This window comes from Arachis ipaensis, chromosome B2, assembly GCF_059453495.1.
Source record: "Arachis ipaensis isolate K30076 ecotype BB chromosome B2, ASM5945349v1, whole genome shotgun sequence".
NCBI lineage: Eukaryota > Viridiplantae > Streptophyta > Magnoliopsida > Fabales > Fabaceae > Arachis > Arachis ipaensis.
Genome location: NC_142437.1, coordinates 106,109,930 through 106,182,018, shown reverse-complemented (window position 1 = coordinate 106,182,018; position 72,089 = coordinate 106,109,930). Strand labels below are relative to the sequence as shown.

Sequence of the window (72,089 nt, the reverse complement as noted above, 5' to 3'; positions counted from 1 at the left end):
GTTAATCCAGAAGAGGAAGCAACTCCGAAGCCTTAACTGACGTCTCATCACTGTCTCTACCATATCCATTTATCGTTCTTGTTATTGTTCATTTATGCATTTACAACAATCAAATTTTCTTTCTATTCGCCTGACTAAGATCTGCAGGATAACCACAACTTGCCCAATCTGGCAATCCTCGTGGGATTCAATCCTCACTCACCTGAGGTATAACTTGGACGACCCGGTGCACTTGCCGGTTCAGTTGTGCAAGTTTAAATTTCACGCACCACTCTTCAACTGCCTAGAAATGTCTCATGTCGACATGTGAGACGAAATCTTCAAACATCACATTAGCAAAGTTAAAACAAGAATTCATAACTGAGTATGCCTAAACTTGTTCTTAATTTACAGAACCTATCTTCAACCAAAGATTTTGTGAATATATCAACCAGTCGTTTCTCCAATTTAACAAATTGAATATCAATATTCTCTTTATGAACATGTTCTCTTATTGAGTAAAATCTCACTTCAATATATTTTGTTCTTGAGTACAAAACAGGATTTTTTGAAATATTAATAGCACTCATGCTAGTACAAAATAAAGGAATATTTTTAGCTTTCAATTTGTAATCGACTAATTGAATATTTAACCACAACAATTAAGAACAACATGACGAGGCAGCAATGTATTCGGTTTCGGCAGTGAAAAAGGCTACAGTGGATTGCTTCTTGCTTGACCAACAGTTTAAAGATCGGCCCAAAAAATAGCAAATTCCTAAAGTGTTTATCTTATCCACTCTGTCTCCAGCAAAATCTGCATCGTAATACCCAACTGCAGAAAAATCATTAGACCTAGGATACTGATAAGTGAATATCTCATACCCTTTTTCTAGCTATTTTTATATTGTTTTTAGTTATATTTTATTAAGTTTTTGTATGTGTTAGTGAAAAATTAATCTTTGGATGATACTTTGAGTTTTCATGATATTTTTATAATTTTAGGTGAATTTTGGGTGAATTTGGCAGAGTCTTGTGCAAAGACGAAGAAAAGATAGCAGATGCTATCAACCCTGACCTCCGTGCATTCCAACGAGCATAACTTGAGCTACAGAGGTCCAATTGATACGGTCTCAACGGTGTTAGAAAGCTAACTTCCAGAGATTTTCATTAATATATAATAGTTTATACTTTTTTCTAGAATAACTGTCAAATCAGGCGCTAAACGCCAAGCCTAGCGTTTAACGCTCAATAAGGAGTAACTCCTGGTGCTGAATGCCCATTTTGGGCGCTGAATGCCCATAAGAACGTCAGAACTACCCCTTTTCGGTGCTGAACGCCCATTTTGACGCTGAACGCCAGTAGTACAGGTCCCACCTCACTCATGGAGCATCTTTAGTTGGATTTAACTCTTAATTGTTATCTTATCTTTTATTTTTGTAATTTTTATTTACAAACAATATCTTTTAGGATTAGAATTCAATATCTTATCTTAGTTTCAAATCAAAAGATTTTATTTGATCTAGATTTGATTTTTGTTTTGATTTAGTTTTGAATTTAAATTTTAGGTTTAGTCTTAGAGGTTTTTACTATAAATAGGGGACTTCCTTCCTCCTGAGGATCACGCCTCCCAGGAGGGGAGACAGATCTTCTTTACTTTTATTCTGTTTTCTCTTTAAGTCATGAGCAACTAAACCTCCTGATTAAGGTTAGGAGCTCCATTTATTTCTATGAATTAATATTATTACTTTTCTTTTTTAATAAATGTTTGATTCAATTCTAAGATGTATTTTCATTTTTCAATCTAAATGAAACTGGGTGGAACGGAAGTATGACCCTTTTTCTACATGAGTTCTTGCGAGTCCTTGACGAGATAGCATTGAACTACAGCTTGAAAATACATCTCCTAGACGGCTAATTCACAACTCGTTGGGGACATGGAAACATCTGTTCATCCAGGATCTGGGGTGATTAGGGCCTTTGTGGTATAAACTAGAATGATGAGCTTCACCCTCGTTCAAATTGAATGACCACTGACCCTGGCGTTTGATGAGAATAAGAGGAGATTAAATTGCTAAGGAATTAGGGTTTAATCACTTACAGTTTTCCATAGAATGAATCATTTGTTGTTAAAATAGTTAGTAAGAAGTGTTAATCCGGAAAGATAAATATCTCCGAGACCTTAACTTCTTCCATATATTATCTCTTCACCAACCTTTAATTACTTTTCTTTATTATTGTGTTTTATGCACTTTCAACAACTACTCTCTTTACTTTTCACCTGACTAAGTCTAGCAAGATAACTATTGCTTGCTCAATCCAACAATCCTCGTGGGATCGACCCTCACTCACCTGAGGTATTACTTGGACGACTCAGTGCACTTTTCGGTGAAATTGTGCGAGTTCAAATTTTGCACACCAGATACCACAAATCAAAACTGGATCTGCCATGAACATATCTAATGATTCTTTTAACTACAAAAAGATGTGACTCTTTTGGTTGAGATTGGAATCTTGAACAAATTCCAACACTTTGTACAATGTCCAGTCTAAAAGATGTAAGATACATAAAAGAACCTATCATTCCTCTATACCTAGTTTTATCAACATCTTTTTAAGTTTCATCTTTTTCAACTGTGAGTTTGGGTGTATGGGAGTGACCATGGATTTGGCATTCTCCGTTCTAAATTTCTTAACTAGTTTTTTAGTATACTTCTCTTGATGAATGAAAATTTCAATAGAAGTTTGTTTGATTTGAATCCCAAGAAAAAAGTTAAGTTCACCCATCATGCTCATGTCAAATTCACTAGTCATAAGTTTACCAAAATCAACACAAAGGGACTCATCGGCTGAACCAAAAATTATATCATTAACATAAATTTGCACTTGGATGAACGAATCATTAAAATTTTTTAATGAAGAGAGTAGTGTCAGTGGTACCTCTTTGAAAATCATTTTTCAAAATGAAAGAACTAAGTCTTTCATACCAAGCTCTTGGAGCTTGTCTTAAACCATAACGTACTTTTGAAAACTTGAAAACATGGTTTGTAAATTCTTTATTTTTAAAACTGAGAGACTACATCACATACACTTCTCTATCAATGATGTCATTCAAAAAAGCACATTTCACATCCATTTGAAAATGTTTAAAGCCATAATGGGCAGCATATGTAAGGAGAAGCCTTATAGTTTCTATTCGAGCCACTGGTGCAAAGGATTTATCAAAATCTTTTCCTTCCTCATATCCTTGAGCCACCAATTTTGTTTTGTTCCTTGCTATGCTTCCATCTTCACCTAATTTGTTCATAAAAATTTACTTAGCGCTAATCACTTTCTTCCCACTAGGATCGGGTACAAACGTCCACACTTGATTTTTCCCAAATTGTTGTAACTCTTCTTCTATGGCCTTGACCTAAGAAGGATCACCAAGTGCTTCGTTAATATTTTGAGGATCAATTTCAGAAAGAAATGCCACGTTGTTTTCTTCTGTTGCTCTTTAGAAGAGGATCTTGTGGTGACACCTTGAGATGGATTTCCTATGATGAACTCTTATGGATAGTTTTTTAGAAATCTCCATTCATGTGGTCTTGGAGATTTAGGAACATATTCAGACAAATTTGGTTCATTAAAACTGATATTCTCAGAAATTTCACCAGTTGAGGAGATAAAATGAGGTTGTCTCTTATAGAATTTTTTACATCAGCTGAGTCAGGAGTAGGATGCATAGATTCAGATTTTTCTTGATCTTGGACTTTATTCATGTAACCTTCTACTTAATTACCTGCATCAACATTTTCCAGAATATTTAGAACAACATTAGAATCACAAAATATAACATGTATGGACTTCTCAATAATTCAAGCATCTTGATGATAAATTCTATAGGTTTTGCTAGTTGTGGAATAAACAACAAAAATACTTTTAGAAGTCTTTGGATCAAATTTTTCTAATTTTTTTTTTGTGTTTAAAACAAAACATTTACATCCAAAATATGAAAGTAATTCAGATTTGGTAGATTTTCTTTCCAAATCTCATAAAGGGTTTTCTTAAAAAATTTTCTAATGATTGTTCTATTTCAAATGTAGCAAGTCGTGTTCACGGCTTCAGCCCAAAGAAATTTAGGAACTTCACTTTTACTAACATGGCCCTAGCCATTTTTTAAACACTTCTATTTCTCCTTTTCACAACACCATTGGTTGGGGTGTTCTTGGATAAGAGAAGTTATGTGAAATTCCTAATTTATCACAAAAAGATTCAAAAATTGATTTTCAAACTCTTTACCATGATCACTTCTAATTGAAGCTATTTTCAAATCTTTTTTATTTTAAATTCTTTTGCTAAAAGTTTCAAAGGCTGAAAAACTATTATTTTTATGAGCAAAAAATAGAACCCAACCAAATTTTGTATAATCATCCACAATCACTACATCATATTGTTTAGAGTTAAATACTTTTTTCGTCCCTAAGGTCTCGTGTCAAAATCAAAATCGTTCCTGACCTTTTTTTCGTATTAAAATATCCTCAACATTATAAAACGTTATAAAATTGTCCTTTTGTCCATAAATGATATTTTCCGGACAATTTTGCCCTTAAACAAAAAAAAAATCCTCCTTACCCTCGCCACTAACTTTTGTATCATCATCATCCTCGCTACGTATCTCTCTCCCTCTCCCTCTCCCTCTCCCTCTCTCTTTCCTCATCGCCATCACCACTACTACTATAACCATCACACCTTTCTCTCTATTACATGTTCATCATCCTAAATCACTATCACCCACCCACAAACTAAATTCAGCAACAACAACAACCAAATTCAGCAATTTCAGTAAATTCAGCAACAGCAACACACTTTTAGCAACTACAACAACAAAATAAATCAACAAAAATTTCAGATTTAATAACAACTCAACAATCATCAACCACAACTTCAAATCTAAAATTAGCAATAATAGACATTAAAAAAAATTAAAAAAAGAAATGATGTTTATGTTCTTCAAAAATTAAAAAAAAAGAAGAACAAAAAGAGGAGAAAAGAAGTGATGGTGTGGGAACTTACTGCCATCAACCTCTAGCCGCCGCCGCTCTCAGTGCGCCGGTTCTACCCTCCTTCTTCCTCCCCTTCTTTTCTTCATCTTCCTTCCAATTGCCACCCACCGTTGCCGTCCATCGAAAGCCAACAGCCACTACAAGTGCCACCTCTCCCTTCCTAGAACACGTCATAGCGCCACCATGTTGAGGGATTTGAAGTTGAAGACGACGAACTCGAAGACGCTTCTATCGATCCCACCACTCTCTGCTCTCCACCTTCCTAACCTCTCACAACTGACTCACTCCTCTTACCCCCATCGATCCCCAACCCGATCCCAAACCCACACCCACCGATCTCCCGAAACTGCCACCCACCACCTTTGATTTCTGGACGAGGATGAATTCGAAGGCCTCCCCATCGAACACCCCTCCTCCGATCACAATGCTTCTCACTCCAATTCTACTTTCCTTCTCACCCATCTCGACGTAAGCCTCCTTGGGGTTCTCTTTCTCTCTCAACTTTAAATGCTCTCTGCCTCTTTTATTTTTTATTTTTATTTTTAATTTTTTTTGTTAGAGGTAATTTGGTGAGGGAGAGTAGGAGTTTAGGAGAAAGAAAGAGAGAAAGAGACTCGGTGATGATGATGAAGGGGGTTGGGGATTAGTGGGGAAGAGTGTAACAGCCCAGACCACCCGCTAGCATGATATTGTCCGCTTTGGCACACAAGGCCTCACGGTTTTGCCTTTGACGATAGGGATGATAGCCAAAGCCCCCCCCCACACTCACTTGTCAAAACGCGTCATGCTAGGGAGAGGTATCCACACCTTTATAAGGCATGCTTCGTTCCCCTCTCCAACCGATGTGGGCCTTACAATCCACCCCCTAAGGGAGCCCAGCGCCCTCGCTGGCACATCGATCCGGGTTCTGGCTTTGATACCATTTGTAACAGCGCAGACCACCCGCTAGCATGATATTGTCCGCTTTGGCACACAAGGCCTCACGGTTTTGCCTTTGACAATAGGGATGATAGCCAAAGCCCCCCACACTCACTCGTCAAAACGCGTCATACTAGGGAGAGGTATCCACACCCTTATAAGGCATGCTTCATTCCCCTCTCCAACCGATGTGGGCCTTACAAAGAGGAGGGTTTTTTTTAGGGCAAAATCGTCTGAAAAATGTTTATGGACAAAAGGACAATTTTATAACATTTTTTAATGTTGAAGATGATTTTATTACGAAAAAAAGGTCAGGGACGATTTTGATTTTGACCCAAGACCTTAGGGGCGGGAAAAAGTACTTAACCTTATTGTTTACCTCCTAAACTTTGAGTTCTAGTTGGACCAAAAATATCACTATGTAGCAATTCAAGGGGTCTTTTAGCAAATATGTCTTCCTTAAATTTAAAAGAACTTTTGGTTTGTTTTTTCATTTGACAAGCATCACAAGTGATGTCTTTGTTTAACATGATTTTAGGAAGACCTTTCACTAAATTCTTTTTTACTAGCTTGTTGATTTGATACATACTAACATGACCCAATCTTTTATGCCACAAAGAACACTTATCACATCTTTTTTAAGTTAATCTAAAGTGAGGCCATACACATTATCACATCATTTTGCCACAAAGAACACTTCATTAGATTTTTCATTCACAATAATGCATTCTAATCTTTTGAAAATTACTAAAAAATAAAGATTACAAAATTGGCTAATACTCAAAAGATTGTGTTTCAACCCATCAATCAAGAAAACATTTTTAATGAAGGTAGAGAGATCATTACCAACTTTTTCAATAGCAATGATTTTTCTTTTACGGTCATCCCGAAAGTCCCAAATCCTCCATCATACTTGTTGAGTTTGACAAAGAATGTTAACTTTCCCATCATGTGCCTAGAACGCCTGCTATTCAAGTACCACATGTCTTTCTTCTTTTTAGATGCTAGACAAATCTCATCTAATTGATCATGACTAGCCATTAAACAGATTTGTGCTACATATTAAGAATCTTCATCTTCATCAGAATCGTTCTCTAAGTCCTTCCATGAGACCATACGCATTTTCTTTTTTTTTTTTTCTTTTTTTGCCTTATCCTTTCTCTTGAGTTTAGGACAGTTAAACTTGAAGTGTCCTGCCTCTTTACAGTGATGATGTAAAATCCCTATAACACCCTTATTCTTTTTACCAAACCCTAACCCTAATCCCCAAATTAAACCTACCCACACTCTCATACAAACACCCACGCACACAGAGAACAAAAGAGAGAAAGGAGAATGAGGGGATCAGAGGAGAGAAGAGGAGGAGAGAGGAAGACAGCGTCGGCAGAGGGAGGTCCGCCGTCGCTGTCGCAAACGGAACTCACAGAGAGGCGCGAGGAAGGAGAGTGATGCACATGCGAGAGAAAGAGAGCGACTGCTTAAGACAGAGAAGGAGACCACGACGAAGAAGAGGGAGAAGGTGCTGCCTTTGCTGCCACCAAGTTTTTGCTGCTGCCGAGGAACCCAAAGAGAAAGACTTCGAGAAAGGGGAAGGAAAACGCGATGGAGCTTGTCGCCGGCAAGGGGGTGTTGGTGGTGGGTGTTGCCACCGCTGCTGCTGTTATTGTGGAAGGAGGCTGCCGTCGAGCTGCGTGGCGCTGTTGTCGCCAGAAAAACCACCGCTGGAGCCTCTGCCAGATTGCTCCAGCAATGTCCTCTATTCTTCCTTCACTGGAGTCTTCCGCCATTGTCCTTGCCCTTTTGAAAATGCCGCAGGAATCGCTTCGCACCTTTGTCAGTTCTGTTTTACCGCCATTCTAGCTTGGTTAGTGGTTTCTTATTCTGTTTTGTTTCTGCCACTGTTTTACCACTACCATTGGTGATGCTTTTGTTGCTCTGCCTTTAGCCGTTGTTGCTGCGTGCCACTGGTTTGCTGCTTCCGCTCTGTTACGTCTCGGTTTGCTGTTCTGCCTGCCTGTCGGAGCTGCCACTGTCCCGGTCCAAATTCTGTGCTCTTTTGTTCCATTCTATTCCAACCATCTTCACCCTTTTAATTTGGCACTCTGGTTTCAGTTTTTTCGATCCCTTGGGACCAAGTTGTGAGTAGACTTTACATTTATAATTGTTTGGCTTTACGTCTATAAATATTTTTGATATACGGTGCTTTGAACTTAGTTATACTTACAAAGATTATTATCAAAGGATTTTAAATTGGTTTTACTAATTGAGTTATTAGAACTAAATATTTATCATTGTTAAGCTCATTCTAATATGCACATGAGACTATATTTTTTATGAGACTATATATATGTTTAAAGAAGTTTTATATTATTTTAAAGCATTTGATTTTACTCGAATATGTAATTTTGAAGCATTGAAATTTTGTTGGTATTCACTTATTTTGGAATTATGAAATATGTTTGAAATGCCTTAAGATTGAGAAAATAGGATGGAATATGATTTGGATGAGAAAGTATTATCTGATTTGATTTTATTTGATACCTTATATATTTGAAAGATCAAAGATTTGTTGTATGTGAAATTATATGTTTTGAATTGGTTTGGGAGACTCGTATTAGAAAACCGTAGTTAACGGCGGTTATGACGTTAACCTAGATGCATCTGGCTCAGACCTCAGCTAGCAGGGACGTTGCTAGCCTAACGTGTAGGCCACACGTTGGATCTGTTATTCCGTACGGACACACTAGAGGAAAAGGCTACCCAAAGAGGTGGAGCCGCCCAAGTGTGGACTTTTGATTTGATTTCTTCATGAGAATTCCCTTATTGATTCACTTATTCATATGAACTATTATTTTCTAACTAAAATTATTTTTATAATTTATATGGTCTCATGTGAATTATAGATGTACTGTCTAGTCACTGGGTTGCAAAACTCACTCTATTTTTTCTAAAAATATTTTTCAGGAAGAAATACTTGATTATGTGAGACTTTCTAATCAAGAGTCACGATCTGCAATGAGTATCTATTTTTGTCAAGTTCCTAGATGTATATGCTTCATATGTCACAGGCAGGATCCAACCGTTCTTAATTATTCTAATTTTGTTAAAAATGTATAATTCTTTACTTTAGAACTTGTAAAATATTTGTAACTTTCTTATTCAACTTATATTTGAGTTAGTTAGGCTTGCTATGGAATTATTTTCCTGAGCGCCGGTCATGCTCATTTTAGGCTGTGACAGATGATAGATGACTTTGCTTAGATCCTTCTTTTGCTCCTTTGAACTTGATCCATTGTTCTTATCTTTACTCTTCATTAGTCTTCTCAATCTCCTAGCAAGAAATACAATTTCATCATTTGAAAAACTATCATTGGAATTATCATCCAATGACTCAGTCTTTGATTATAGGGTCACTTATTTTCTCTTTGTGTATTGGTTGGTGTGTGTGGTTTCATATGCAAGAAGTTTCTCTCTCAATTCATCATAGGTTAAAGGACTCAGGTTATTATTCTCGGCCACAACAGTAGCTTTTGTTTTTCACTCTTTGTAAGACTTCTAAAGATTTTTCTCATAAGAGTTTGTTTAGTGTGGGTCATAGTCATAGCATTCAAGTTGTTTATGATTATTGAAAATCTCTCAAACATCTCATTAATGGTTTCTCCATCTTTCATAGAAAATATCTCATATTCTTTTCGCAATATATCTATCCTTATTTCTTTGACTTATTCGGTATCTTCGTGAGTGACTTGGAGTTTATCCCAAATATCTTTTGCCGTCTTGCATCTAGATACCTTCCGATATTCCTCGAAATTGATAGCACAGTGCATTAAGTTGATGGCTTTGATATTTAACTCTACTTTCTTCTTGTCTTCTTCATTCTATTCGGTTTCTTCTTTTGAAGTCACCACTCCTTCCGCACTTGTCATGGTAGGAACTTGAGGACCATTCACAATGATCTTCCATATATTGTAGTCAATATATTGAATAAAGATCCGCATCATTTCCTTCTAGTAGGTATAATTCAATTCTTCCCATTGAAGAAAGGAGGTCTATTATTTGACTGACCCTTAGTAAGAGTGTAGGCTATAGTGTTTGCACCCAAGTTGTCAGCCATTGAATCTTTCCTCCAAGCTGTGAAGCTTGATTCTTAAGGACCAAGCTCTGATACCAATTGAAGGTTCTTGATGGCCTAGAAAACGGGAGTTGAATCTATGACTTTCTTTTAATCTTGAATGATAAGTCCTCAAACAAGAAAATGAAACTTTGCTTCTATTTAGACTGAGAGATTAATTATGTAGGAGACAATTTTATTTTATCACATAAATCATGAAAACAGAATCAGAGCAGAGAAGAAGATGATGACTCAGCCATGTATCCTGGTTCAGCTACTTTGTGCAATGTAACCTACATCCAATTTTCACCACAACAATGGTGAAATTTTCACTATCTTTTCAAGTATTAATACATACACCAATTTCCAAGTATTCAACCTAATCCTATCAGGGACAAACCAAGCTTCAACATAAGCTTGACTTGACTAGGTTACTTGCTATACTCTCAACACACTGAGTGCTTATTCAACTTAGCAAAGGATACCTCACAAGTACATGATACAAAACAGAAATACAATCTAAAGCGATAAGACATAAATCTTGGCTTTTCTCTCCAAGTACCTCTCTTTGCCTTTTTTCGCAATAGCTTTTTCTTAATGCCTCACTTGTATGCCTTCTACCACTAAATAGAAACAAAGAAAGATACAACATACAATGAGAATATTCAACAAATAACCATGAAAGAGATGATGTTGCATAGCTTTGATGCTATAAGATGAACTGGATTCAGCACTCTCAAGTGTAGTTCTTTATCTTGGCAGAATGTTTTTTTGATACAGAAAAACTGTCCAAAACGTTGAACTATTACAGCGAAGCTCTCAATGAAACTCAGATCTTAGTTCACTCTCCTTACTTGCAAACTGAAGTCATTTTTCTTTTTGTATTGAGGTCCATTTTGGGTAAACAACTTAATTAAGTTTCTTTTGAAAAAATAGCTTAAACAATAAATGACTATATTAAAAGTAGTTTATAAATAAGTTATTGTGTTTAGGTTTTCAATTCTAAAAGTGTTTATTTTAAAAAAAATATGATAAAAAACTTTTTATTATGAGAGAAGTCATTTTTTTAACTTCTCTATAAACTCCTAAATAGCTTCTTAGAAGGCTGCAATTTGGTTTTAAAAATTGCACTAGATATTAATACTACTACTTTTCATAAGTCAAAAATTCAAAGAAGTTACTTTTGAAACTTTCTGAATGGCCCCTGAGTCTTGTAACTAGCTCTAAGGTTTTTCAGAACTAAGTCAACTTCTTGAATCTTGAGCTAACTGATGTCTTTTTTTCCTTTTTCTTCAATTAGACCAGAAAATCAGGGGTTTGAAATCAGAGTTAAGCAATGCAACTTCATTGGTAATAGATTCTCAATGGGTTTGATAAATCAAAATCATTAACCTTGTGCTTTGGCCCCAAGTTTTAATATTAGCCATTGAATCATAGCATAGTAAAGTAGCTACCACTTTCTTCATATTACTCAAAATGGTTGTACAAAAAGAAGGAGAAATCAGCAAATAATTGACTTGCATATTAATAAAAATAATTTACCTTTTCTCTTTTGATTATACTTAGTTTGTACATGTTGATTTTGATTTGACCCAACTTTTTTGATTTGCTTTCCTTTCTTTTAATTTAGTGTTTAATGAAAAAGTGAAGCATCTTTTTCTTCTTTGATGCTTAGTAAAAAAGTGAACTTTTCTTTTTTCTTTGTGCATTATCCCAACCACCAATCAGAGCTCCACCCTTAGTTATATGCTTTTCCTTTTATGAGAGCAATAAACTATATTAGCTTGATGATGCATGATGGCTTTGATGATCCACTTACTGATTTGTCCAATTTGTAATTTATTGGACTGCACCATTACTTTGAGTTTGCAAAACTAATCCAAGATCAAATCCAATTAGATTTTTAACCCAACCAAAAGCAATGTTTGTCATCATTAATTTTATTGTTTCCTAAACTCAACAAATTTAAATATAAAAAAATCCCATCATATACGCATGAAGCAAAATTTTTATTATTATTATTTGTCTTTTTTTATTTTGCATAAAAAAGAATTTTTAGTCTACATATTTATATTCTAAAAAATAATTTTAACTTTAAATTAGATAAATAAACCTAAAATCTAATGAATGCAATAAAAAAGAACAATCAAAATATGAAAAAATGATAAAAAAAAAAAAAAGGAGTTTTGTTGGTCACACTAGCTGCTTGGATTGTGTTTGAAAGATCTGGTTATACTCTTTTGTCACTTGTTTTCAATGTCCTTCTCCTCATTGTCATTCTTTTTCTTTGGGATAAATCAGCAGCAATTCTACAATAACTTTGACTTGAATATTCTTTCTTATTATTTTTGTTATATATAGTTTATTACTTACTCAACGACAGAAGAGAGTGGATAATGATATCACTCATAAATATGAAAAAGAACTCATAAAAAACAATCAATAGAACAAACTCTCAATGTCTGTGGGACTTGAACTCTATACTGTGCCACATAGCATCAATGACTCTTTTTAGTATTCAAATTCTTTCTGTGTGTTGTTTCGAACTTGAGTATGTTGGAATGTTGAACTTGAAATATATAATTATATATAGATCATTGGTTCTAATTCAGGTCATTTTTTTTTATCTAGAATTATTAATGTTATCCTTTAAAATTGTTGCTATGCTGTGGATGCTGGATTATATTGATGGGTGCTGCTACATTAACCTATGGCCATTGCAACTGTGAAATTGAAGCCTAGTTATCAGTGTTGATAATAATGTCTGTTAGGAAAATATTTTTTCAACATCTATAAGTATTTTACTCCATGCCAACACCTGGTTTACCATATCAATTTTAATATGGTCTCCACTTCAATTGAAGTCTTGTTTCTACCCTTAGATCTTGTTTGTGTCCCATAAACACCAGATGTTCAAATAACACTATTCATCAGTCTGTTGGAGCAAATGATTCTTCATTTGAATCTATAGTCCTGTTCAATCAATTCAAATGAGTTGGTTTGATGAAATATGCTAAATGGACAGTCGTTTCAAAGTCTAGATGGTGTGTTATTTAACAATTGATGGGAGAGGTAATAACCAAGGTGATCATTTTGCTATGTTTCAGGTCACTTTATTGTGTTTACAGTACCAGCACTATATGAAAAATATGAAGATAACATAGATAGACATGTCTTGAAGTGCTACAGAAGATTGTGCCAATTGTATGTGAAAATCAATGAGGAATATGTCAGCAAAGTCCAACATTATATTTTAGAGAAGCAAAAGCTGAGCTGAGTTTGTTCCTTCGAAATGCATTGTGATAAGAGTTTTATTACCCTTCCAATCTGAGATTTTGATTGTGGGTTATGGGGATTGTGGTGAGTGGTGACTTTTTCCCACTTTTTTTTTATTTCTTTTTATTTTTGCATTTTCCATCTTCATTGTTGGGAAATTTTTGTTTGGTATATAATGTCAAAACATTTTTGTTAGATTGGTGCATGTAACTCCACAGCGTATTTTCTCTTCTTATTAGATTAACCAAGAAAAGTATAGATTGTTAGGATTTGGTTGAATTAGTCCCACATTGCTCAGGATAGCAAATGGAGTGGGTGGCCTAGGCTATAAATATGAGGCTAAGTTCTCCATTTGTTTTTGCACCAGTCAGAAACACTTTAAGCTTGTATCTGATTTTTCTTTTCCTCTGTACTCTTTGATTAGAGAGTGTTGTGAGGTGTAGTTAGATATTTGCTTTGAGAGAGTGTGGGTGTACTGGAGTGCCGGTGAGAGAAAGAAGTCTATGTGTTGTAACAATTTTCACATAGTGATATTCTCTGGTTGTCATTTGACAACGGCCGTGGTTTTTTCTCCGGTAATTGGAGTTTCCACGTTAAATTCTTGTGTTGTGATTGTGTCTATTTTATTTCTCTGTCAAAGGTGTTTTCTCAAGGGGGAATGGTGTCTTATTCCCAACAAGTGGTATCAAGAGCTTCGGTTCGGTGAGATTTATTCTTAGTATGCTCTGTGGTTGCAGCCTAGTCTGACCTTCCACATCAGAAAAGAATTTTGTCCTGTGGCTTGAGGTTGATCTTTGGTTCTTGTTGTTGCTGGAAGGCAGTGTGACACTGTGAGAGTGCTGTTTGGAAAGGTTCTGGCTAAGGAAAGACTTGGTATTTAAGTGTGTCCATTGTGACCCACCTCTCTTTCCTGGGGACCCTTCCTAGTGCACGGTTGAGTTATACTATTCCAGTATACGGTTGCAACAATGTCAGGATATTCAAGTGCTGTGAAGCTTGAAATAGAGAAATTTGATGGAAGAATCAATTTTGGCTTGTGGCAAATACAAGTCAAGGATGTGTTGATACAATCAGGTTTGCACAAGGCGTTGAAGGAGAAGATCTCTGGTTGCTCTCTCTATGAGAGAAGATGATGTTCTCTAGAAGACAAGAAGTATCCTCATGGTATTACCGCACTACCATGGATAAGGATGAGTTGTGGCAATCGGGTCCACAATTGCACACGGGCATTGGTTGGCGTTGAGATGCAAGGTGTGTGGCGGAGTTAGGTCGATGGCTGAAGAACTTCCAGGAAAAGCCAATTTGGAAGTTGCACCATGAATTTTCAGCAAGGTTTCGATCTGTACCAAGGTGAAATGCTTGGAGTGGTCTAATTCCAAGTGAGTATACTTTCATGGTGGAGTATGATAGTTCTCTGAACTATGATTGTCGGTATAGACAATGGCAGCAAAGAATTGTCGGTGTTGACAATGGAAGCTGAAGATGTGTGACTATTTCAATCAAGGTGGAGATTGTTAGGATTTGGTTGAATTAGTCCCACATTGCTCAGGATAGCAAATGGAGTGGGTGGCCTAGGCTATAAATATGAGGCTAAGTTCTCCATTTGTTTTTGCACCAGTCAGAAACACTTTAAGCTTGTATCTGATTTTTCTTTTCCTCTGTACTCTTTGATTAGAGAGTGTTGTGAGGTGTAGTTAGATATTTGCTTTGAGAGAGTGTGGGTGTACTGGAGTGCCGGTGAGAGAAAGAAGTCTATGTGTTGTAACAATTTTCACATAGTGATATTCTCTGGTTGTCATTTGACAACGGCCGTGGTTTTTTCTCCGGTAATTGGAGTTTCCACGTTAAATTCTTGTGTTGTGATTGTGTCTATTTTATTTCTCTGTCAAAGGTGTTTTCTCAAGGGGGAATGGTGTCTTATTCCCAACATAGATGTGGTTGCCAGATCAAAATTTGTCACTTGCCATTATTAACTTGTAACATAGTTGGAGCCAGAATCACATTCCCATGCTTTTTCTGTCTCTCTTTTTGTTTTTTGTATGAGTCAATCACATGTAGAATCATGCAGACGTATATGATTAATAAAATAGATAATAGCAAATGTAGATAAATTTGTAAATTATTTTGGTATATGGAAATTGAAAACTAACTAGTTTTCATGGTATCTCTTGGCTTAATAGATCAAAGACTAATCCGTTACAAATTTAAAGGTTTGCCATTTACCCATTAGTTGTTACATTCACAAAGCGAAATTTAAACTCTTAACCACCAGACCAACCCAAATTAATTAAAGTAACTAATTTTATAACCATGCTCTTTTGTATCGGGTTTGGCCTTCATTCTTTTATTTGTTCACAGACACAAAAAAAAAAAAAAAGGAAAAAAACACCATGATTTGACATGTTTAATTAAATTTTTATTTAACAATTCTCAATTATCAACTTTATATACAAACAATTTCATATAGAATTTGTATTACGTTGAGGTTTTTGGTTTCTCTTCTAATAACTATTATCTCTCTACATATATCTTCTTGTTTAACCGCATCATAGGTAGCAAAATATGGAGAGATGACCCTCTATTTTCAATAACCTCCATTGCATTTGGCAGTCACAAACAGTTCCCTTGGAAAATCCTCCATGTAAATTGGTTGTGTTCAGGTTGACTCTAAACGTCCAACGATCTTCTTAGTCTATGGCGAGAAGGAATAAAAATTCACAAATGACAAAGACATCCATATTATAACATCCACAGAAGTTTGACTCCATTACTCACTACATTAAATTCAAATATCACAATCTGAAGAATGTGACGGTATAAAACTTCTAGATTGGTAGTGCACAAAAATTAATAATCCCAATGCATAACACTGGCATATATGAGATTTTCCAATTTCTTAGTACCAAAAAGAGAAACCCTTGGGTCAGTAATTTCTAGTATCATTATTTGATGAGTACAAACACTAAATTGTCTTTAACAAATAATTTTTAGTAATTCATGTGTACAAACTTTAAAAAATGTAACTGTAAACTGTATTGATTCATGTATACAAAATTCTGGTACAAATTATATGTTTATTGTGTACAAATATGAGTGCAAATTATTGCTAGATAATATTTGTTGGCCATGTAATATTGCTCTACCAAAAAACAGGAAGGCTATAGTAATAAACTACTCATTAAGACTCAGGAGTTAGGAGCCATGAAACATAAATAAATGAAGTGTTAACTTACTTGGTGTGTTTGGGATTCACGTTGGGAAATAGAAAAAAAGTTCGTTTAAGCGTTTTAAACGTCTCATTGTCATGTTTGGCAACTTTTTAGAATTCCTAACCCATAAGTGCTTTCACCTCTGAACATACGTTCACGTGAAGCTAAAAATTTCAAGCTTCTGCGTTCACGTTGGGAAGATTAATTACCCGTTGGAGGAATTAGGTAAGAAATTTATTCCATATCTACCAACTGTACCCTTCATTTCTTCTATAAAAAGGATGCATATAACTACATAATTTCACAGTAGTTCTCTCTATATTCTTTTCTGTATGTTCTTAGTTACAAATTTTTTTTTCAGATTTGTTTTCATCACTACCAAGATAAAGATGTTTTTTTTTATTATTATTTTTAGTTCTTTCTTTCATATTTTGATTTTTATGTTTTTTTACTATATTTTTTATTTATATGATAAATATTTTCATATCATTTTTTAGTATTCTGATGTTATTTTTTTAATTTTCTATTGTTATATTTTTATTGTATTTTTTTATTTATATAACAACTATTGTTGATATAAATTTTTATTTTTATTAATTTTTTTGAAATTTTTATTATTTTTTGTTTATATAAATAATTTTTTTCTATCCTTTATTGTACTATATTTATATTGTGATAAAATTTTTTATTTTTTTATTTGATTTTATTTATATAAATTTTATTTACTTTTTATTATAATTTTTTTGTTCATATAATATATATTGTTGGTTGTGATTATTATATATTATGTTTGTATTAATTTTTTTCTGTTTTTGTTTTTTATTTTTATTGTACTTCTTATTGTACTTTATTTTTGTTTTTATAATATACTAATTATAAATAACAAAAGAGTCATAAATAATAAAAATTTATAGTCCAAAATGATACTAAATTAAAGAGTACTAAGAACACTAAAATAAATTATAAAATATTTTTTTGTTTAATATTATAAAATGTATAGTACTCCCTTTTATATTTTTATTTCTTATTGTTTTTTAGTTTATATGAATTTTTTTTATTTTTTTACTATTTTTTATGTTTAATATGTAAAGTGTCTTTTTTATTTTTATTCGACTTTGTTCTTTTTATTTTTTATTTATTTTTATCATTGACTTTTTTTATATTTTTTTCAGTGTTCTAATCTCTCAGATATGTTATTAATTTTTCTATGGTATTCTTATTATTTCTTGTTCATATGAATTCTATTTTTTTCTCTTTTATGCACTGTATTTATATCTTATACGAAGTTTATTTTATTTTTTTATTTGATATAGTTCATATAATTTTTTTTATCTTTTATTATATTTCTATTTTTCATATGACATATATTGTTGGTTTTATAAAATTTTTATCATTTTTTATTTACTTGAGTTCTTGTTTTATATTTTATTATACTTTATCTTCTGCAGAAATAGACCGTGTTCGAAATTCAATTAAGGATCAAATTATTAATCACATGTAGTAGAAATAATAGTGTTCTTATATACTAATTTTGTATAAAATATTATTTTTTATGTATTTCATTAGTGTTTTATCTTTTAATTTAATATTTATTAGTGTTTTTATGTATTAAAATATATTTTGTCAATTTTTATATATTACTTTAATTTAGTAAGTAAATATTAACTTTATTATAAAATGAATTAATAAGATTTATTCAAATATCTAAAGTAAAATAATAGAATAATATTCAAAATTATTTTAATTGATGTCTCTTTTAGTAATTTTTCATCTAAAAGTGATTTTGAGTAGTATAATCCAAACAACATTTATTTTACTATAATCCATTTTGACATAAAGATTGCCAAACATAAATCACGTTAACACAAACTTTTCATCAAAATCAAATTTACAAAATCAATTCTATGCAAACTCCCGTTTGCAAACTCTAATCCAAACACACACTTGTTCTAAGGTTAGAAACATGATTACGTTCCAAGATCCTAACCGTTCAAAATTTGGGATGAAGCCTTTATAAAAGGCAAAAGGTCCCTAGAAAACATCAGATTCCAAAGTCCATTATCAATTAATTCTGATAAAACAACCTTTTGACAGTGTATTTCCTTGTGAGCTTGTGAGCAGAGCAAAAAGATGCTAAGTTGTTCATTGAAGAGCAAAATGGAAAGTTCAGAAGGAAAACGTACATCGTTCTTCAATGTCTTGAGGAAACAATCAAGGGTTGTTAGAAAATTAAATCAAGAGGTATGTAAGTAACAAAAGTTTAGAAAAGTTAAAGGCAAAATTCAATTTGAATTCAAAGTGGTTACAAGTTTATAGTTCATCACCAAGATTCTACAAACTTCTTGTGCTATCTATCAACTTGCATGGATTAGAATTTTCATGAAACATGGTTAAAGAATTGAAGAAGAAAAGTTTGAGTTGAAAACAATAATCATCTATTTACTAGAAGATGTTAGAAACTTGAAGAGTTTTGAAGAACATTCAAAAGAATAGTACAACTACAATATTCTACAACATTGAAGAAATTCAAAATCAAATTGAATTGAAATTAGAAAATTATGGAAACTACATGAATGCAAGTTGAAAGAAGGTTCATGAAGCCAACTCATAAAATGGTGGTCATTACAAAATTGATTTGTGATTCATAAATTATTATTTTAGTAAAAAGCATTGCCTTATATAAAGGCACATATGTCTTGTGTATTTTGTGTGTTCAATAATGAAATGTGTATGTTTTGAAATGTGAAAATTATCTCCTTTGTTTTATGAGTGTTAGTGAGTTTGAGAGATGAAAAATATGATAGTGTCATTTATATGAGTGAGTGATCCTAGGGCCAATTAGTTGTGGGTATTATACTTACATTTGGTATCAGAGCTGGTTAATCCAGCGCCTGGTGTTTGAGAGTTTATGAGGTGTGGGAGAGTTCTCACATAGTTGTTTGTTCATAGAGTCGGTATGGCAAACACTTTCAATATTGTGTGGTCCGGTCCCAAGTTAAATGGGAAACTTGATTATAGTTATTGGGAGACTTTGATGTCTACCCATTTGAAGGCCCAGAACCTGTGGAATTTCATTGAACCGGGTTTGCAAGAAGGAGCAGATGCTGCCCAACAAAGGAGAGATCAATTGGCGCTATCTCAAATTCATCAAGGAGTAGATTATACGGTGTTTGGCAAAATAGCAAATGCCAAAAGTGCAAAGGAAGCATGGAACACGTTGAAGCTATCATACAAAGGCGTAGATAAAGCTCAGAAAGCAAAGCTACAGTCTTTGAGAAGAGAATATGAAAGGTATGAGATGTCGAGCTCAGAAACTGTTGAGCAATATTTTACTCGTGTTACAGATCTTGTCAATAAGATGAGAGTCTATGGAGAAGATATGCCCGATAGCAAAGTAGTGGAGAAAATTCTTCGCACCATGCCAATGAAGTATGACCATGTGGTGACTACGATACTAGAGTCCCACGATATGGATACTATGACGATTGCAGAATTGCAAGGAACCATGGAAAGCCACATCAGTAGAATACTGGAGAAGTCAGAAAAATCAACCGAGGAAGCCCTGAAAACCCGAGTGAATTTCAACAACGTTGCAGAATCAATCCGTACACAAGAAGGACGAGGTCGTGGTTTTAATTTTCAAAGTAGAGGCAGAGGAAGTTTCAGAGGTAGAGGTCGTGACAATTACAACCAAGGAAGTTACAATAACTTTACACCACCTAATCAAGGAAGAGGTGGAACGAATTTTAGGCCTGTCAACCGAGGAAGAGGTCGAGGCAATTTTTATCAAGAAAGAACCAATTTCAACTGCTTTCATTGTGGAAAGTATGGACACAAAGCAGCAGATTGCAGATTCAAAATGGTGAATAACAATCAAGCACACGTTGCAGAAAATCAGCATCAAAATACTGATGATAATCCGGGTACTCAAACTTTATTTTTTACAAGTAATTCATGTGCTGAAGATGAAAATATATAGTACTTGGATAATGCTTGCAGTAATCATATGTCTGGTAGAAAGGAGTTATTTTCTTCATTAGATGATTCCGTTAAATTATTATTGAAGTTTGGTAATAGTACGAAGATCCCTATTGAAGGAAAAGGGCACATACCAATTAGATTGAAGGATGGTTCTCTGAGTTATATTTCTGATGTTTTCTATACTCCTGAACTTGATTACAATTTACTGAGTATGAGACAATTATCTGAGAAGGGATATAAGATGATAACTTATCGTGGATATTGCACTGTATTTGACAACAATGGAAGGTTCATTGATAAAGCAAAGATGACTTCAAACAGAATGTTTCCATTAAAAATTCAACATGTTAATCCCTCTTGCATGAGTTCTGTGATACTTGATGATAACTGGCTGTGGCATATGCGGTTTGTGCACTTTCATTTTTCTGGCCTAAACTACCTGTCAAGAAAAGGACTTATTTTTGGTCTACCACGGATTCATATTCCCAATTGTGTTTGTGAGATTTGTCAACTGGGAAAGAAGCACAGAGATCCATTCCCTACAGGAAAGTCTTGGAGAGCTAGAAGATTACTTGAAATTGTGCATTCAGATCTCTGTTCTGTAGAAGTTCCAAGTAATGGTGGTAGCAGGTACTTTATCACTTTTATTGATGATTTTAGTAGATATACATGGGTATACTTTCTGAAGCAGAAATCAGAAGCATGTGATGTCTTTAAGACATTCAAGGCGTTTGTCGAAAAACAAAGTGGCTGTAAAATCAAAATTCTCAGAACAGACAGAGAAACAGAATATCTTGTGTGTTCAGAATACTTTAAGCAACACGGAATTCAACACCAACTAACAACTAGATATACTCCTCAACAAAATGGAGTTGCTGAAAGAAAGAATAGAACCATCATGGATATGGTCAGATGCATGCTCAAGTCAAAACAAATGCCTAAAGAGTTTTGGGCAGAAGCAGTTGCAACAGCAGTTCATATTTTAAACAAGTGTCCAACAAAAAGTGTTCGTGATAAAACTCCAAAGGAAGCTTGGAGTGGAAAGCGGCCTTCCATTCATCATTTCAGAGTCTTTGGGTGTATCGCTTATGCCCACGTACCAGATCAATTAAGGAAGAAGTTAGATAACAAAGGCGAGAAGTGTATCTTTATCGGCTATAGCACAGACTCAAAAGCATAAAAACTGTATAATCCAGAATCAAAGAAAGTGATCATCAGCAGAGACGTGACATTTGACGAGAAAGCCATGTGGGACTGGGACACAAAGACAGAAAAGCAGCGGACTATAATTCCAAATACATGTGATGAAGTAGAAGAAAGACAACCTGACACAACTGAACAACCAGAATCATCTAGAAGACCTCAAAGAGAGAGGAGACTACCTGCTAGATTAGCAGATTATGAAGTTGGTAATGACAACGATCCGTCCGATGAAGAAATCATAAATTTTGCTCTATTTTCAGATTGTGAGCCATTGAACTTTGAAGAAGCATCTAAAGACAACAATTGGAAGAAAGTAATGGATGAGGAGATTCATGCCATTGAGAAGAATGACACATGGGAGCTGACAGATTTACCAGCAGATAAGAAGCCAATTGGAGTAAAGTGGGTTTACAAGACTAAGTACAAACCCAGTGGTGAAGTTGATCGTTTCAAAGCAAGATTAGTTGCAAAAGGATACAAACAAAAACCAGGTATCGACTACTTTGAAATATTTGCTCCTGTTGCTAGATTAGACACTATTCATATGATTATTTCACTCTCGGCTCAAAATAAATGGAAGATACATCAAATGGATGTTAAGTCTGCATTTCTAAATGGCACTTTAGAAGAAGAAGTGTATGTTGAGCAACCTGCAGGATATGAAGTTCTTGGAAAAGAAGATAAAGTTTATAAGTTAAAGAAAGCTTTGTACGGGTTAAAACAAGCACCAAGAGCGTGATACAAGAAGATTGATTCTTATTTCATTGAGAATGGCTTCAGAAGATGTCCGTTTGAGCATACACTTTATATCAAGTTCGTTGAAAATGGAGATATCTTGATCGTGTGTCTTTATGTTGATGATTTGATCTTCACTGGGAACAATTTGAAGATAATTACAGAATTCAGGGAGGCTATGATAAAGCACTTTGAAATGACGGATATGGGCTTGATGTCTTATTTTCTTGGCATTGAAGTGGTTCAAAGAGATGATGGTATTTTCATTTCTCAGAAGAAATATGCAAATGATATTTTGAAGAAATTTCAGATGGAGCATTCAAAGCCAATTTCTACTCCAGTCGAAGAGAAGTTCAAGTTGCTGAGAGAAGATAAAGGAAGAACAGTGAATCCTACATATTACAAAAGCTTGATTGGAAGTCTGAGGTACTTAACTGCGACTAGACCAGATATAGTGTTTGGAGTTGGTTTGCTTAGCAGATTTATGGAGGAGCCTTGTACCAACCATTTGCAAGCGGCAAAGAGAATTCTTCGATATATCAAAGGTACTTTAAATGATGGAATTTATTATGAGAATACTAATAAAGTAAACCTTGTTGGCTACACTGATAGTGATTGGGCCGGAGATATAGAAACAAGAAAAAGTACTTCAGGGTTTGTATTTCATCTTGGTTCTGGTGCAATTTTATGGTCGTCAAAGAAACAACCAGTAGTAGCACTATCTACAGCAGAAGCAGAATATATAGCAGCAGCAAGTTGTGCAACACAAGTAGTTTGGCTAAGAAGAATTCTTGAGGAATTGAACGAGAAACAAAATACTCCAACAATAATATTTTGTGATAACAAATCAGCTATTGCACTTTGCAAAAATCCAGTATTTCATGGAAGATCGAAGCATATTGATATTCGGGTTCACAAAATCAGAGAGTTGGTGAATGAAAAAGAAGTTGTGATCGAGTACTGTCCAACTGAAGAACAAGTTGCAGATATATTTACAAAGCCATTGAAGACTGAATTATTTTACAAGTTGAAGAAGATGCTTGGAATGATTAATTCTACTAGCTTGATTTAAGGGAGGCAATGTTAGAAAATTAAATCAAGAGGTATGCAAGTAACAAAAGTTTAGAAAAGTCAAAAGCAAAATTCAATTTGAATTCAAAGTGGTTACAAGTTCATGCTTCATCACCAAGATTCTACAAACTTCTTGTGCTATCTATCAACTTGCATGGATTAGAATTTTCATGAAACATGGTTAAAGAATTGAAGAAGAAAAGTTTGAGTTGAAAACAATAATCATCTATTTACTAGAAGATGTTGGAAACTTGAAGAGTTTTGAAGAACATTCAAAAGAATAGTACAACTACAATATACTACAACATTGAAGAAATTCAAAATCAAATTGAATTGAAATTAGAAGATTATGGAAACTACATGAATGCAAGTTGAAAGAAGGTTCATGAAGCCAACTCATAAAATGGTGGTCATTACAAAATTGATTTGTGATTCATAAATTATTATTTTAGTAAGAAGCATTGCCTATATAAAGGCACATATGTCTTGTGTATTTTGTGTGTTCAATAATGAAATGTGTATGTTTTGAAATGTGAAAATTATCTCCTTTGTTTTATGAGTGTTAGTGAGTTTGAGAGATGAAAAATATGATAGTGTCATTTATATAAGTGAGTGATCCTAGGGCCAATTAGTTGTGGGTATTATACTTACAAGGGTGCTTTTGTAACTAGAATCTCCCATCATTCTTGACTTAACCTGCATAAATGTAATAAAGAGTGTAAATAAATGTAGATATTCATTAATATATAACGTTATATTTACACTTTCTAAATTCCCAAAACACAAAGTGAGGTTAAACAACCTGCAAAAAGTTTTACCAATTCACGTCTTAGAATTATCAAAACAAAATTATTAATAAACTCTATTTGTTTACTAATATCTATTTTGAATCTTAGTTCATCTAAAGTAAGCAGAAAAAAAAATCATAATTCATAATCAAATTGTAAATCAATTATTTTACACCCTAATACAAATTAAAGGACAGAAGCTTTAAGATGTGTTTTCCATGTTAACTATAGATACTATGAGTGAATGAACACTGATAAAATAAATTACCACGTCAACTGGGGATCCAATACAAACAGCAAAAAACCCTGCCCCTAGACCAGAAAGGAGATGAGTTACAACATTATCAGAGAAGCCTGGCAATTTCAAAATCGTCTGCATTATTTCGGAAAGAAAAAAAAAGGTCATTTAAAAATAATAAAGGAAGAAAGAAATGCTTGCTCCAAAATGGAAAACTCCATGTAACCTGTTTCACTTGATCATAGCTGGCCAGTTCAGCAGCGTTGATAATAGCATTTCTGGCTATATTGGGGCCAAGACCAGTTTAGACAGAAATAATCATGAACTGAAATACATCTATCTCTTTAATAAACATGCAAGTTGAATTCAAATACCTGTTTTACAATTGTAGAATATGCATTTAAAGATCCAGAGTAACGCCTTGGCACACCAGGAGGCAATTTTCCTTCTGCTTGAAGTCTAACTTTAACAAGATCTGTTGGATTCGCCACTGCAATTGCCACAACACCTATTGGATGGTAGTACATATAGAAAGAACTCATTATTAGGTTGTTTGCATTGAATATGATAGAAATGAATAGCACAAGTTGCTGCTAGAAATGACAACAATCCATGTAGTTTTTAATGTAGAAGGGACAACGATACGTGGAAAGACCGCATCCAATGTGTGTAATGTCGGCGGCTATCCTGATAATTACATCAGTGGCTAATTCCACAATTTTAACGCATGACCTTGAGATTTAGGGAAAGTATGAGGAGCCAATGGAATATTTGTACAATGTGTACAATGGAAGTTTAGGGAGTATTAGAGATATAACTATTAGTGTTACCTTTTTTCATCAACTGAAGCTTTTGGGATGAGTGATATCATGACATGGTATTAGAGCTCTAGATCCGAAAGGTCAAGAGTTTGATTCTTGGTAAACCCAAAAATCAGTTAAACCTTTTGGGAAGATGTTTACTATCCCTAGTACTCGGATGGTTATTCTAGATAGTATTGGAGATGTTCATTTTGTAACTCAATAGCCAATTGTACACATTGTACAAATAATCCATTGTCTCCCTGGCGAGACTCTGAGATTTAATATAGAAGTGAAATAAGAAAAAAGGTAATTGTAACTATTTATGTCCTTCTGTCAGTTTAAACTTTTGGAACAAGTGGTTTCATGATACCAGTAATGTTCAACATTTGGCTTTACCAGTTGTTAATGCAGCAAGAAATTTTTTGGGCAATGGAACATCTCCGACATGATCCTTTCCCACATATAAAGTCTTAACCTGTTTTGAAAAAGTTATTAAACCATCATCATCATATAACATAGTAAATCATAACACGAACTAGTTTAAGAGATTAGCTGTAAAACTCACAGGATCATACAACCCAATTCTTAAACCTCCATACAAACATTGATGATGTAGCCCCGGGACAATGCCCTTCCAGAGTGATGCAAGACCTTCTTCCCTAGCAATGGTCGCAACAGTCCCCATCATACCCTTATATTTAGGGGTCGTCACCACATGGGCACCTAAAGCTTGTTTTTGAAGCTGAAGCCTAACTTTTACAGTGTCCAAGGGAATAGTGCACGCCTATTTCATCCAAGAATTCAGTGGTAAAAATTTCAGAAACAATCTAAAACACCAGTCGAAGATTAAGTGTTTTCAGATTGTTTTGCACACAAGTCGAAGATTAAGTGTTTTCAAAAATGCAATCATTGCTTTGTTGGAAAACAAAACAGGATTTCTTTCAAGAGCCATCCACCTTCAGGAAAGTCGAAGATACTTGACTTGATGCATTCTGATGTATATGGTCCGATGAAGACATATAAAAAAACTTGGAAGGTCTATCTATTTTGTAACCTTTATTAATGATCATTCTAGGAAATCATGTGTTTACACTTTGAAGATCAAAGATCAAATTTTAGATGTGTTCAAAAAATTTCAAACTTCTGTTAAAAGAGAAACTATAAAAAACTTGAAATACTTTTCTATTGACAATGGTGGTGAGTATTCAGGTCCATTTGATACTTATTGTAAGGAACATGTTATAAGATATTACAAGACTCCTACAAAAACTCTTTAATTGAATGGCTTGGCTGAAAGAATGAATAGAATATTGATTGAAAATTTAAAGTTAGGGGCTTATTATTACAATTTGGATTGTCAAAAATCTTTTTGGGGTGAAGCTTTGAGCATTGCTGTTTATGTCTTGAATCAGACACGATATGTTTCCTTGCAATTTGAAGCGCTAAAAAAGGTATTTTTTATGATTACTTAAGAGTTGTTGGATGTAAAGTTTCTGTTCATATTCCAAAAGATAAGAGAGTCAAGTTTGATGTAAAGACTAGGCAGTGTAGTTTTATTGACTGTAATATGAATAAATTTTGTTATAGGTTATGTAATCCTATTAATAAGAAAGTGATTTGAAGTAGAGATGTTTTTGTTGGAAACCAAACATTGAAGGATATTGATAATGTAAAGAAGCCAATAGTTCAACCTAGTGATAATATTTTTACCTTGGATATTACTCTTCTGTGCCTACAGTGGAAGATGATAGAACCTAAATGCTATAGAAAGGCTACTGAAGATAGAAGCAAAGCTCAATAACTTAAAGCTATCCAAAAAGAAACGAAGTTCTTGTTTGAGAATAATACCTATGAGTTGGTGAAGCTATCTAAGAGTATGAGAGTTTTGAAGAACAAATGGGTGTTTAGAATCAAGAATGAAGAACACAATTCTAAACCTTGGTATAAAGCTAGATTAGTTGTTAGAGGCGTTAGCCAGAGAAAAAATGTTGATTTTGAGGAGATTTTTTCTCTTATTGTGAGTGTTGAGTTTGAAAATTAATAGTATTAATGATGACAAACACTTGGTGTTTGGGTTGAAAGCCTAATTATATTTGTGATTAGTGTGTTTAGTGTGCAGAAAATTAATTAAATCACATTGACCTAAGAAGAATGAAAATAAACCCAAACTGAGGTTGGCCCACTTACACAAGTTTATGGAAATAATTGTTCATCACTAAATTTCCATCAGAGATTAAAAGAATGCTTTAGTGATCTAAGAAAGCAATTGGCCCAAAAGAAAAAGAAATATGAAATGCTAGTGTGAAGAAAGGATGTGGACCAAACATAAGCTCAAGGCCCATCTAAGTGGCCCATGTCCAATCTCACTTACTCATTTAGATGTTAACTAAAGAATTTGAAATTCTAATTGCTTCTGAATCTTTTCACCACCACCGAACCAAAATTCTATCTTTTCTCTCTTTTCTCTTTCACATCACCCAGGTATTTTTTCCAAAAGCAAGAAATCAACAGCTGTGATGCTAGGTGTCCTTTGGATATAACACAGAGAAGAAAAAGAGAGTTCTTCATTGCAAGCCTTGTCTTTCGGACAATACACAATGAAGAAAAGAGGAAGAAGCTCCTTGAAGAAAAGGTCAAATCAATAAAGGCAAAACCAAAGGGCTCCTCTAGCTTGATCAGAAGATGAAGGTAGACTGTTTCCACTTATATGCATGTTGATAGCTTGATTAAAACCTACCTTCTTCTACACATACCATTTTTGGGCATATGAAAAGAAACTGGATTCATCCTACCTCTGCTGTGAATCAATGGCTACAATTGTTTCTTGGAGGCAAAGCACAAATCTGAGGGCTTGGATGTATCAAATCCATTGAAAATATGTTTTCAAGGAAGGTGTATTACTTGTCTCTGATTTCAAATCCCTGATTTTTGGGACTGATGGAAGAAAGAAGAAGAAAGACCTCAACTAGCCTTAAATTCAAGAAGCTGACTTTGTGAAGTAAGCTCTAGATATTGAGACAGAGCTCATACAAATAGGAAATTCACTTTAGTTTGAAGGAAAGGAGAGAGAACCATAATTTAAGTTGCATTGAGAGCATTCCCAGTGAAAGTTTAACGCTTTGGACTGTGTTTCTACATCAAAGAAATATACCGCCAAAATGAAGAACAATCATAGAGAGTTCTGAAGTTGGTTCATTGATGCACCACTCTTTGGTGATGCATTTTATGTTGAATTGAGTGAATTTTATCAACTTTTCTCACATTTATTCAATGAAATAGCATGGTTTTGTAATTCTCCCTTAAATTGTACTTAAGTGTGAAAATATGCTTTTTAGGCCCTTAATTGGTTAATTTTAGTTCACCTTTGATTCCACTAGATGCCTTGATGTGTTTGTTAGTGAATTCAGGTTGAAAAGGCTAGGAATGGATCAAAGGAGTGAAGAGAAAAGCATGCAAAGTGGAGAATTCATGGAAAATCAAGGATTTGGAGTGCATACAACGACGCGCACGTGTGGAACGACGCGCACGCGTGAATATGAAGTCGCATGGCGACGCGTACGAGTGACATGATGCGTATGCGTGGGAAGCAAAATGCCAAACGACGCGTACGCGTGACCCATGCGTACGCGTCGCAGCTCGCACGTGACTTCATTAAAGTAAAAACGCTGGGGGCGATTTCTGAGCTTCCCAAGCCCAAATCCAACTCATTCCAGAGCCTATTACATGCAGAAATCAAGAGGAGTCAAGGGGGAGCACATAGTTTAGTTTTCATGATGCTTTAGTTAGTTTCTAGAGAGAGAAGCTCTCTCTTCTCTCTAGAATTAGGTTAGATATAGATTAGGATTTCTTAGATCTAGGTTTAATTCATGCTTTGATTTACTTTTTCTTTCTAATTTCTTGTTCCTTTACCTTTGCTTTCTTAGTCTAGTATTTTACTCTTTGTATTTGTTTACTTTATTATTGATGCACTCTTGTTTCTTCTATTTTCCTTTTAATGCAATTTATGTTTGATTTCCTTTATTGTTGATTTGAGTTGTTGTTGTTAATTTCCTTGCAATTGGTAGTTGTAGATTTAAATTTCTTGTAACTTTATCTTGCTTTCCTTTTATGCCTTCCAAGTGTTTGATTAAATGCTTGGAAGGATGTTAGAGTAGATTTTTGTATTCTTGACTTGGGATGGTAACTTAGGTGAACTTGAGTTGCTAATGTCCAAGTGTTGATAATTGGTGTCCATTGACTCTAGCTTTCACTAAGTTAATTGGTGAGTGGCTAGGACTTATGGATTAGGATTGGTGTGGCTCATTTGACTTTCCTTCACTTGTTAGAGGATGACTTAATGAGATTGATTCTTGCAATTATCATGTTGTGGTTAGTGACAAGGATAAAGATCCTTAACCATCAACCATTGCCAAGAACTTTTTATCATTTGAGCTTCATTTACTCTCTTGCCATTTATCTTTCATGTCCCTTATTCAAAATCCCAAAATACTTATCCCATAACCAATAATAAGAATACTTCCCTGCAATTCCTTGAGAGACGATCCCGATATTTGAATACTTCGGTTATTATTTTTATTGGGGTTTGTACTTGTGACAAACAAATTTTTGCATGTGAGGATTAGTTGTTAGTTTAGAACTATACTTGCAATGAGAATTTATTGCGAAATTCTAAACCACATAAAATTCCGTTCATCATTCATCTGATAGTTTCAAGGTTGTGAATCATCATCTCCTTCATGGTTTATTGTTTTATTATTCTGTTTCAATGTTTATCTTTTTCTGTTTTCTCTTGAGTGAAAAAAGGCATAAATGTGAGGCATTTAAAAAGCCAAATAGAGAGAAAAGACAAAGAGAGGAACTTGGAAAGAAAAGCCAAAGTTAATTTCAGATTTCTATTTGTTTGTATTTCTGTTTTGCATTTTGTATCTGATGTATCCCTTGCTAAGTTGGGTAAGCACTTAGTGTATTGAGAGTCTAGGATGTTGTCTAGCTAAATCAAGCTGATGTTGAAGTTTGGTTTGTCCCAGATAGGATTATGTTGAGTCCTAGGGAATTGGTGTTAGTAACACTTGAAAGTATAGTAAAAATTCCACCAACGTTGTGGTGGAGACTGGATGTAGGTTGCATTGCACAGAGCAACTGAACCAGGATATATGCTAGTAACATTTTCTTCTTTTTTGCACTATTTTGTCTCTCTACGATTTATGAGACAAAATTAAATTGTCTCCTGCATAATCTATTACGCAGACAAATAGAAGCAAAGTTCCAGTTCCTTGTTTTAAGGGTTAATCAATCAACTTAAAAGAAGGTCATAGATTCAATCCCCCCTTTATCCAGGCCATCAAGAATCTTCAGTGAGGATGTCTTCTATTCGTGTTGTACTTAGATTAATAGCTTCTCTTGATCTAGAGATTGAGCAAATAGATGTAAAGACAAATTTTTTCATGGTAATTTGGACAAGAAAATCTACACGAAGCAACGGAAGAACTTTATTATTAAAGGAAACGAAGACTTCATGTGCAAGCTTAAGAAGAATTTTTATGAATTGAAGCAAGCTCCAAGATAAAGGTACAAGAAGTTTGAATCTGTTATGGAGAGCATAATTACTATACGATAATTTTATATCATTGTGTATTTGTGCAAAAAATTTTTTATGGTAATTTTATTATTCTTTTGCTTTATGTGTACGATATTTTGATTCTGGGTAAGAATTCTTTGAGCATTAATGAGTTAAAAAAATAGTTGAGTAAGTTCTTTGTTATGAAGGACTTGGGTCCTGCCAAACAGGTTTTGGGCATGACGATTACTTATTATAGAAATTTCAAAAAACCTTATTTGTCACAAGAGAAGTATATAAAGGCGTTTCAAAGGTTTGACATGAATGATGTATTGTTATTCTTTTGCTCTTCATTTTAAGTTGAGTATCAAGCAATGTCTAACTACTGATAAGGAGAAATAAGCAATGGATGAAATTTCTTATGCCTCAATTGTTAGAAGGTTGATGTATGCACTAGTGTGCACTAGACTAGACATTGCTCATGTGGTCGGTACTGTGAGTTGTTTCTTCTCTAATTCAGGTAAAGAACATTAGAATATTGTTAAATGGATTATGAGACATTTCAAATGTACAACTAATTTTAGTGAGTTTGGTGGTAAAATATCTTTGCTAGTTGGCTTTACTAATGCAGACATAGCATGAAATATTAATTTTCAAAATCTACTTTAGGTTATTTAGTCAAGTTTACAAAGAGAGTTATTTAATGGCTGTCACTATTACAGAAGTGTGTTGCACTTTCTCTACAGAGACAGAATTTATTATAGCAACTGAAACATATAAAGAGTAGTTGTGGATGAAGCTTTTTGAAGAGCTTGGTTTCAAGTAAGACCATTATATATTGTTTTGTGACACTTAAAAGTGTTATTCATCTTACTAAAAATGCTACATTTCATTCAAGAACTAAATATATTGATTAGGGTTGTACATGATTTGGTTAATCCAAAAATTAAACCTATTTTTTGGTTAACCAAAAATTTAATCTTGTTTCATTAACCAAATTGATGGTTTTATATGATAAAAGTAGTTATTAACCGATTACAAAATTTGAAAATCGATTTTTAACCGATTATAAAAATAAAAATCGGTCTTAAAAAATAACTAGTTTTTGGATAGAAATATTGGTTTTTGAAAAAAAAATTATTTTTGGATAAAAAATCAGTTTTTTCCAAAAAAAAAATCGTTTATTTTTTTAAATTGAATTTTTAATATTAAAAATTGGAATTAGGGTTTTTAAATTTGGTTTTGATTTTGGTTAACTGGTTAAAAACTAATTTTTTTAAATATTGCCAAGAGATTAGCTTGAATCATGTTATTTGATTGCTGAAATGGCGAGGGTCTCTACCTAGTCGAAAAAAGGGAAGATTTGTTGGGATTATTTCTCTCTTATGTAAGACTGAAACCCAATTTCCTTGCATCATTTAGCCATTAACCTAATCAGAATTTTGGAGAGATTGAGAGAGCATGAGTGCAGCCACAAAGTGAGAGAGAAAGGGAAAAATAGAATTTTTTATTTTACATAGAGCAGCAATATTTGAACAGAAATTTCTCATTCGTTCACCGTTAGATTGATCTGAAATTTGGACTACAAGTTTGACTCAGCTTCTTCTTAATTATGAATGGTTGGGATGTTGATTTGAGATCTATAGTTAGAAATTGGCTTCACACAACAACTTTAATTTTTTAGTATTTTTCATTTTCTTCTCACTTGTAAGCTTTGGTGTTTTAGTGTTTTGGCTTGTATGCACGATTTGTATTTTATTTGAGACTCTTTTGTACTTCATATTTAATTATAGTGGAACTATTTTTTTATCATGGCCTGAATTAAGCCATGACTTGTGCTCAAGGAAAAATCCTTCGACAAGCCAATCAACCAAATTTATAGAAAAACAGATAAAGACTCCTCTATTTTTAGAATCTTGACAAAATGAATACTATCTTCCTTAATCAATAATAAACATCCACCTCTAACAACAACAATAATAACAATAATAGCATATCCCAATTATATTGACAAACCAAACATATCAAAAGTCACATCATATATATTAAGTTAATAACTAAAACATAGAGTTAAATCCATAAGCCTTACATACCAAATCATAATTACTATACTTAAACAACATTCAAAATAACATAACTCATATGAGGACTCTGCCTGTGATATATGGAGCTTGACATAATCCAGATTTTAGCACAAAGATTTCATTACATAGAAACATAGCTCTTGAATAGAAGAATGGCTAGCCAAAATGATTAAGATCTGTTGTGGGATAGTTAGAAATAGAACCCGAATGGATACTTGTATTTGAAAAATATGAGAATATGATCGGATGAATTTTGTATTTCGGTGAGCAAACATTATATCTATAATCCACATAAGATGATACAAATGTTACTTTGAAAGTTATATTTCTTTTTAGAGATAAGAAATTCATATTAAGTAAATATGCAAATAAATAGATAAAAAATTAAACAAATAAATTGAAATGGGAGTTCTCATTTAATAAGTCAAATCAAATCGAATGCTACACATTTAGGCGGCTCCAGCTCTGAGGGTGGAACTTTCTTCTAGTGTGTCCATACGGTATAACAGATTCAACGTGTGGCCTATACATTAGGCTAACGACGTCCCTGCTAGCTGAGGTCTAAATCAGATACATCTAGGTTAACATCATAACTGTCGTTAACTACAATTTTTTAGTCAGAGCCTGCCAGACCAATCCAAAATCATTCATGTATAATAAATTTCAAATTCTTGTAACATATTATTAAATTTTATAATAAATAAAATATATATAAGTATGCATACTAATTTATATATATATATATATATATATATATATGCTTTATAAAATATTGAATATCGTCTCATGTATATTTTTATAAAATTGTGAGTTTACAAAAATTAATATTCCTTCCAATAATTCAAAATTCACAATAATCAAATATTTCAAATGCTAAAAATCATAAATCAATTTAAAATTAATAGTAACATATTTAAAAATAATTATAGACATAATATCCACTTATAATTTGGTTCTAAACAACTGGAAGCAAGTTTGAGCGCATCATCGAACTACTAAATGCCGTCTAATAATTTTACAACTCTAAAAATATGATAATAACAATGATTATGAACTAATAATATTGTCAATTAACATAATGTTACCTAATTTGACAAAAATTCTAAATTTTCTAACCCATATAATCCTAATTTGGATTTATGCATACCTATAAATATAGGGATGACAAAAATTGGAGATGTAGCTAATTATTAAGTCAAAGAGTTATTTTGAAGTTTCAATAATAATCGAAACTCAAAAATTGAGTATTTTTCTCACTCATTAAGATGAAACTTCATGATCAGAGTTGTGAAAAATGAGATTTGAATAAGTAGAAATAGAGTAGATAAGGAATAGGAAGTAAGATGAGAAAAATGAGTTTGATAGTATTGTATGAGTAAGATTACAAAGAGAAGAGATGAGAAAAAAAAAAGAGATAAAGCTGAAATAGGGAAGGAATGTGATTTAGGAGACAAAAAAAATTGAAGGGAACTAAGTGGAGGTAGGTCACGTGTCCTTTTCGTGATTCACTAACCCTCTTTCTTTTTTTTTCTTCACTCGGATATTATTGGTATGGACAATTCATAATTTTTATCTCTCATATTGATAGCAATTCGGAGCGGCTTGAGCTGATCCACCTTATCCCACTTCGACCGAGGTAGGTATTTTCAACAGTTGATTCGGTATGGAGTAAATTTTGGTAAGACCTGGTTATTTTTATTTGAGTATGGGGCAAGTATGGGTAATGAGCGTCCCATCCCGTCATCCTGCTCTATATATATGTGTGTATATTATTTATATGTAAAATCTGGTTATTTCTATATACTATGTGTTATTATGAATAATTTAGGATTATCTTTGAACTTAATTATATTTTGGAATACTTAATCTTGTTTAAAATTTTATTTATTAATTATGATCAATTTGTTTATCTTCATTGTATTATAGATTTTTCTAAAGAAAAAAAATTATAAATCAATTAGACTACGTTTGTTTACAGAGACAGGACACTGAGACAGGGACACTGAGACACAAAATTGTGTTTGACAGATGAGACATGGACAGAGATAATGTGTCTAGAGACACTGAATTAGTGTATTTTGTGTCCATCCTGACAGGAAGGACACGAAGACACTAACAAAGGACACAATTTATTTTTTATTTTTTCTTTTATTATTTTTGTTAATTTTTTATAATTATATTTTTTATTGTTATATTTTTTATTTCAAATTTTTTAAATAAAAAAATAAAAATAAATTAAATTTTTATAATTTATTTTAATTTATTATCAAATAGAATATAAGAACACAAAATTTTGTGTTTCTATTTATTAATGTCTTATCTGTCCTGTTCTTCAAAACAAAAGCAGCCTTAGATTTTGAGATGAGACAAGACAGGTACAAGACAGGTATATACTCGCAGGTTTGAGTGTGGGACAAAATTTAAGATACTCGTAGATAATAAGATAGAGAATGGGACAATATGTGGATGTTCAGGATGGATATGAATACTTAAATACTTGTCACAGCCTACACCATTTCAATCCTTACATATTTAAAGAGATTTTTTATGTTAGAATATTGATGTGTTCTTATTGTTATCTTATTTGATATATTTACTTGTTCATAATTACTACCATGTTGTATTATGAGTAATTTCATATTATTATTTTGTTAGATATTTATATTGTTTTTACTGTTCAGCTTTATCAATCACTGCTAAATTAATTTCTATTAGTATCTAACCATTTTTTAACAAAATAATTGTGTTATTTTAAAATTAATTTTTCTACATATACAGCAGTTATACTTGTCTGTACATATATACTTTAGTATAATTTTTTATTTTTAAAATATATGTATTTGTCTTGGTATTTTGTAAATGTTTTCTCTCTTCAATTACTTCTCATTAAAAAGTAACTAATTATTTATTTATTTCTGTTCATACCCTGACCCAACGCTAAGGTCCATGTCTAAAAGAAAGGCCCAATCCAAAGAATTGGACCTTATTTCACACCAACTTTTTCCTAGAAGTCGGTTCCTACCACGACCTGCTCTAAGGAAGTCGGGAACGAGGATTAGCTGGCAGATAATATTAAAATAACTGCCCCTAAAATCTCTCAACCCACTTTCAGGAGCCATATCTCAACTTCCCTAAGATAAAGGGACGGTTATCCACCTTAAAAGGTGGAACTACTTCAACGGTGGTTATTGGTTCACCACTATAAATACCCTGACACCCCCTCAGGTATCTCTAAGTCCCAATACTCTCTAAACCTGTTTACACCCTTGCTGACTTAGGCATCGGAGTGTCTTTGCAGGTACCACCCCCACTCACTCATACTCACAAGTCGGACGGAGGCCCCAAAGACGCGAACTCGCTCGTAGGCTTCCCTCCTCAGACGATTGGGTCAACCCAACGAATCCAGCCCACTAATCTCCGGTTACCCATCGTAACATTGGCGCCATTGCTGGGGACCCGAGAGATCAACCAGTAATGGCGAATAATTCACCAGATGATGGTCATACGGTGTCTGATTCCGAACAAGAAAATCTAGACACCGGAAATAATGACGCGGACCTAACCCTCCACCAGGGAGCCAACGACCAGTACAGAGAAGGCACCTCGGGGCTTAAAAATCTGAAGGTGAACTCCTCGGATGGACGCGAATCAGGAAAGGAAGGGCCACCCCATGCAGCCGAGCTAATGGGGTTGGTCCATGGTCACCAAGGTCGTTTGGAACAGCTGGAACAGGAATTAGAACGACAACGAGAGGCAGAGCAAAATCTAAGGGAAGAGATAGAACGGCGAAAAGGGTTAGAAGAAAAACTCTTGAAACTAGAATCCTCCCTTAGAAGTCGGAACTCCCATGGTGACCGAGAAGAGTCGCCCCTGGGAGGAGAGGATCCATTCAGTGAGGACATAATGAGGGCAAAAGTTCCAAGAAACTTCAAAAACCCTAATTTGAACCTCTATGACGGAACCACAGACCCGAAGCATCATTTAAGCAATTTTAAAAGTCGGATGTATCTGGCTGACGCTTCTGATGCAACTCGCTGCAAAGCTTTTCCGATCACCCTGTCAAAAGCGGCGATGAAGTGGTTTGATAGCCTCCCTCCAAGGACGGTCACCAGCTTTGAGGACCTCTCGAGAAAGTTTTTAATGAGGTTCTCCATCCAAAAGGACAAAGTAAAGCACGCACCAAGCCTCCTGGGAGTAAAGCAGGAGGTCAGAGAACCTTTACGAGACTACATGGAAAGGTTCAACAAAGCGTGCTTGGAGATTCAAGACCTGCCCACAGAAGCAGTCATCATGGGGCTAGTGAATGGACTTAGAGAAGGTCCCTTCTCGCAGTCCATATCAAGAAGGCACCCCACCTCCTTGAGCGATGTATAAGAGAGAGCAGAAAAGTACATCAACATGGAGGAGAATACCAGATTACGAGAGCCGAGTTGGCGACCTGGGCACCCCCACTCGATGAAAGAGAAAGAAAGGGAGCCCAAGAAAAAAGAGGAAGTTGGTCTCGACAGACCGAGGAGATATCACTCTTATACTCCTCTAAAAGTTTCCATAGTGGATGTATACAGAGAAATCTGCAATACCGAAAGACTGCCGCTTCCTAGGCCCATCAAAAACAAAAAGGGAGGAAGCCGCAGTGATTACTGTGAGTACCACAAGATGTATGGTCACTCAACAAATGATTGCTACGACCTCAAAAATGTGATAGAAAAGCTGGCTAGGGAAGGCCGACTTGACAGATATCTCATGGAAAGGTCGGACAATCATGGGAAAAGAAAGTGAGATGACGGGGACAGAAGAGACCCACCACCACAAACCCTCGAGAGACATATACATATGATCTCGGACGGATTTTCGGGAGGGGGACTCACCAAGTCATCTCGCAAGAGACACCTCAAGCGAGTTTACCAGGTCGGGAGCGGAGCACCCGACCTCCCGACTATCTCATTTACAAAGGAGGATGGGCAAGGAGTAATCCCTGGACACGATGATCCAGTGGTGATAACCATGATCCTGACAAATGCCCATCTCCATAGAACTCTAGTAGACCAAGGGAGTTCAGCAGACATCCTTTTCAAGCCTGCGTTCGACAAACTAGGGTTGGATGAAAAGGAGTTAAGAGCTTACCCTAATACCTTGTACGGACTAGGCGACACACCCATAAAATAAAACCACTAAGATTCCTACCCCTCCACACGACCTTTAGAAAGGGGGAAAAATCCAAAACTTTGAGCATAGACTTTATAGTCATCGACGTCGGGTCAGCATATAATGCCTTGATTGGCAGAACTACCATAAATCGGCTCGGAGCAGTGGTGTCTACCCCTCACCTTTGCATGAAATTCCCAACATATGCGGGGATAGCAACGGTACGAAGAGACCAGAAATTGGCAAGAAAATGTTACAATGAAAGCCTGAACCTGAGAGGAAAAGGCAAGGAAGTCCACACCGTAGAGCTCGACGGCACGAGAGCCAAAGAAGAGCTGCGGCCACAACTAGGGGGAAAAACTAAAGAAGTACAGGTCGGCGAAGAGGAAGGAAAAAATACCAACATAGGAGCCAACCTAGAGGAAAACTTAAAACGAAGGTTGACAAAGCTCTTAAGAGACAATTCTGACCTCTTTGCCTGGAAAGCTGCTGACATGCTAGGGATAGACCCCGAGCTCATGTCCCACAGGCTCTCAGTATATCCGGGGTCACGACCTGTGCAGCAGCGAAGGCGTAAACTCGGTCCAGAAAGGGCTCAAGCAGTGGAAGAACAAGTACAAGGGCTCCTAGAGGCCGGCTTCATCAGGGAAGTCAAATATCCGACTTGGCTAGCAAACATAGTACTAGTCAAGAAGCAAAACAGCAAGTGGAGGATGTGCGTCGACTTTACCGACCTGAATAAGGCATGTCCCAAAGACCCATATCCACTTCCAAGCATTGATACTCTAGTAGACTCTAGCTCGGGGTATCAATACTTGTCATTTATGGATGCCTATTCGGGATACAACCAGATCCCAATGTACAAGTCGGATCAAGACAAAACGTCATTCATCACGCCTAGAGCAGACTACTGCTATGTGGTCATGCCCTTTGGGCTAAAAAATGCTGGGGTCACATACCAAAGGCTAATGAATAAGGTGTTCACCCCCCACCTCGGGAACTTAATGGAAGTCTACATAGACGATATGCTGGTGAAAACCAAAGAAGAAACCGACCTCTTGACAGACCTCTCGCAAGTCTTCAACACTATAAGGTTGCATGGGATGATGCTAAATTCTGCAAAATGCACCTTCGCGGTGGAGGCTGGAAAGTTTCTAGGATTTATGCTAACCCAAAGGGGAATCGAAGCAAATCCCGACAAGTGCAAAGCTATCCTAGAGATGAAAAGCCCGACTTGCTTAAGAGAGGTTCAACAATTGAATGGTCGATTTGCAGCCCTCTCCAGGTTCTTGGCAGGATCAGCATTAAGATTCCTTCCACTGTTCTGTCTATTAAGAAAGGGATGCCAGTTCGAATGGACTCCAGAGTGCGAAGAAGCATTCCAGGAGTTCAAAAGGTTCTTGAGCCAACCTCCAATCCTGACCCGACCTCTAGTTGGGGAAGAGCTCGTCCTATATTTGTCTGTAGCAGACAAAGCTGTAGCATCAGCTCTGATACGAGAAGATGAGGTCGGGCAGCATCCCGTGTACTTTATCAGCAAAGTTCTACAAGGCCCTGAACTAAGGTACCACAAACTAGAGAAGTTCGCTTACTCCTTAGTAATAGCCTCACGGAGGTTACGGCCTTACTTCCAAGCCCACATAATAAGAGTCCGAACGAACCAACCTATGAAGCAAATCCTCCAAAAGACGGATATTGCAGGGAGAATGGTTCAGTGGGAAATAGAGCTCTCCGAGTTCGACTTGAAGTACGAAACCCGGACGGCAATTAAAGCCCAATGCCTCACCGACTTCATAGCGGAGTATGCGGGAGACCAAGAGGAAAAGCCAACTACGTGGGAACTATACGTAGATGGATCCTCAAACAAGATAGGAAGCGGTGCGGGCATAATACTAGTTAATGAAGGGGGAACACAAATAGAGGTTTCCCTCAAATTTGAATTTCCAGCTTCTAATAATCAGGCAGAATATGAAGCCCTGATCGTAGGTTTAAAATTGGCAGAAGAGGTCGGTGCAACAAAAGTGATGATATTCAGCGACTCTCAAGTAGTGACCTCCCAAATAAATGGAGAGTATCAGGCCAAAGAGCCAAATATGAAGAGATACTTGGAAAAAACTTTGGAGCACCTTGAGCGCTTTGCAGAAACCGAGATCAGACATATAACTCGGATCCTTAACAGCAGAGCAGACGCCCTCTTCAAGTTAGCAAGTACCAAACCAGGGGGGAATAATAGAAGCTTGATCCAGAAAATTCTCCAAGAACCCTCTGTAGTAAAAACAGAGACCAAACAAGATGTCCTTGAAATCACCGGGTTAAACCTCGGGTCGATGAACCCCCTAGTCGAATACTTAAAATTCAACATCCTCCCCAAAGAGGAAAAAGAGGCCAAGAAAATCCGGAGAGAAGTACAATACAACACTCTGGTGAAAAATATCCTCTATAAAAGAGGAATATCAACACCATTGCTGAAGTGCGTACTGACCTCAAGGACCACTGAAGTGCTAGAGGAGGTTTATAATGGGATCTGTGGAAACCACCTCGGAGCCAGGTCGCTAGCCAGAAAAGTAATCCGAGATGGGTTCTACTAGCCGACCTTGCAGAAGGATGCCACAGAATTTGTGAAGAAGTACCAGCCATGCCAGATGCACGCAAATTTCCACGTGGCTCCCCCCGAGGAGCTCATTAGTATAACTTCTCCATGGCCCTTCGCAAAATGGGGGATGGATCTGTTAGGACCTTTTCCACAAGCCCCAGGACAAGTCAAATACTTAATTGTGGGAATAGACTACTTCACAAAGTGGATAGAAGCAAAACCATTAGCCACCATCATGGCCCAGAGAAGTCGGAGGTTCCTCTACAAAAACATTATCACAAGGTATGGGATACCTCATTCCATCACCACGGATAATAGAACCCAGTTCACCGACTCTACCTTCAGAAGCCTAGTAGCCAGTATGAAGATCAAACACCAGTTCACCTCGGTGGAACATCCACAAGCAAATGGACAAGCCGAGGCAGCTAACAAAGTCATACTGGCAGGATTAAAGAAAAGACTACAAGACGCAAAAGGAGCTTGGGCTGAGGAGCTCCCCCAAGTGTTATGGGCTTACCGGACGACGCCACAATCTACCACAGGGGAAATACCCTTCCGACTTGTCTATGGCGTGGAAGCCATGATACTAGTAAAAATCAACGAGCAAAGTCCAAGGGTGATCTTCCATGATGAGGTCGGAAACATACAGAGGCACAAAGAGGAACTCGAATTGCTCCCCGAAGTCCGAGAGCAAGCCCAGATAAGAGAAGCGGCATTGAAGCAAAGAATGACTACCAGATACAACAAAAAAGTCATTCGAAGGAGTTTCACCCCAGACAACTTGGTCTTAATCAGAAACGACATTGGAGTCAACAAATCTGGGGAAGGGAAGCTCGCTGCTAATTGGAAGGGACCATACAAGATTAGTGAGGTCTTAGGAAAAGATTATTACAAAGTGACCGACTTAAACGGCACCGAGTTACCTAGGTCGTGGCATGCTTGTAATATGAGAAGGTACTACAGTTAAAAGTGAACTCCACTCCCTGATGTACTCTTTTCCCAACTTCATGGTTTTTTCCCAAAAGAAAAGGGTTTTTCCTGAAGGGGGGTTTTTAACGAGGCATCACAGTAAAGACTAAGGGATCATAGATAGTCAAAAACTCTTAGTAGCAGTAAAGTACCTTTGCAAATAAATAAAGATCTTTTATAATATCTCTTATAAATTCCTTCTCGCTTTCTTTTTTTCTATGAAACGCGCCGACTTAAGCTCGACAAAGCGTGAAAATCCCATGAACCGACCTAGATGGTTGTCAGGATAAAACGACGAGGTACAAGTCAGTGTAAAGAAGTTATAAAAGTCGATCGTGATAAAACTCGTAAATTATCTGACTTACAAGTCGAAAAAATCGAGAAACAAAGAAATGCATTGCAAAAATAACCTAAATCATAAGAACTCAATAAATCAAAAAAATGAGTATGAGGAATACTAAAAAGAGATCAGAAAACCTATTGAAAGCACCAAGGCAAAGGCTGTCCCAAGTCCTTAAGAAAAATTTAAGAAAAACTTAGAAGAAAGGACAGCCAGCCAAGGAAAAGGTTTTTTCAAAAAGAAAGATCAAAAAGGTTCTTTTCAAAACCTAAACAGACAAGCATGCGCACAACAAGACAAAGAAAGATAACCTAAACCCTTATCCAAAAAAGGGTATTTTTAAATATTTTGTTTACGGCCATAAAAGGCCAAGAAAATGTTAGCAAAATACCACCACAACATAAAAATAAATAGTTTAAAAAAGGGGGGACTCACAGACCGGGTCCCATATAGCCACAATAAATTTTTCAGTTAGGAAGGACGTCACCACCAGAGCCGGAAGGAGTAGTTGGAGCACCACCAGAGTTAGGGAGAGTAGTCAGAACGCCATCAGGACCAGGAAGAGAAATATCCATGGGAGATGGAGTGGAAGTTCCAGGAGCCTTCGAAGAACTCGGAGCATCTTTTGGTCGGGGAGGGGACTCCATTATCCTCTGCCCCCGAGTCTTTAAATCAGACTCGGTGACATATCGGGGAGAGGGAGGAGAAATGATAGCTCCGTCGACCACAATCTTATCCGGGTCCAAAGGAGAGAGATCCAGGTCGGGAGCAAGAACCCCGACCAGTTCCTTAAAGATCATCCACGCTTCTTCAGCCCCGTCAGCAATGGAGTCCTCCAACTCTACATAGGCTTCCCGAGATCTCATCAAATCCTTCTTCACCTCCACAAGGTCCTCGAACAAACTTGAATAACTCTCCTGCGCCTTCTCCCTCAGGCCCGCCGCCATGGAACACTGGGCCTGCAACTTCCTCTCCCTCTCCTGGAGGCCATCCCTCTCCTCCTTCAATTTGGCGACCTCCTCCCTCAGCATCTTCTCCTGCCCTTGATATAAGAGAAGCCTCCCCTCCAGCTCTTCAACCCTCGAGGATGAACCCAAAGAGTTAAGAGGAGTCTTCTCAAAAATATCCAGAAACTTCGTGCACACCCCTGCCGCACTGATACTCTTCTGAGCCAGAATAGTAAGGTGATTTCGAACAGAAGCATCATCCATACCTATACGATTATGATGATAGATATGCTTCCGAACAAACTGAGGCGCATCCACCTTGGCCTCACCTTCAAAAGAAGAGATAGACTCTAAAGTCTTGCGCTTCTTCTTTTCTAGCTCAGGGGAAGATCGGGGAGGAGGGGGCGGCAGAGAAGATGCTGAGGAACAAATGACAATAGGTTGGGTGGAGGTCCCCAAATTGTGAGAAGGGGGGAGGGGAAGGAAAGGAAGGACCAGCCGCCCTGGCGCCGCCGACTCTGGCGCGAGACCTCGCCTTGGCCTCCTGAACTCTCTGGTAAGATTCCCTGAAATTTTTCTTTGCCATCTCTGCAAAAACCATTAGGAAGTGAAGTCAGTAAACAAGTCGGAGAAAACAAGTCGGGCAACCATCAGATCAAAAAATATGATAAACAAACAAAAAGTTACCTAGTTGAGCCTGGACAAAGGTCGGAGACCCCTGGAGAAACTTTTTTGTATCCAGGTAGGGGGCTCTCCCCCACACTTCTCGGAGGAAAGGAGAGGCCTCTATCATATTTTTCACAAGGAGAGGCCTCTAGCCAGTACAGGGGAAAGCGAGGAGAAGAATTCTCATCCAGGAAAAAGGGGCGGTGACCCTCTACAGCTTGAACTTTGAAAAAGAAATTTTTGAAGTCATGGAAGGACTCGTCAAAAAGAGTGAAGACTCTCTGACCTTGTATAGCCCGGAAAGACACCCACTGTTGTTTGTTATTTTGCCCACTGAAGGGCTTAGTCATATGGAATAGAAAAAAGAAAATCTTCAAAGAAGTCGAAAAGTCTAATGCATGGCTGATAAATTGGTAAATTTTCAGAAAATCCCGAAAATTAGGGTGAAGTTGGGTAGGAGCAACACGGCAGTGACATAAAACGGCTATCTCAAAGTCGGAAAAAGGAGGAAAAACACCCAAGCGGGTAATCATGCTCTCATACATATAGAAAAAATGAGGGGCTGCCTCAGAAGCCCTCCCAGAACAAACCCGGTCTTCCGGACCCGGGGCAACCAACTCATACTTCGGCTCATCCTCATCAGAAGCACAAATTCTATGATGAGTGCGAAGGTTGGTGATGAAGTCAGTATCTACAAAAGGTTCTTCCCCCAGAATCGTGACATCCACCCATTGAGCAAGGGTTTCTACAGAAGACATTTTTTCCTAGAAAGGGATAGCGAAACCTACAAAGGAAAAAGAAAAAGGATAAAAAATAGGGTTTCTAAGGGGCCTGGAATCAAACAAAACAGAGTCACTAGGAGCCTACGAGCTAACCCTCCTCTCTAAAATAAAAATATGCAAACAAAAGCACTTCGTAAAAAGAGAGTAGAGAAAAACTAACCTTTGCTTGAAAAATGATAGGGGCAGAGAAAGAGGAATTCCTTCGAACAAGAGCTTCTTTCAAACAGAGGAGAGGAAGTGTGAAAGTTTTCAAAAACGAAACAAGGAAAGAGAGGGAAAGTATTTATAAAAACGTTAGGGGCATAATGGTAAAAACGGAGGCCGTCATTTAAAGAGAGGCACCGTTCCCAATGTAACTGATCCCCGCGTATGAATACGCAAATTCCTAATGGACGCGACGTTTGATTAGACGCGACTGTTGAGAATTTTTAAAACACGTCGGTTCTGAAAAATCACATCGGTTCCTTATCAGGTCGGTTACGGTCCCGAGTTAAAATACTCGACCCCAACTCTTAAAAGAAATTGGGCTCGAGCAGGGGGCACTGTTCATACCCTGGCCCAACACTAAGGCCCAAGTCTAAAAGAAAGGCCCAGTCCAAGGAATTGGCCCTCATTTCACACAAACTTTCCCCTAGAAGTCGGTTCCTACCACGACCTGCTCTAAGGAAGTCGGGAACGAAGATTAGCTGGCAGATAATACTAAAATAACTGCCCCTAAAATCTCTCAACCCACTTTCAGGAGTCATATCTCAACTTCCCTAAGATAAAGGGACGGTTATCCACCTTAAAAGGTGGAACTACTTCAACGGTAGTTATTGGTTCACCACTATAAATACCCCGACACCCCCTCAAGTATCTCTAAGTCCCAATACTCTCTAAATCTGCTTACACCCTTGCTGACTTAGGCATCGGAGTGTCTTTGCACTCACTCATACTCACAAGTCGGACGGAGGCTCCAAAGACACGAACCCGCTCGTAGGCTTCCCTCCTCAGACGATTGGGCCAACCCAACGAATCCAGCCCACTAATCTCCGGTTACCCATCGTAACAATTTCTATACTTATTTTTTTTAAAAAAATACTTCTTTTATTTTCGGAGAACAAAAGACCGTTTAAAGTTATAAGTGTACAAAAAAGACTATAAGACTATAAGACTATAAGATGTTTGAAACACCTAGCTACCCGTCAACCACGTACATCTCCAACAAAAATTTCACATAATATACTCAAATAAAGACTTCTCTGATCTCTCAAACACTAAATTATTGATGCCATGGTATGAAGACATCAAATAGGGATTTACATTTTCTTAATCAGTTCGATACATACTATATAGTCTTGCAAAATCAACAAATTTAATAATGTCACAAAACTACAATAATATCCAAACTCCAAAGGGTTTCATCGTATTATATTATGCCTAACTGTACTCCAATGCTTGCTAAGTGTGAACGATGAAATGAAAAGGGTTAGAAACGAAGTTTCAATTTCTTAACTAAATAAAATCACACGTTATTGCCACTAGCTAATGCACAAAGTTGATGGTCCTCACTCCTGCTTGTGGTTGGTTAATCATATATATATTATGCTCTGATAAGTAATCTTGGTAATTAATTTTAATTTGTAGTCTTTTATTTTCAACTATACCTTCCTTTTTTTTATTTTTTTTAACTAACTATATCTCTTTTTGGCTTCAGTGTATAAGATAACTCCAAGAACAGTGAAGGCATAACCACACATTCCTATCATGGAAATTGGATTCTTGAAAATCAAAATTGAGACCACCACTGCAACTGCCCCCTTTGCATTTCCTAAAACCTGCAAATATTTAACTAAATGTATTAGAAAAACATTTTAAAAATCGATCTTTCATTTTCAAAAACAAATGATTCTTTATTCATTTAGTAATTACAAGATTGTTTAAGTGGATTATTTATTTATTTTTTTGGATATTTAATTAACACTTACTTTTAAAAGTTCAAATAATAGTGTCATTTGTTGTATTATAAAGGTTCAATTTTGACTACATATTTTATTTCTATAGTGATTCATCAGAAAATTTACAATTAAGTAACATTATCAACCTAACTTTAGAAGAATGCTCATCTTCAATTTTTCATAGAATTTAATCTATGAAATTCATGAAATTGTTGAATTTATTTCCATATGCAATGCACATGACAAAAAATTGAAAATGTATTAAGAAGCGAAAATTGGAAGAAGTATTAGGACATATATACCTGAAGAGTCAATGCACTTGTGTGTTTTGTCACCAAAAAATTGGTTAGGTTGACAAAATATGCAAGAGAAGAACTGAAGAGCAGAAAACCTATAATTCTGATATCATTTCTTGCTACATCTATTGTGATTTGAATCACATTCTTCTCCATCAACAATGTTGCAGGAAGCAAGACCAACATTGCCATGGGTGCCATATAAAGCAGCAGGTTCATAGAGTTTAACTTTTCTCTGGAAAGTGCACACTCTCAGTTAATTAAATATCTTTTGTTCATTATTTATCATTCTCACATTTCTGTAAAGAATTAATCATAATTTTTTTTTAAGTATGCCCTTGATTAATATATGTAAATAACTAAAATGACAAATATTGTGAAGGAGAGGTAGTAAAAATAGTATAAGGTATTGACAGTGTAACTAGGTATTTTTTAAATATTGTTCTTTATTCAACTTTCAGATGAAAAAGAAAATAAAAAACAAATAACTTTTTGATTTTTTGAATAACTGATACGTAAAAAAAATATTTAAATTAATTAAATAATAATATATTTTAAAAAATGTTAAATAAAGATGGAAAGTTAAATGATAACTAGCATTTTTTGTAATGATTAAAGAGATCAGAGAGAAAATGAACCTTACCCCTCAGAGGACAACAAAAGATCTTGAAGGACCGACTTGAAAGCTCTCGAAAAGGTTGATGAAACGCATATTATAAATCCAAATAGATTGAAACTAGGTTCAGACTGCAGCAAAAAGGTGTTTAAACATGAGAGACAAGGGAAACACACACATACACACATGTTTTAATTTGCATAAACAATTTGATGCTTGGAGAGAAAGGTATGTAGCCAAGGCAGGGATGCTTTTATTTATTTTATTCAAATAACGTAATTTTTCCTCTTATTTTAATTAATCTTATTAAATTTGATTCTTTTCAATAAAAAAGAAAGTTACTTTCAATAATCTATGTAGGCTCAAAGATACTATGCTTATTGCCTTCAATTTTCATGAAATGGTAACTCAATAATCTATCTTCTCCATTATTATGCTGATAATATATAACTGATAAGCAAGACTTTTCCTAAGCCTAACAAACGGTCTTAAGCTCTTATTAGATGATGATCTGCCTTAGCATATAATTGTATAGAATCCCCATCTATCTACATATTATAGCCATGTCTTGTGTTATCTCTAATGTAGCGTTTGGTAGAGAGATAGAGACTGAAAGACTGATACTGAGAGACAAAGACTTAGAGATAGAGACTGAAATAAATCTCAGTATTCTGTTTGGTGCAAAGTAGGAAACAGAAATTGAAATAAGAATGAAGCTCTAATTTAATTTGTACAAAGGATAAAATTAGAATTAATTAATTGAAATGAAGATATTTTCAGTCTCATGTGTCCCTACTTTTTGGAGGTACTGAAATATTGAAATTTTGAAAACAGAGACAGAAATTTTAGTATCAGTTTCTGAACCAACAAACATGATACTGAATCTCAGTCTTCCAATCTCTGCCTTAGTACCTCAAAACAAACGCTACCTAAATGCTCTTAATTGGGGAATGTATAGTAAAGTACCATCATTTTTCAAGCATAGTAGGAATGTATCAATTTTGAAGCAGGGTTTTTGCTTCGGCATGTAATTGAAGTCAAATTTGACCCCCTTAATTTTGGACAAGCAAACGCATGCTTGATGTACAGAAATTAGTCCCACGAAGATGTTTATACTCCATTTGCATGTGCAAACTAAAAAAATATTATATACATGGTTTTAGGGTCACCTAAAAAAAATTAAGTACTCGTGTAAAAATATTTTTATATAAAAATATAAAAATAATAATAGTTAAAATATTATACGTATTAATCACTTTGGTCAAATACATTAAATTATTTAATAATTTTTAATTATTATTTTTATATAAATAATCATCTTAAAAAAATTGAAAATCTTTTCTCTCTACTTTAGCTAAATCGTACACTTATTAAAAAGTTCTACAACCATATAATCTTTAAGAATATTCTAATTAATAATATTATAATTAGAATCATTATCATCACAGTTATCAAATCCGATCTGATTCAGTTGGTCGGATCAAAATTCAGTCATCAATCCGAGTTAGGTCATCGTTTGAATCAGTTAAGCAATTAATTCGGTCAAAATTAATTAAATTCAATAAAATTTGGTCAAATCTATTCACATATTCAGTCAAATCCAGTTAAACTAAAAAAATATTATTTATATACATAATTTTTTTTATGAAATGTATTACATAAATAAAATTAAATTATATTATAAATTAAAAAAATAATATTTTATTAACTATAATATATTTTTTATTTCCATGATTGTTATTTTTATTTTTTTCTATAAATACTTAAAGAGTAATAAATATAAATTTATAAATATTTGAAGAGTATAATAAATATAAATTAATTGATAAGTTGTTAAAATTTAAAAATAATAATTAATTTAATACAAAATAAAACTAAAGAAAAAGATATTTGTTATGGAAATAAAAAATAAAATAAAATTCTTCTTTAATTATGATTGAATCAACTAGTTCAATCTGTGACTTGCCGTTTGAACTAATAATCTAGTGACTCGATAATTTGATTGATTCAATTATTGGTTCGATTACGATAACTATGATTACAATTTACCATACTCAATCTTTATCCATCTTTACAAAGGATCACATAGTCCGTAACAAAATATTAAAGTTGCGTTTGGTTCTAAAAACAAGATTTAAGACACTGAAAACAAGACACAAAAGACAGAACCACAAAAATTAGTGTTCTTGTATTTTGTTTGATGATAAATTAGAATAAATTATGAAAGTTCAATTTATTATCATTTTTTCATTCAAAAAATTTGGAAAAAATATAATAATAAAAAATATAATTATGAAAAATTAATAAAAATAATAAAAAAATAAAAAATAAGTTGTGTCTCTTGTTAGTGTCTCTATATTTTTTTTATTAGAACGAACACAAAATATACTAATTCAATATTTTTAGACACATAATATCTCTTTTTATATCTCATATGTCAAATATGATTTTGTATCTCTATCTCTATTTTAGTATCCGGTGCCTATAAACAAACACAGCCTAAACGACCAAGCGGTATAACAAATTTTTTGAGACATACCAATCTTCCTATCCAAAACAACTTGATTTTAAAAGATCGAATAGTCTCTATTTTTCATTAAAAAAAAAATGATCTCATTTAGTATTAAAAAGAGCAAATATATCTCAAAATAATTAAAAACTGCTTTACCATTTATTTTTTATTATTAAGAGCCGCCACATATTTTTGGTGAAAATGAAAAGTAGCCTAATTGAATATTTCCTCATATATAATTATAACAAAATTTTGACTCAATATAGCTTTTTTTACTTGTCAAACGTGAGTTCCTGTCATTGTTAATTGAATATTCTTGTAACTTGTAAGACTCGTTATAATAAGTTATAACTTTAAGTTATAACTCATATATATTATCAATCAATAATAGATATTCACGCTTAATCTTGCAGCCAGGTAAGGTAGATTTTTCAAATAATTCAGAGAATTGATCGAATTTGCAATTAATGGTACGGTTTCCTTTTTACATCGTCTAAAATAATAAGAGTAACATTAGAGTGCCATCAGAAGAATTTTTTTTTTTTTTTGTCAGTGGTATTTTCTGGTTAGATAGATTAAGAATTAATCTATTATTGCATATCTGAATTTTTTTGAAGGGTCTGTTACTAACAAATAAGTAACTATATGTATGCCTAAGATGAAATTTAAACTCTTAATATTTACTTAAAAAAGATGAGTAAACTGACACTCGACTAACTTAATGTTTAAAAGTATGAATTAAAAATATATTATTAAACAACTAAACAAAAAATATTAAATTAATAGCTAAAAATATTAGTCGAAAACAATAAATTCTACTGACTTAAATCAATTAATTCAACAACAAACCCCAAAAAGAAAGATATTCATGAAGATGTGAATTATTGAAAAATAATGATATATTATTATTACATACCTCACTAGCTATGATGACACCAGCAACAACGGGCAAGAGTGTTGCATAGGTAAGCCAAGCCTCTCTTTTTCTGGTGACAAAATAAGCACAAACCGCAGTGAAGAAAGGTGTGGTGGCACCAATTGCTTGATTGAAAGACACGGGTATGTAATTCAGTGACACATTTCCACAAACAACTGAGAAGCAAAAAACAAGGCTCAGAACACAAATCTTCACCAACTGTTCCCTTGATTGTATGCTTTGAAAAGGGACAATGTCCATCACTTGAATACCAATGAAGCTGAAGATAGAACAACACATCATGTGGCACATGGTGAGAAACACTGGGAACTTGAACCCGTAATTTGTTAGAAGGTACTTGTTCATAAGAAGCACACCGATGTTTGAACTGTACCATGAAGTCACCACCATGATCGTTGACCATGGAATTGAGTCCATCATTATCATCAATATGATGATCTTGATCTAAAAAGAAAAAATGGGCTTGTGTTAAAATATGATTTTTCTTCTCTCTCTTTTATGTTTTTTTTTTATGGAAAATTAAACCTCAGAGAAAGAGACAAAAAGAGCAACTTTGGAAAAAACACACACCTTATATTTAAGGATGATGTGTTAGAAAAGAGAGAAGAGAAAGTTCAACAATGTAGGAAGGTATAAATGTATAATTAAGCTTCATTCCAAATGCATGCTGATATATAAGGACAATTAACTTGTTTCTTCATAACTAGGCTCCTATTTGGTTCTAAGAAGTAAGAACAGATAATAAGATATTAAAAATAAAATATAAAAATAAAAACATAAAAATTAGTATTATTATATTTTATTTAATAATAAATTAAGATAAATTATGAAAATTTAATTTTTTTTTATTTTTTATTTAAAAAGTTGAAAAAAAATATAATAATAAAAATTATAATTATAAAAAATTAACAAAAATAATAAAAAAATAAAAAATAAATTGTGTCTCTTATTAGTATTTTTTTATTAGGATAGACATTAAATATAGGGATAAGTATTGTTTTGGTCCCTCACGTTGAGGGTCGGAATCGAACCCGTCCCTGATATATATTTTTATTTAAAATCATCTTTAAAGTCATATTTGAATTTAAAATCGTCCTTTCTAATAATTTTTTTTAATTTATCCCTAAACTACCCCTAAAATAAAAAAATTATAAAATTAAAAAAATAAATAAAACGCGTTGGGGGGGAGAAAAGGGTTTACGAAGGGGAAGGGGGAAAAGGGAAGGGGGGAGGGGTACGGGGGGGGGGGGGGGTGGACGGCGCCGGCAGCAAAGAGAGGGAGGAGGGGAAGTGGATGAAGCCGGAGAAGAAGCGGGTTTGGGGTGGGGGGAAGGGGAAAGGGGGGAGGGGGACGGCGGCGGAAGGGGGAAAGGACGCGGGGTGGGGGTGGGGGGAAGGGGAGAGGGGGAGGAGGACGGCGACGGCGAAGGGGGAAGGGGGAAGGGGAGAGGGAGAGGAGGAGAGGGAAGGGGAAAGGGGGGAGAGGGACGGCGAGCCACTGCCGTTGGAGTCCGCCTGCTGCCTCCGCCTCGCTTTTGCCGCCTCACGCCTCGCTGCCTCCGCCTTGCCGCCTCACGTCGCCGCCTCCGCCTCGCTTCTGTCGCCTCCGCCTCACCACCTCACGTCGCCGCCTCCGCCTCGCTTCTGCCACCTCACGCCTCGCCACTTCCGCCTCCGCCTCACGCCTTGCTTCTGCTTTCTTGTTTTATGTTTCTGTTTGGTGTTGTTTTTCTTTCTGTTTGGTGTTGTTTCCTGCTTTCTTGGTGGTGGTCTTGGTGGTGGTGGTGGTCTTGGTGGTGGTTGTGGTTGTGGTTGTGGTGCTGGTGGTGGTTGTGGTGGTGGTGGAGGAGGTAATTTTGTTGGTAGTGGTAAGGGTATTTTTGTCTAAAAAAAAATTAAAAGGACGATTGTAATAAAAAAAAACATTAAGTATGATTCTAAATCGAAAATTACGTTGGGGACGGGTTCGATTCTGACCCTCAATGTGAGGGATCAAAACAATACTTATCCCTTAAAGATACTAATTTAGTGTTTTTGAACATACTGTTTCTATCGATATCTTATTTCTCAAATACGATTTTATGTTTCAATATCTCATACCTATAAATAAATAATGTAGCTAGATAACGGAAAAAAAAAATTGAAAATTCATCACTGGTTGGTTTTGTTGCACGCTTTCAATTTTGAAAACTACTTATGTTTTTAGAATGAGTCCCGCTAGGGAAACAATGGACTATTTGTACAATGTGTACAATGGGCTATTGAGTTACAAAATGAAATATCTCATACCTATAAATAAATAATGCAGCTAGATAACGGAAAAAAAATTGAAAATTCATCACTGGTTGGTTTTATTGTACGCTTTCAATTTTGAAAACTACTTATGTTTTTAGAATGAGTCCTACTAGGGAGACAACGGACTATTTGTATTGTTGCATACTTTTAATTTTGAAAACTACTTATGTTTTTAGAATGAGTCTCGCTAGGGAGACAACTAGACCTTTCGGATCTAGCGCTTTAATACCATGTCATGATACTACTCATCCCAAAAATTTCAGCTGATGAAAAAAGGTAATACTAATGGTTATATCTCTATTACTCCATAAACCTCCATTATACACATTGTACAAATATTCTATTGACTCCTCATACTTTCTCTTTATATGGTGATTTTATTTAAGAAAAATATTAGGAAAGAGAGACGGAGGGAGAGAGAAACTTAGAATACCTTTGGTTTATATTTTTATTTTCTATTTTCTATTTTTATTTTCAGTATTTTTTGTTTTTTAAATTTTGTGAAAAAAAAATATAAAAATAGTAAAAATAATATAATTTTATTTTTTATTTTCACTTCTTATTTTTATTTTTTTATAAAATTTAAAAAATAAAAAATATTAAAAATAAAAATACAAACCAAATACACCTTTTGTTTAATAGTATTCTTTAGACTCTACCCAAATTTATGCTTTTTTTTTTACAATAAATGACTCTTCTCATCACTTGATACTCCATAAACCACATGTTTATTAATTGATAAGTCTTTTCTCACCTAGCATAACAACACAAAGAATGAAAATATATGTTTGTTTTTATTTAATTGATAGTCTTCAATAATTTCTGTGATTTTAATAAAATATCAACTAAACAGTTTTTATTATATTTCTTTAGAAATTAGGTAACCAAAACATAAATATTAAATCTATTTAATAAAATGTATGATAATAGATAAGTAACTTATACAATCAGGTAATCCACAGGATAAATTAAATAACTAATTTTAATTCAGTGTACAGTGTAAGTTCATAGTATATAACCTGTGAGAGGGTATGTTAGTTATAGCTCTAGGTGAATCATAATTCATAATATACCACAATTCCAACTAGAAGCTGACAAGTCATTAGTACTAAATAATATATAATTAATTGCCGTCCTTAATAAGTTAATAATAATACTAACAAGAACGATGGATTATTAAATTCGCATTGAAAAAATTGTAGTAGTGATGAGCCCAAACCAAGGCGCAATACAAGATAGTAGCAAAAAACAAAGAAAACTCAACGAGGTTTGACTACTTAAAGCTTACATTTAGGCATAAAAGTAATCCAAATTAAATATTAATCAGAAGATATATAGTACTAAAATAGTGATATTAGCTGCATTTCTACTAATCTCAAATTCAAGTTTCAAATGCGCATGAAAAGTATTTCGTAGAGTATATACCCATTTTTAGTCCTCAAAGAATTTTAAACTGGACATTTTAGTTCCCAACTAAAATTAATTAGTCGATTGGTCCCTAACAATTAACTCCGTCAGTCATTTAGGTCCTTAGCTCCGTCAACTCTAACGGAAGACAAAATGGTCCCTGAAAACTCTAACATGGGACAAAATGATCCCTGACAACTCTAACAAGGGACAAAATAATCCCTGACCCCTTAATTCGAAAACGACACTATTCTTTCCCAATTTTCATCATATCTCGCATAATCCTAACATTCATACTCTCCTTCTTCACCTTCACAGTCTTCTTTTCCATCTTTTCCTTCCTCCTCTTTAGCTCAAAGATTAAGCCATGGTGTAATTGTCACACGTGTCGCACCTACCTCAATATGTCATGGACCACACACTTCCTAAATCTTTGTGACTGGTACATCCACCTCCTCTGTACTTCATCCACCAAAAGCATCCACTTCCATGTCTTTGATAACATCACCTCCAACACCGACAACGTCCACAACATCTTCAAGACCAAGTTCCACAACTATTCCAAGGGCACACCTTTCTCCACTCTCCGGCAAGCAACATAGATTGTTGGACATTAGGATATCATGAGAAGATTCTCCTTCGACATCATATGCAAATTCTCATTTGAAATAGACACCGAGTGCTTCATTCCTTCTCTTTCGGAGTCTTAACAAATGACTTGCTGTCTGGATTCATGGGATCCATCGAAGACGACAACTAGTTGAGAGACATAGGCATTAGTTTCCTGAGTATAAATTGGTTGAGAACAAGTTGAGGATTTTTTTCTTTTTTTTAGATAATTACATCTCCACCCAATTCCAAACAAAGTGGGCGTAGTTCCAAAAAAATAGTAACAAAAACAGAGCAATAACTACAAAGAAAACATAAAAACTAGCATAAAAAGCAAACAGTGAGCAAAAGAATATAATGATTTTAGCTCCTCCAAAGACACTTCAAGATGAACCCGATCTTATACAACATCAAATCATGATCATTCTCCTTTCAATTTTTACTCTGCAGAATTATTGGCCTTTTTCATAGATCAGTAAATCATGCATCAAAAATCAACTTCATATGTCTTCTTATTTTCCTTAGACTTGATATTTACACTCATAAGTACATCAATTACTCCTATATTGTCGATCTTGACACCATCGATTTGTGCATTCTACAACTTCCTCCTTTAACTTCTCTAATACCAACACTCCATTATTAAAGACAATGTTATTTCTATATCTCCATGTGCACCATATTACAGAAAAAAATAACACCATCCACACTTTCTTCATATCTTTTTTTATCTTTCTATCCATCCACACCTCAAAGCATTCTTTGGTGGTTCCTGGCCAAACCCAAATCACACTCCAATCCACCAAGATTGATCCCCACAACTTCCATATACGATCACATGAAAAAGCAAGTGATGTACCGTCTCCAATCTATCCTTATATAAGACACAAAAGGATTCCGCTTCTGGTACAATCTTAAACTTACATAATCTATCTCTAGTATTCAATCTTTCTAAAATTACAAATCACATCAGCAACTCAACCCGTGGAGGATTTTTTTTTCTTGTGAACATTAAATTTATAGAGTGTACATTGTATAGTTTGATGTTACAGTGTTAGACTGTTAGTGTTATGCGAGATATGATGGAAATTGGGAGAGAACAGTGTCGTTTCTGAACCGAGGAGATCAGGGACCATTTTGTCCCCTGTTAGAGTTGTTAGGGACTATTTTGTCCTCCGTTAGAATTAACGGAATAAAGGACCTAAATGACTGACAGAGTTAATTGTTAGGGACCAATCGACTAATTAATTTTAGTTGAGGACTAAAGTGTCCAGTTTAAAATTCTTTGAGGACCAAAATGGGTATATACTCTATTTCGTAATAATTTGCTAGATTCAAAGTTTCAAACCATCCCACTACTACTACACACAATTCCTTATGCAAGATATTTTGCGATAGGTTTTAGGTTTGGGTTTCGATATATAGAACCCAAGCATTAGTATAGTACTAACGTGCATTAACGTACCACGCACTTTGTCAAAAGAAGACGCCAATTTAATCTAATATCAATTATCAATTATTTACCATGCCTTTCACTTGCCTAAATTTGTTAAAAATGTTCAATTTTATTTTAAAATTTTTTTATTTGTATTAAATATATCTCTAGCAGTTAAATTATCAATAAATTTAATATCAATTCAACAATAATACTTAACAACTGAACTAGCATTGTAAAATTATCATTGAATTAATTTTAAATTTTTTAAAAATTAACTATCAGTATATTTGATATAAATAAAATTTTTTTATAACAATATTAAAATAATATTTTTTTTTATTTTTAACAAATTTTAAAAACAAAAAATATATTCTACCTTATACATAAATTATTAGCTAGACTATACAAATTGGACTTAATTAGTCTAAATTCTCTTAATTAGCTTCGAAAACAAGCGTAATTAATTTTTTTCCTTTGCCATCAACGAAAGCCTTCAAAAGTCAACCTATTATATATGCAAATCTCCACCTTAATTTAATTTTTTATTAGGTCTTATATATAATGAGTAAAGTATCATTTTTGTCCTCAATGTTTGGGGTAAGTTCTATTTGTCCTTAACGTTTAAATCGTCCTATTTGTACCGCTAACGTTTATAAAAGTGATTCAATGTCATTTTACTATCAATTATACTAACAAATCAGATTATATTTTTCAATTATTTTCACTTGGATGTATTCATTCTCAATTAAGTCTCACTTGAATGTGTTCGATTTTAATATTATATCTACTATTTGTGTTTAGATTCAATTATGTCCCTAGAAAAGTGAATTATATATATAAATGTTGTAGGAATTAGTTTCAACTTTTGATAAGCTATTTTTCGGAGTGGATCATCAATTCTATCCCAAACATTTATATTCTAACTTCAAGAAGAGATTTTTAAAACTCAAACTAAAGCGTTCATGATGTGTAATTGACGGCAGGATAACATTGAATCACTTTTACAAACGTTTGGGATACAAATAGGACGATTTAAATATTAGGAACACAAATAGAATTTATCCCAAACGTTGATGACAAATACGATACTTTACTACTCTATATATAATTGACAAAAGTTTGATCAGGACTAATAATTTTATTTTTTATTGGTCAGTATTTTTAGTTAGTAGTCTAATAATTTAGTTCAATAACTCAATATCATGTTTTTAGTTGATATTTTAAATATTGTTAACTTACTGATGATCAAAAATAATAAATTTTAATTTTTATAGTATTTCTTTTTATAATTTTCATAGTCGCCCTTTTTCAAATGCGCTTGTAAGGACAAACTAAAAACAGCATCCTTTAAGGAAACATTTGCATTATAGCTCCACACAGGACAAAAAAAAAGGCTTTAGCTTTATGAAGAGTGTGAAGATCACATTTTATCGACAAAAGAGAATATATTACTATTTTTCATTTTTAACATATAAAACCATATAGATATTTTAATTAAAACAACTGCCTTAATTAGTGTTTTTAAAATCTAAAAATATAAATACATAAACTTTTAAAATACCAAATAAAAAATATTAACTTAAAAAGTGCTAAAAAGGGTGTTGATAGCTTTTTACCACGTTTTTTGAACTATCAACACGCTTTTGAAAGGGTCACATCCGCCAGCGTGTCGGTTGCTCTATCGCCACATTTTTGTAGATCTATCGGCACGCTTTCTTTTTTGCTACGCTTTCAACTCTTGCCACGCTTAAAAGCGTGGCCATAGGTGTTAACCTATCGGTACGATTTAAAAGCGTACTGAAAAATTCACATATCGCCACGCTTTTGAAGCGTGCCAAGAAAGCTAGTTTTCAGTACACTTCAAAAGCGTGCCGTTAGAAAAATATACGGCTACGCTTTTTAAGCGTGCCAATCATGGTTCTGAAAACCGAACCGGACCGGCCGGTTCAACCGGATTAACCGGGAACCGGTCACCTAGCCGGTCCGGGTAAGGTCAGAAACCGCTTGGCAAAAAACCGATGAAAAAACCGGTCGAACCAGCGGTTAACCGGTGAACCGGTAGAACCGTCCGGTTTTTTAGCGGGTTTTTGGTTTAAAAATATAACCCTAAACGGCGTCGTTTTGTATCTTTAAAAAAAAAAAAAAGAAAGAAAAAAAATAAAATAAAACCACACACGGACACACCCCACGTCCCTACCCCTCTCTCTTCTCTCTCACTCTCACATTCACCATAATCCCTAATTTAACCAACTAACCCTATCAGAGCCCCCAGCCGCCGCCACTCTTCTCTTCCTCATCGTCTCTGTGCTCGTCGCGAAGCCCCACCAGCCACCGTGCCGCCATTGTTCTCCTCCTCACCGTCTCTGTGCTGGTCGTGAAGCCCGCTTCTGTGATCGTCATCATCGACAGTGACAGAGGGTGCCGTCGTCGTCATCCTCCTCGATCCTCTTCTCCTCTACGTCACGAGAACGGTTGCTCAATCATCTTCAAGCGCGTCTTCTCCTCCGTGAATCTCTGCCCCAGAGCCTCACCGTGGAATCTCTGCTCGGTTCCTCGCCGTCGCAAACTGATCCTCTTCTGAGCTCATTGTCACCGTCTTCCTCCCTCGCCGTGTCTCCAGTAAGCCACTGCTTCTTTAGTTTCGATTTCTAAGATTCTGGCTTCTGAGTTTGATTTTTTGTACTAGATTCTGAGTTGGGATTGTGTTCTGAGTTGGGTTGTTGCTTAATGTGATTCTGAATTTAATTTGGATGGTTTCACTTGGTTTTTCTGTTTCTGGATTTGGAGATTGAGTTGTCTGTATTTTGAGTTTTTGTTGAAAAGCATTGAATTTGTTGAACCTAGTAGGGTTTGGTTAGTTATAAGAGGCTTGTTGCACAATAAGAGATTTCATCAATGTGTTATTCAATTGATTTGTATATTGGCAGCCCAAAAAGGGATAATTGAATTGTATAAGAGAATAATTAGCCTTGGCTTGACAATGTTGCCTGCAAGATCACTTCTTTGATGCAGCAATAGCCAGTAAAGTCCTAATCTTCACAAACTAAAGTTAAGGTTTTCTCCAAATCTATCCAATATTTATTCTTGAGCAAAGCCTGGAACAGAACGATAGGAATAATAGCCTACCTCAGGGTTGTTGTCTGGAACTGGATCATTGCTTTGAGTCTGGAGAGGGAGAAGCGTTGGTTTACTGATCTCTTTTAGCCTACCTCAGTCTCATTTTGAAGTATAACTTTAAAATTATTTTCATATTAAAATTTTTTTTACTTACAAATTAATGAATTTAAATATGTAAAATTATATATTAAATTTGTAATAATTTTATTTAATATTTAATTAAACCGGTTGAACCCCGGTTGAACCCCGGTCGAACCTCTGAACCAGTGAACCAGTTGCTTTACCGGTTTATTGACCGGTCCGGTTCTCGCAACCTTGGTGCCAATAGCTACATAAACCCTTCACTAGGCCACTTCATACTACTTTCAACATTGGAAAAGCCAGCATAATCAACATTAAATAACCAATAATTATACAAAAACTAAATCATGTTATTAAAATAAACTTTATATAAAAATACAAAAATAAACTGGCACAAGAAAATTGAAAAAATCAAAAGAAAAGAAAACAAATTCACTGTGAAGTCATCACTTTGCAAAGTAAAATTTATAACATCTAAATCACACTATTCAGCTGAGTGTACAACTTCGAGTGTGGCAATAAAAAAGCGTGGCCAAATTTCAAATAAGTGGCCACCTTCGTAAAAGCGTATCGATTTTCTTCTATGATCACACTTTTCAAGCGTAGCCAAATTACAAATCAGTGGCCACCCTCACAAAAACGTGGCCATTGACTATTTTTAAACACGCTTTAAGAGCGTAACAAGAAAAAGTGTACCAATAGACATTTTTTCTTATAATGTACGTTCAACAAATACAAACACATTTTCAATAAATATTACTAAACACACCGTTGGAATAAAAAATGGTTTTGCACTCAGGGACACTGAAAGTATGTTTGGGAAACAACTAGCTATTGATGTGTGTTGATAACATACACCTCGCATCATTTCTACAAGCAGTACTAATCGGTTAATCCTATTCACAAGCAACCAATTCAACCCTTTTTAATTTTGATACTAGTTTATAGGATTATTTTTTAACGATATATAAAATTTGATGAACTTAGTATTATATGAAGATCACAAATTTGATTCTCCGATGTTTAAAGTTTAACTTTTTTTATTTTTAAAATATAAAACTAACCTTTCGATTTGTGAACTTAGTTCTTACACAAATCTAGCTTTTTGATTTATACATGTTTTAGTATTAAAAAATTTTTAAATATGCAAATCAAATTCTCTTATTTATAATTACCTCCATACTAAATTAAAATATACCACTTTTTTATAATAGAAAATAATACAACACTAATTTTTTTATATAAAAAAATAGTTCCAATTCAATTCAATATATTTGTAGATAAAATTGACAGTTTAATCTACAGCAAGATTAAAATCAAGGTAGAATAAACTAAAAATAAATTAGGTGCGAATTTAGGATAAATTTTATCTGATTTATCCATATTCTTAATATATTATAATAAATGATTAAAATTTATTATATATATAAAATAAATTAATTGAGAATTAAATTTACATACTCTCGTTTTTTAAATTTTATATAACTACTAAATGAATCATTTTAAATAGGACGAGTTATCTAAATAAAATGAATGAATTTTAGAATTATCCAATTACAACTTTTTCTAAAGTGTTACACGTTTGAACTTTTTCATATATCTATGTAAACTATTACAGAATGTAACAATTTCCAAACGCGATTTAGGTGGAGTTAATACTAATTTAGTACTAAATTAATACTAATAGAATATTAGTAGAATAGAAATAAAACCGTCTTTTTTATATACTCTCTTCGATTTTATTATTATTGTGCACTTTACGCAATCGATCTGATTATGTAAATACCCTTTCAACATAACGTAGGTTCTTCCGGCGAGAGGTTAAAAGCGTCTTTTGACGGAACAGGAAGAAGCGATCACAATTTCTTGGCATTTTTTTTGTGTTGGGTTTATTGTCATCAAAGTGTTTTTCTGAAGGAGTTATTTATGTATAAACTGTTAGAAAGAGCAGTGGTTTATATTAATATATTGCTTGGATAATTCGTTGTACTCTGTAACGATTATACACCTATTATGCAGCACTTTATAATTTTGTCTACAGAGAACATCATTAGCAATTAGCATTAGCTTATCTGTTGTTTTGATTTTTCACCGTATTCTTTGATTGAGTAGATCAAAGATTAATTTATCATCAAATCTTGTATATATATTGTTAATCTTTAACTCATTCAAATGTCATAACTATCTCCTATTTCAGTTTAACTATAATTTTTTACTATCTATGATTCTAATATACTAAATAAAAAGATTAAATTAAATAAAAAACTATTAAAAAAATACTAAAGAATACTAAAAATACTAGAGAGAGTACTAAAAATTATTAAAAAAATATTAATATTTATTTTTAAAAAATTATTTAAAACTTTTTTTTATTTTATTATTGATTATTAAATTTTCTTTCTCATCTTCAATCTCATAAATATTAAATAATAATGAAAAAACTAAAAACACATTAAGAGGGTTAAAAGAAATAAAAATAAAAAAAGAAAAAATTTATCTACTGAATTAGATAATATATTTATTTATTTAGACTAAAAATATTAAAATCATCCCTAATTAATAATTATGCATACACTTTACTGTAAAATGAATGATTGAAGGCGGAATAACAATTTTTACTACTTGAATTTGAGTTCGTACTCATTTATTTTTATTTAGAGTAGTAAGTTCATTATAAAAAAAATTAATAAAATAAGATTAAATTATAAGGTTAGTTCCTGTATTTTTAGTAAAATTGTAAATTGGTCCCTTTATTTTAAAAGTTTATAATTGGATCTCTAAAGATAATTAAAATTTGTAATTTAGTTCCCGTCATTCAAAAAGTGTTTGATTTAACAGAATATTCTCAATATATATTCTGAGAATATTTTGTTAAATCAACACTTTTTGATGGGCAACTAAATTACAAATTTTAATTTTTTTTAGGGATCCAATTACAAACTTTTAAAGTGTAGGGACTAATTTGCAATTTCACTAAAAGTGTAGGAACTAACGGTGTAATTTAACCATAAAATAATTTAATTTTAATTCATGTCTCAAATTAATATAGTTAGATTGGTTTAGTTATTAGCTCATTAGTACTAATTGCTAATGATCTTTTTCGTATTATCCTAGGCAAAATTATAAAGTGTTACATAACATGTGTATAATCCGCTATAAAATACAGCAAATTATCCTAGGCAACATATTAACATAAACCAATGCCCCTTATAGTGTTTATGCATAAACAACTCCTTCAAAAACCATTGGACCCTATAGCTATTTCTGTTCAAACATTTGCTCCACCTAGCCGTGCTAGCCTCCCTTGTTGATTTTATAAACTCCTAGCGTCTTGGATAATTTTAAAATTCATTCATTTTATTTAAATAATTTGTCCTTTTAATTATTATATATATTTATTTTTTACAAATCTTACTAGAAATAAACTTAATATATAAAATAATTTTAATTTAGACTTAATTTTATATTTTTTATTAGTATGTTTATGAAATATAAAATAATTACATATTGTATTTAGTTAAAAAAAATTAATTTTCTTATGAATAGGATTGGTTATGATAGATTTTGTAACTTTAGGCTGCCAATAAAATTAGAATTAAGAAATTTTTAACTTACAAACAAAGATAAGATTAAATTTTTAAAAAATTTTAAATCCACCAAAAAAGAATAATACTACTCATCCAATGTTTTTGTTAATTAAATTTAACCAAGTTTATTAATTTAACATCAACAAAAATCAATTATAAATAACATTATTTCTAGTGTTATTATTTAACTTAATTAGATTTAATTCATAAAAAAACTTAAATGTATAATATTACTTTATATAAAATATTAAAATTAGAGTGGAATCAAATTTTATTCTACCTTATTCATGGCCATCCTTAGTTACTACTCTTTTATTGCCTAGCTACCAATCTTACATGATTTTTCAGATTTTATAGAGAAAAATTAAAAAATCTCAACATTTTTACTTCAACTTCATGATTAAAATTCATTCCTTTTACCCTTTTTTCGAAACAATAAAACAACTCAAATTCTCCGTAAAAAAGATAGAAAGATATTTTTTTCTTTGTAAAGCACGATTTATCAATATTCAAATATGATATAATATGCTCCTTATTTATTGTTATATTAAGAATAAATTAAAAAAATGTCTATCAATTATCAAAGTGCTGAAAAATATTTTTTAAATTTATTAATCATAAAAATATTTTAAAAATATTTTAAAATATTGTTACGGATCCGACCCACGGACCCCCGCATACCCGGTTACCCGAGGACAACCCGCTTTGACACGGAGGCCCAAATACCGGCCCTTCAAAGCCTCTAACCCAAATATCTCTCTTATCCTAACCAAATAAAGATAAGATAAGATATTCACCGTCACCTATAAATAAGAGGACCCAGGTCCCCCCAGGTATTCATTCATTCCACACACTTTCTACCTCTTAGATCCATTCTGACTTGGGCGTCGGAGTGTCTTTGCAGGTACCCCCCCCCATTGCTCCAAGTCAAGCGACCCGGCTCCAGCACTGTCCGCGGGTTCCCGATCCACTCTTCAACCCGTACCAGAGACATCTCGTACATTGGCGCCGTCTGTGGGGAATCTGCATAAGCTGGGCCCAATGGGGGACGTCCTAGTGGAAACCCCCTCAAGCCAGGAGGATTCTCAACCGATTAACCCAACCCCCGAACACCGTGAAGTCCCGAACCAAGCAAGAATAGCAAGCGCTATCCAAAACGCGAACAATCGCGACATCACGGACCAACGACACCCAGAGAAAGCTGGCGACAAAGCAGCACAGATCATCCAAGATCTCTGCCTCCGAGTTCAAGAACTTGAAGGCAAAATAACCAATAAAGGAAAACACAACAACGAGCACGGAAGCCATGCAACCTCCAAATCAAGATCTCACCGCGGTAGGTCGCCAACCCGACGACACGACAGAAGAGACGGTCGCAGCTCATCACGCGACCACAGACACGAGAAATCGCCAGAACGGCGATACAACAAGAAACATACCCGTAGCGCTTCTCGAGATCTGAGTTATCAACATTACTCGGACGAAGATCGGAGGGATCGAAATACTAAACGCACAAGAAACGACCATACAATAATGGGAGCTACACCCTTCACGGAAAGAATTCTAAGGGCAAAACTCCCCAAAGGCTTCGACAAACCTACCGACATGAAGTACGACGGAACTAAAGATCCACAAGAGCATCTAACAGCTTTTGAGGCCAGAATGAACCTAGAAGGAGCGACCGACGCGGTCCGATGCAGAGCCTTCCCGGTAACCCTCGCCGGGCCAGCGATCAAATGGTTCAACGCCCTCCCGAACGGATCCATAGCCAGCTTCCACGATATTACACGAAAGTTCATGGCCCAGCTCACTACCAGGATCACCAAAGCCAAACACCCCATCAGCTTACTAGGGGTCACGCAAAAACAAGAAGAATCCACAAGGAAATACCTCGACCGCTTCAACGACGAATGCCTAACGGTCGACGGACTCACGGATTCCGTCGCAAGCCTTTGCCTGACCAATGGGCTAATGAACGAAGATTTTCGCAAACACCTCACCACCAGACCGGTATGGACCATGCATGAGATCCAGAACGTCGCCAAAGATTACATCAACGACGAAGAAGTCAGTCAGGTCGTTACCGCCAACAAACGGCATCACGGCAACGCCCAGCGCGGCAACTCGGCTTCTCACCAAAACCCCACACTCAAAGAGAATCAACGGGACCACCCCAGGCCGACCAGCCGACCACCGAGAATAGGCAAATTCTCAAACTACACGCCCCTGACAGCACCAATTACTGAGGTATACCACCAAATAGCAGATCGAGGCATCATTCCGAAAGCACGGCAACTCAAAGAAAGGACAGGAGGCAACAAGACCCTTTACTGCGAATACCACCGAGGTTACGGTCACAGAACACAAGATTGTTTCGACCTTAAAGACGCCATTGAACAAGCCATACGAGACGGCAAACTCCCAGAATTCGCCAAAATCATCAGAGAACCGAGACGCACGGAGAGAGACAGATCGTCGGAGAGGGAAGGACGTAACCCGAGAACCTAAAAGCAACCCCCGAGGGAAAACCCAGAAGAAGATCCAACCATCATAGTAAACGTCATCACAGGCAAGGACATATCAAGCAAGTCAAAACTAACAATGAAGAAAGACCTCAAGATAATGGCGGTAAGGAACCAAGTCCCAACCTCCGCGGACGACAATACGATAACGTTCTTACCAGAGGACTGCCAACACGGCACCTCAGCCGAGGACGCTCCTTTCGTCATCTCAGCTAGAATCGGAACAGGACTCGTACGAAGAATACTGGTAGACACCGGGGCAGACTCAAACATCCTTTTTCGGGGAGCCTTCGATAAACTCGGACTCCGCAACGACAACCTCCAAACACACCGCCACGGCGTCACGGGACTCGGAGACAACTTCCTCAAACCAGACGGCTCAATCACACTTCCCATCACCATAGGAACGAGCAGCCAAAAGAAGACAATTCTATCTGAATTCGTAGTCCTAAAGGACTCCACAGCCTATAACGTGATTCTCGGAAGGAAAACAATCAACGACTTCTCCGCAGTTATCTTTACCAAATACCTCCTTATGAAATTCAGAACCGACGACGGCTCCGTCGGCACCATTCACGGAGACCGAGAAGTCGCAGCCGAATGCGACAACACCAGCCTAGCCCTAAGGAAGAAATCACGAGATGCGGCCGGTGTATTCCTAGCCGATCTGGATGCCCGACAAGACGGCCAACCCAGGCCGGAACCAGAAGGAGATATGGAAAAATTACAAATAGGGCCAACCAAGGATGAGTACACCTTCATTAACAGGAACCTACCATACGACCTCAAAGAGGAGCTCTCTCAACTCCTGAAACAAAATAGGGACCTGTTTGCATTCACACCGGCCGACATGCCGGGAATAAGCCCCGACCTAATGTCTCACCGTCTAGCCGTGGATCCCAAAGCTAAACCAATAGCACAAAGGAGAAGAAAAATGTCACCGGACCGAGCCACCGAGGTCAAAAAACAAGTTAAAGCCCTACTCGAGGCCAACTTTATCCGAGAACTCCCCTACACGACTTGGCTAGCCAACGTCGTACTGGTGAAAAAATCTAATGGGAAGTGGCGAATGTGCGTCGACTACACGGACCTCAACAAAGCTTGCCCGAAAGACGCCTTCCCCCTACCAAACATCGACGGATTGGTAGACGCTGCATCCGGTCACCGATACCTCAGCTTCATGGACGCATACTCCGGATACAACCAGATTCCGATGCACCGACCAGACGAAGAGAAAACAGCGTTCATCACCCCAGACGGGACGTACTGTTACACAGTAATGCCCTTCGGCCTAAAAAACGCTGGAGCAACCTATCAAAGACTAGTTAACAAGATATTCCGAGACTTATCCGGTAACAAATTAGAAGTCTACATAGACGACATGCTCGCCAAGACCGAATCCGGCGAACAACTAACCGACGACCTCAAAGTCATAATGAACACCCTACGAAAGCACCAGATGCGGCTCAACCCGGCAAAATGCGCCTTCGGAATGGAGGCAAGAAAGTTTCTCGGCTTCATGATTACGCAACGCGGAGTTGAAGCAAACCCAGAAAAATGTCGCGCCATCCTCGAGATGACGAGCCCCAAAAACCTCAAAGACATCCAAAGGCTTACCGGCCGACTAACGGCGTTGTCACGATTTCTCGGGGCTTCGGCCCAAAAAGCGACCCCCTTCTTCAAACTAATGAAAAAAGAAGCCCCCTTCAAGTGGGAGACGGAATGTGAAGAAGCATTTCAACACTTCAAAAAGGTCCTAGCGGAACCACCAATCCTCGCCAAACCCCAGACGGGGGAAACACTTTACCTATACCTCTCCATAACGGAAGAGGCGCTCGCAGCAGCACTCGTCCGTGAAAACGAGAAAAAGGAACAAAAACCCATATACTTCATAAGCAAAGTCCTACAAGACGCGGAAGCCCGCTACTCACGCTTAGAAAAGCTAGCTTTCACACTCCTTACGGCCTCCCGACGCCTACGACAATACTTCCAAGCTCATCCCGTGACGGTTCGAACCGACCAAGCGGTCAAACAGGTGTTACAGAAACCCGACCTAGCTGGAAGAATGCTAGCGTGGTCCATTGAACTATCTCAATTCCAGATCAAATTCGAACCCCGGAATGCGATCAAAGCACAAGCTATGGCCGACTTCATCGCCGAGATGACCCCGGGAAAGCTCACCCCCGAATCATGGAAACTACATGTCGACGGCTCATCAAACTCCACCTACGGAGGCGCCGGAGTCATACTCGAAAATCAAGACGGAATCACGATCGAGCAGTCAGTACGATACGAATTTCCAGTATCGAACAACCAAGCAGAATACGAGGCCCTCTTGGCAGGCCTATCCTTAGCCCAGGAAGTCGGAGCAAAGGTCCTAGAAGTAAATACCGATTCACAAGTAGTCAGTTCCCAGATTAACGGAGACTACCAGACACGAGACCCCCTACTCCAACAATACCTCGCTAGGGTAAACAAACTAAGAGAAGGATTCGAACACGTCACCATACGGCACGTCCCCAGGGAACGAAATGCCAGAGCAGATCTACTCTCCAAACTGGCCAGTACCAAACCCGGACACGGTAACAAATCGTTAATCCAGGAAGTCGTTAAGACACCCTCCGTGTCAACAACAACCAATGCTCACCTAACAATTTCGAACCAGGGATCTTGGACCTACCCGATCCTGCAATACCTCCTCGATGGAACACTACCACCAGATCCCAAAGAGGAAAAGCGAATAAAGAGGGAAGCCGCCAACTATACCATTGTCGCAGGACAGCTATACAAACGCGGATTCTCGCAACCCCTGCTCAAATGCATCGAACCCGAGAACACGGAGTACATACTCCGAGAAATCCACGAAGGCTGCTGCGGTCACCACGTCGGAGGCAAGACCTTAGCCCAAAAAATCATCAGAGCAGGCTACTTCTGGCCCACGGTCATCCGAGATTCCATGCAAGTAGTTAAAAACTGCGATAAATGCCAAAGACACGCCAATATCCACAAAGCCGCACCGCACCAGCTCAGCACTATATCGGCAGAGCGGCCATTCGGCACTTGGGGCATCGACCTCGTCGGACCCTTCCCTACGGCACCTGGCCAACTCAGATACCTCATCGTCGCCGTAGACTACTACACTAAATGGATCGAAGCCGAACCTCTGTCCACCATAACGGCAACCCAATGCCGAAAATTCCTCTGGCGTCAGATCGTCACCCGATTCGGGATCCCCGAGATCGTCATCTCGGACAACGGAACCCAATTCACCGACAAAAAATTCAGAGAATTTTTAGAAGGGCTGCGCGTATCCCACCGTTTCAGCTCGGTAGAACATCCCCAGACAAACGGACAGGTGGAATCCGCAAACAAAATAATCGTCAAAGGACTTAAAAAGCGGCTCGACGAAGCCAAAGGGCTATGGGCCGACGAACTCGGGTCGGTCCTATGGTCATACCGAACCACACCCCAAACGACAACAGGAGAAACACCTTTCCGACTAACATACGGCGTCGAGGCGGTCATCCCGGTAGAAATCGGAGACCCAAGCCCCAGGAAAACGGTAGGAGGTAACGACGAAGAAGCAGAACGAGACCTCATTGACGAAACCAGAAGCATAACTCATCTCAGGGAGCTAGCCCTCAAGCAAAGAATCAGCCTGAGATACAACCACGGAGTCATCCGGCGAGAATTCGCGGCCGACGACCTCGTCTTACGACGAAACGATATCGGTCCCCCGACCCCAGGAGAAGGGAAGCTCACCCCCAACTGGGAAGGACCATATAGAGTCAAGGCTGTAATCGGAAAAGGAGCATACAAACTCGAACGGCTCAACGGCGTCGAAGTCCCAAGAACGTGGAACGCCGCCAACTTGCGACGATACTACGCCTAGACCAACCTACAAAGGACGCACCCTCGTCCTCATTTCTGTTTTCATACTTCTCCTACCAGTTTACAAATTTTAAGATTTTATTTCCCATCTAAGTTTTAAACTCGGGTACTCTTTCCCACCACCAACGGAGGGTTTTAACGAGGCCCGACCATCAATAAAGATTCCATTAGAACGGCTATTTCTATTTTCTTTAGTATCCCAGAAACGGAACAAAGACACGGCCGCAACTGGGGGACTGATCACCCCCCAGGCCCAAAAACGCGGATATCCACAAAAGAACCCGACCAAACGACGGTCCGGGGAAACAAACGAAATACACACGAAATAGTCTAAAACGGAATGCATAATTGGCCCGGACGGCCCAAAAACAACAAAACGGAACATACAAAAGGCCCGAACGGCCGACAAGTACCACTAAAACGAGAATAAAAGTGTTCCAAAATCAAAATACACGGCCCCCGGCCATCCGAAAATATCCAAAAGCACAAGAAAAAATCCAAAGAGATAAAAAGTAAAAACTACTCGAGGTCAACGATCTGGCCATCACGAACTGTCTTGAAGGCCCCCATCACGGACACATCCACACCAGGAGCCAGCACTGAAGCTTGAGCTCTCATCGTTTCCTCGGTAGCCGCAATTGCGTCCTTGGCATCAGCTAGCAACTCCGTCTTCTCCCTCCTCAAGGCAGCAACCTCGGCCTTTAGAGCCTCCGACTCGGCAAGAAGCATGGCAGCCTGAGAACCTACATCGGAAGCCCGCTGCCGCTCCTCTGCCAACTGAGAGAGAAGCGAAGTTTCAACCTCGGCAAGTCGAAGGATCTCTGACCCAGCCTCCTCAGAAGACTTCACAGCCCTCTCCCTCGCAGCCTCGGCAGCCTCAAGTTCCCCCTTCAACTTGGCTACCTCAGCATGAGAATGACGAAGCTTCTTGTCCAGCAAACCGACCTGAGCCATCACAGGCTCAGCCTTCCGAACAACAACGGCAGATCGGAGGAGGGCACGATACACCGACTTGGCCTGGAACGAAACGTCGCAGCCATCAAAAAACGGCTCCGTTCCAGGCATCAAGTGCTGATCAATAAAACCCGGGGCATCGAAACGTCGATCCATCACACTGGGCACAAGACCCTCATCCTCAAAAGTTTCACTGCTCGGGTCCTCAGGCCTTTTCCTCTTCCGAGAAGCCTCAGCAGCCGTCACCACGACGACTTCAGGAGAGTTTGCAGGGCCAGGGGAAACTTGAGCATCAGCCCGTGCACCCGAGAAAATCACCTCCTGAGAAACTGGCTGAGATTCCACGGCAGGATTAGAAACAGGAGTAGCCGGGGACGACGACCCCTCTTCCTGGGCCATCGCCGCCTTCAGACGCGCCAAGGACGTCAAACCACCAGCCATCTCAACTGCAAAGGAAACAAGAGACAAAAAATCCAAGTTACGAAGACGGGAAACAAAACATAAAAAATAATAAAGAACAAGCACACGCGACACACACCAACATACGACCGGCAAGCAACCGGATCGCCCATCACGTCCCGAGGATTAAGAGGACGCTCCCCAAATAACTGCCACAAGACAAGAGCGATATCCCGCTCCTCCGAAGACAAGAACTCCTTCGAAACACGAGTAAACACAGACGGACCAGCCTTAAAGTTCCAGTAAGTGGGGAACCGACGCTCACCCTCCAGCGTCAACCAAAAGGGGTGATGTCCCCCCGCGGGACGAACCTTAAAATAACCACTCTTAAAACCGTGGAAGGAGTCTTCATACAAACCGAAGATCCGACGATGGGGCTGAGCTCGGAAAGACACATACCCCTTTTTATGCTTCCCCTCCTTAGTCGGAAGAGTGCACAAGAAAAGGAAAAGAAAAACGTTTACTGAAGCAGGCAACTCTAAAAAATCACAAACGAGCTCAAAAGATCGTATTGCCGCCCAGCTGTTCGGATGTAGCTGAGACGGCGCCACGGAGCACCGATTTAACAATTGCTGAACAAAAAGAGAAAAGGGAAGCCGAACACCAAGCCGGGTGAACATCGCCTCATACACCCACATCCAATCCGGCACTGACGGGGAGTCGAGGTTGGTATAGCAAACCCTCTCGTCAACCCCAGAGAGGGCAAGCTCGTAGTGGCGTTCGGCATCGCCACCCCCACAAACAGCCCCTTCATCACGGAGCCGTTGGAGGTCCGCCTCCGTCATCCGCGACGGCGTCCCCCAAACATCACTGGTGACCCAGGAAAAAAGGTCAGGGACACCCCCCGCCGGGGCCACCGGAGCCCTCACACCCTCCATCCGTCGGCGAGCCATACCTAAAATATCGACGAGCACCACCGTCAGCCAAACCTTACGGCAGAAAACGACGGCGGGTAAAAAACCAAAAATACCGCCACCGCACACCACCAATT

The 72,089-nt window shown here is 36.2% G+C and overlaps 2 protein-coding genes and 1 pseudogene across 2 annotated transcripts; 1 reads left to right on the top strand and 2 right to left on the bottom strand.

The window, feature by feature from the left end:
* Positions 1-17,163: 17,163 nt before the first annotated feature.
* Positions 17,164-35,946, bottom strand: LOC107627596 (mitochondrial uncoupling protein 1-like; annotated as a pseudogene).
* Positions 19,495-20,456, top strand: LOC148575124 (uncharacterized). The gene is made up of 2 exons (XM_088503763.1): positions 19,495-20,206; positions 20,289-20,456. Exons 1-2 carry the CDS (start codon positions 19,495-19,497, stop codon positions 20,402-20,404), a joined length of 828 nt encoding a protein of 275 aa, XP_088359889.1. The 3' UTR covers positions 20,405-20,456.
* A 9,738-nt stretch (positions 35,947-45,684) lies between the features above and the next one.
* On the bottom strand, positions 45,685-51,384 carry LOC107628456 (putative sugar phosphate/phosphate translocator At3g11320). Its single transcript, XM_016331117.3, has 4 exons — positions 50,718-51,384; positions 47,317-47,420; positions 46,680-46,908; positions 45,685-46,257 (listed from the first exon to the last, which is right to left on the bottom strand). Exons 1-4 carry the CDS (start codon positions 51,162-51,164, stop codon positions 46,111-46,113), a joined length of 927 nt encoding a protein of 308 aa, XP_016186603.1. The 5' UTR covers positions 51,165-51,384; the 3' UTR covers positions 45,685-46,110.
* Positions 51,385-72,089: the final 20,705 nt, after the last annotated feature.

Excerpts from the sequence above, each read along its gene's own strand:
- LOC107628456 (XM_016331117.3), bottom strand. The coding sequence starts at position 51,164 with ATGATAATGATGGACTCAATTCCATGGTCAACGATCATGGTGGTGACT. Across the intron at positions 47,421-50,717 it reads GTGTCATCATAGCTAGTGAG|TCTGAACCTAGTTTCAATCT; the intron begins GTATGTAATAAT and ends TTTTTGCTGCAG. Across the intron at positions 46,258-46,679 it reads CAAGTGCATTGACTCTTCAG|GTTTTAGGAAATGCAAAGGG; the intron begins GTATATATGTCC and ends AAATATTTGCAG.
- LOC148575124 (XM_088503763.1), top strand. The coding sequence starts at position 19,495 with ATGGCAAACACTTTCAATATTGTGTGGTCCGGTCCCAAGTTAAATGGG. Across the intron at positions 20,207-20,288 it reads AGGCAGAGGAAGTTTCAGAG|GCCTGTCAACCGAGGAAGAG; the intron begins GTAGAGGTCGTG and ends AACGAATTTTAG.